The 72,089-nt window shown below is 40.1% G+C and overlaps 1 protein-coding gene across 2 annotated transcripts; it reads right to left on the reverse strand.

The window, feature by feature from the left end:
- Window positions 1-9,849: 9,849 nt before the first annotated feature.
- Window positions 9,850-59,439, reverse strand: VAMP7 (vesicle associated membrane protein 7). 2 transcript variants are annotated; one of them, XM_049872122.1, is made up of 9 exons: window positions 59,301-59,439; window positions 51,390-51,518; window positions 51,050-51,204; window positions 44,387-44,444; window positions 42,193-42,330; window positions 31,737-31,827; window positions 24,838-24,905; window positions 16,003-16,095; window positions 9,850-11,711 (listed from the first exon to the last, which is right to left on the reverse strand). In XM_049872122.1, exons 2-9 carry the CDS (start codon window positions 51,408-51,410, stop codon window positions 11,643-11,645), a joined length of 693 nt encoding a protein of 230 aa, XP_049728079.1. In that variant the 5' UTR covers window positions 51,411-51,518; window positions 59,301-59,439; the 3' UTR covers window positions 9,850-11,642. The 2 variants fall into 2 exon arrangements, with proteins under 2 accessions (XP_049728079.1, XP_049728081.1); XM_049872124.1 differs by lacking the exon at window positions 51,390-51,518.
- Window positions 59,440-72,089: the final 12,650 nt, after the last annotated feature.

The following is a 72,089-nucleotide window of genomic DNA, read 5'->3' on the forward strand; positions in this document are numbered from 1 at the left end:
TTTAGGTGTTAGGGTTTGGTGTTTGGGATTTGGGGTTAGGGGTTACAAGTTAGGGTTGGGGTTGGTTTAGGGTTAGGGTTAGCACTGGGGGTAGTGGTTGTGGTTTGGGTTTGGGGCTAGGGGCAATAAACCCTAGGGATGATAAAGGACACCAGTGAATCCGTCAAACATCTCATAACACGGTGGGCTCTGGAAAGCATTATGCTGAATGAAATTAGTCGCAACGGGACAAATACCATATGAGACCACTATTAAAAGAACTTAAGAAAAGGTTTAAGCACATAAGAAAACATTCTTAGATGGTTAGAGGGTGGGGAGGTAGGGAGGGAGAGGGGTATTCACTAATTAGATAGTAGATAAGAACTCCTTTAGGTGAAGGGAAAGACCACACACAATACAGGGGAAGTCAGCACAGCTGGACTAATCCAAAAGCTAAGAAGTTTCCTGAATACAACCAAACACTTGGAGGGACAGAGTAGCAGGTGTGAGGTGGGGGGAGGGTGTCTGGGGACCATGGTTTCCAGGGATACTTAGGTTAACTGACATAACAAAATGTATTAAGAAAACATTCTGCATCCCATTTTGGTGAGTGGCACCTGGGGTCCTAAAAGCTAGCAAGTGGCCATGTAAGATGCATCAATTGGTTTCAACCCACCTGGAGCAAAGGAAGTCTCTTACTATAATTGTGGAGCTGTCTATCTCACTTTTCAATGCTTAGAGTTTATGTATCTTGCAGCCCTGTCACTGGGTGCATAAATATTTAATATGGTTATATCCTCCTGGTATATTGTCCCTTTAATCATTATATAGTGTCCTTCCTTGTTCTTTGTGGTAGATTTAACTTTAAAGTCTATTTTGTCCAAAATTAATACTGCCATTCCTGTTCTTTTTTGATTGTTGTTTGCTTGATATATTTTTTCCCACCTTTTGAGTTTTAGTTTGTGCCTCTAAGTCTAAGGTGTGTCTCTTGTAGGCAGCATATAGATGGATCATGTTTTTTAATCCATTCTGCCACTCTCTGTCTCTTTATTGGTGCATTCAGTCCATTTACATTCTGCATAATTATGGATAGGTATGAGTTTAGTGTTGTCATTTTGATGTCTTTTTTTGTGTGTTGTTGACAGTGTCTTTTTCCCACTTAATTTTTTTGTGCTGAGTAGTTTATCTTTATATATTGTCTTTTCCTCTTATTCGTTGTTGATTTTGTTTCTGCTGAGTCTCATTTTTTTCTTCTATTTTATTTTGATGAGTAGGATAGTTAGTCTCCTTTGTGGTTACCTTAATATTTACCCCATTTTTCTAAGTTTAAACCTAACTTTTATTTCTTTATATCACCTTTTCTTCCTCTCCATATGAAAGATCTATGACTACATTTCTTAGTCCCTCTTTATTGTTTTAATGTTGTCTTCTTTTACATAATGACATCATTGTTTCCCTGTTGTGTTTTTTCATCTGGATTTATTTTTGTGCTTTCCCTGTCTGGGTTGACATCTGATTGTTCTGTCCAGTATTCTAGTCTTGGGTTGATACCTGATATTGTTGATCTTCTAACCAAAGAACTCCCTTTAGTATTTCTTATAGTTTTGGTTTGGTTTTTACAAATTCCCTAAACTTCTGTTTATCTGGAAATGTCCTAATTTTGCCTTCATATATGAGGCAGTTTTGCTGGATATATGATTCCTGGCTGGCAAGTTTTTTTCCTTCAATGCTTTATATAAGTCATCCCACTGCCTTCTTGCCTGCATGGTTTCTGCTGAGTAGTCCGAGATTATTATTGACTCTCCTTTGTAGATGACTTTTTGTTTATCCCTAGCTGCTCTTATAATTCTCTCCTTATCTTTGGTTTTGGCAAGTTTGATTATAATATGTCTTGGTGACTTTCTTTTAAGATCTACCTTATGTGGAGTTTGATAAGCATCTTGGATAGATATCTTCTCATCTTTCACGATATCAGGGAAGTTTTCTGCCAACAAACCTTCAACAATTGTCTCTGTATTTTCTGTTATCCCTCCCTGTTCTGGTATTCCAAACACTCCTAGGTTATTTCTCTTGATAGAGCCCCGCATGATTCTTAGGGTTTTTTTTTTTTAATTTTTTAATCTGATTTTTCTTCAAATATATTGGTGCCAAGTGCTTTGTCTTCAGTCTCACCAATTCTGCCTTCCACTTGCTCAATTCTGCTCCTCTGACTTTCTATTGAGTTGTCTAATTCCGAAATTTTATTGTTAATCTTCTGAATTTCTGATTGCTGTCTCTCTATGGATTTTTCATTATGTTCTTGAATAACCTTTTTAATTTCTTCAACTGCTTTTTCTGTGTGTTCCTTGGCTTGTTCTGCATGTTGTGTGATCTCCTTCCTGATGTTTTGAAGAGTTCTGTATATTAATCTTTTGTATTCTGCATCCGGTAATTCCAGGAAGGCACCTTCATCCAGAAGATCCGTGGATTCTTTGTTTTGAGAGCTTGTTGAGGCAATCATAGTCTGTTTCTTTGTGACTTGATATTGACTGTTGTCTCTGAGCTATCTATAAATTACCATATTAGTTTATCATTGCTTACTGTGCTGTAGCTTCTTGCTTTGATACGCCCAAATGGGTTGCTTAAGCAAGCTAGCTTAATTATTTTCACCTTTGGAGCTCTGACGTCCTGTCCCCAGATAGCTAGAACTGTTATCAGGTATATCAGTCTAGGAGTCCATTCACTTTTCTTGTATGAATTCAGCTCAAGTGTCCAGGTAGCTGATCATCATGTGTGTGATACAGGCTCTGTCCTACAGTCTTAGAGGGGCAGGGGTGATTGGTATAGGTACTGGTATCTGGTTGCAGCAGGGGGTTGTACTCTGAACAAGGAAGGGGGCTGACAACTATTCCCCAAATGTCTGTGAGGAAAGCGCATCTCTGTTCCCTAGAGCATACAGGTGGGTGGGTTCTGCAGACATACCATGGGCAGCCAATGCTTTTCGATGTACGGACTAAGAGGTACCAGTTATCCTTGGACCCCTGTCGCAGGTGGCTGGGTGACCTGAGTGGAGCCACCAGTCCTTAGGCCCCTGATGTGAGTAGGTGAGGACCCTATTTAATAGGCAAAGTAGTGGCAAATATCAAAGACCCACCTCTTCACTGCACAGCTGAAATGGTTGCAGTCTGCCAACAAGGGCCTATTCTCCTGAAATAGGCCCACACAGGTCCATGTAGGGGGGAAAGGTATTCAAGATCCATGAACCATTTATGCCTGGGGAGTAGCTGCTTCTGTCCTGAGCTCCCCTGGTTAGCGGAGCTGGCAAATTATCTTTTCCCCCAGTTGTGAATTTATTCCTACTCCAAAGCCAGGAAGATGGTTCAGGGCACTCAACATGACCTATCTCAGGCCCAGGGAAGTTAACAGCCACTGAAGCCGACTTCGGGGCTGGGGGCGCGTGATAAAATATACACAAGTACTTAGCTTTTGCGAGAGCTCCGTTCTTTTCTGGTTTTGGAGGTGTAAGTAGGTTGTGAGGCTGTCTGCTTCTCCCTGAGGAAACTGCGGCCAAATGCTACCACCAGCCGGTCACAGCTGCTCCCAGGAATGGTGCCTGAGGTATCCTGGTAATTCCTCTCTGCTTCTGAACTGTCTCTCCCTCCCCCTGCCACTCAGTCCATTTTCTAACTTTGCCTTTGATGTTCAGGGCTCCTAGCTTGTCATAAATATAATCGTTTCACTTGTTTTTTTGGGTCTTTGCTGTAAGCGGGATTGCAGGAAGCATCTGGCTATTGTGCCATCTTGGCCCTGCTTCCCACCTGGAACAAAGGAGAATGAGGAACACCAAAGACACAAGGAAAATAAGACCCCAAGAGAAAGAAAGGGCCATACAAACCAGAGACTCCATCAGCCTGAAAACTAAATGTTATCTGGCTATCACCAATGACTGCCCTGACAGGGACGCAGCAGAGTATCCCTGATGGAGCAGGAGAAAAGTGGGATGCAGACCTCAAATTCTTATAAAAAGACCAGACTTAATGGTCTGACCGAGACTGGAGAGACCCCAGAGGTCATGGCCCCCATCCTCTCTGTTAGCCCAAATCTAAAACCATTGTGGAAGCAACTCCTCAAAGATTAAAAAAAAAAAAAGATTAGACTGGATTATAAGACATAAAATGATACTGGTGAGGAGTGTACTTCTTAGCTCAAGTAGATACATGAGACCATGTGGGCAGCTCCTGTCTGGAGGTGAGATGAGAAGGCAGAGGGGGCCAGGAGGTGGTTGAATGGACAGGGGGAAACACATGGTGGAGAGGAGTGCGCTGTCACATTGTAGGGAGAGCAACTAGGGTCACATAACAATGTGTGTATAAGTTTGAGAAACTGACTTGAATTGTAAACTTTCACTTAAAGCACAATTAAATAATAACCATAAACTCACCCCTCAGCTAATTCTAAATCTAACTGTATCCCAAACCCTATACCTAACTCTAAACTTAACCCTGATCCTAACATAGTTCTAGCCCTAGCCCTAGCCCTAGCCCTAGCCCTAACCCTAACCTTATCTCTTGCCCTAGCTGTAATTATAATCCAAAACCTAATCCTAGACCTAGCCTTAACCCTAACTTTAAACCCTAACCCTATCCCTAATCCCCGACCTGGACCCTGACCCAAAATCCTAACCCCCAACCCTAAACCCTGACCCTAAATTCTAACCTTGAATCTGACCTGAAACCCTGACCCTAAACCTTAACTAGGACAAGACCTAACCCTAAAACAGAACTAGACCTAAAACCTAACATCAAAAACACCTAAAACCTATCCCTTAAGCCTTGACTGTTAACCTTTAATCCTTAATCCTACACCCTAACCCTTAGCTCTTAATACTTAACAAATCTAAACCCTAAACCCAAGCCTGAATACTAATCTCTAAACTCAAACAAGAACTCAAGGGCAAACTCCGAACCTGACAGGATATGAATCTGAATTCTTAAATTCAAAACCAAATTCAAGTCAGCAACCGCAATTACAATCCCAACTTTAATTTACACGTTATCCATCAACCTTAATCCCAAACTAAACCACAACATGGTGCCTGAAGCCCTAAACCCAAACCAGAATTTGTGCTAGATAGACCCTGACTCAAATTTCTAAACCCAGAACCTGAGCTCCTAAACTCTAAACCAAGCTGAGTCAGAGCTCCAGTCCTAGCCTTTTCCTAACCCAAAGCCCGTACTGAACCCCAGTACCAACCCTGACTCCAACACAGTACCACACCCAGCTCCAGGCAGAGCCTGAACCCAGAACCCCACATGAACTGAACACGAACGTGAACCCAACTTCAAAGCCATCTCCAACCCAGAACCAAACCCTGTTTCCAATCACGTGTCCTACATCAACCCAAAACCCTAACTGGACCCAAACCTGAACTCTGAACCCAAAGCATAACTTGATTGTGAATCCGAAACACTAAACCCAAACTCAAATCCAAAGTTGAACTGTGAAGTTGAACCAAAACCCTAACCTGAACCCTTAAACTGTAAGATTAAGCCTGAGTCAGAGACTGAGCCCAGGTGTGAACCCAAACTGTGGTCAAAACCAGAATGGAACTCTGAACCAAAACCTAACTTAATTCCTACCCTAAACCTAACCCTAACCATGGATGCTCTCTCAGTGTAATTAAACACACACACACACACACACACAACCAAACAGGTGCTCTGGAGTAGATTCCAATTCATTTGACCCTATAGGACAGAACTGCCCCATAGGTTTCCAAGGCTATAGTTTTTACGGACACAGGCTGTCACATCTATCTCCTGTGGAGTGAGTCGTGGGTTTGAACTGCTGACTTTTCAGTTACCAGCCAAGTGCTTAAACACTGCGCCACCAGGGCTCCTCCTCAGGGCAATAAGCTGGGCAGTTGCAAAGCTTACCTCTTTTGGGTATTACTGTACTTTGTTGCTTGATATCCAGCGTCTTGAAAACTGTTATTTCATATATTTTGTCTGTTGTTTTTTGCTTGTTTATTTCAGACAGAAGGGCAAATACAGCCTGTTACTTCATCTCAACCAGAAGGGAAAGCCTGTGAGGCGTACTCTTGGATTTAATATTACCTCTCTATGCATGAGACTTTTTAATGTTCTCTTTATGATTTTCTAAACTTAGAAGAACAGCCATATGACCACGGAGGCAGACACAGCTGCAAGGCAAGGAATACCAAGAAATGCTTGGGGCTACCAGAAGCAGACCCCAAATGTCTGCCAGTTTGTCGTACTGTGGTGGCTTGCATGTGCTGTGATGCTGGAAGCTATGCCACTGGTATCTCAAATACCAGCAGGGCCACCCATAGTGGACAGGCTACAGATAAGCTTCCAGACTAAGGCAGACTAGGGGGGAGGACCCGTTGGTCTACTTCTGAAAAGCATCAGCCAGTGAAAACCTTATGAATAGCAGCAGAACATTGTCTGATATAGTGCTGGAAGATGAGACCCCCAGGTTGGAAGGCACTCAAAAGATAACTGGGGAAGAGCTGCCTCCTCAAAGTGGAGTCGACCTTAATGACGTGGATGGAGCAAAGCTTTCGGGACCTTCATTTGCTGATGTGGCATGACTCAAAATGAGAAGAAACAGCTGCAAACATCCATTAATAATCAGAACCTGGAATGTACGAAGTATGAATCTAGGAAAATTGGAAACTGTCAAAAATGAAATGGAACACAAACATCGATATCCTAGGCATTAGTGAGCTGAAATGGACTGGTATTGGCCATTTTGATTCAGACAATCACATGGTCTACTATGCCAGGAATGACAAATTTAAGAGGAATGATGTTGCATTCGCTGTCAAAAATAACATTTCAAGATCTATCCTCAAGTACAATGCCATCAGTGATAGAGTAATATCCATTTGCCTACAAGTAAGAGCTGTTAATAGACTATTATTCAAATTTATGTACCAACCACTAATGCCAAAGATGAAGAAATTGAAGATTTTTTACCAACTGCAGTCTAAAATTGACCGAACATACACTCAGGATGCATTGATAATTACTGGTGATTGGAATGCAAAAGTCGGAAACTAAGAAGAAGGATCAGTAGCTGGAGAGTACGACCATGATGACAGAAACGATGCCGGAGAGCACAAGATAAAATTTTGCAAGACCAGCATCTTATTCATTGCAAATACCTTTTTTCAACAACATAAACAGCTACTATACACACAGACCTCAACGGATAGAATACACAGGAATCAAATCGACCACACCTGTGGAAAGAGATGATGAAAAAGTTCAATATCATCAGTCAGAGCAAGGCCACGGCCTAACTGCTGAACAGACCAGCAATTGCTCACATGCAAGTTCAAGCTGAAATTGAAGAAAATTAGAACAAGTCCATGAAAGCCAAAGTATAACCTTGAGTATACCCCACCTGAATTTAGAGGCCATCTCAAGAACAGATTTGACACGCTGAACGCTAATGACTGAAGACCAGAAGAGTTGTGAAATGACATCAAGGACATCATACATGATGCAAGGTGTCATTAAAAAGACAGGAAAGAAAGCAAAAACCAAAAGGGATGTCAGAAGAGAATCTGAAACTTGCTCTTGAATGCTGAGTAGATAAACTGAATGAAAGAAATGATGAAGTAAAAGAGCTGAATAGAAGATTTCAAAGGGCAGCTCGAGAAGACAAAGTAAACTGTCATAATGAAATGTGCAAAGACCTGGAGTTAGAAAACCAAAAGGGAAGAACACACTCAGCATTTCTGAAGCTGAAAGAACTGAAGAAAAAATTCAAGCCTTGAGTTATAATACTGAAGGATTCTATGGGAAAAATATTAAATGATGCAGGAAGCATCAAAAGAAGATTGAAGGAATACACAGAGTTATTATACCAAAAAGAACTGGTCAACAGTCAACCATATGATCAGGAACCGATGGTACAAAAGGAAGAAGTCCAAGCTGCACTGAAGGTACTGGCGAAAAACAAGGCTCCAGGAATTTATGGAATACCAATTAAGATGTTTCAACAAATGAATGCAGCGCTGGAAGTGCTCACTTGTCCATGCCAAGAAATTTGGAAGACAGCTACCTGGCCAACCAACTAGAAGAGGTCCATATTTGTGCCCATTCCCAAGAAAGGTGATCCAGTAGAATGCAAAAATTATCAAACAGTATCATTAATACCATACACAAGTAAAATTTTGCTGAAGATCATTCCAAAGCAGTTGCAGCAGGACATCGACAGGGAACTTCCAGAAATTCAAGCCGGATTCAGAAGAGGACATGGAATGAGGGATATCATTGTTGATGTCTGATGGATCTTGGCTGGAAGCAGAGAATACCAGAAATAACGTTTACCTGTGTTGTATTGACTATGCAAAGGCATTTGACTGTGTGGATCATAAAAGTTACTGATAACGTTATGAAGAATGGGAACTCCAGAACACTTAATTGTGCTCATGAGGAACCTGTACATAGACCAAGAGATAGTTGTTCAACCAGAACAAGGTGATACTGGGCAGTTTAAAATCAGGAAAGGTGTGAGTCAGGGTTGTATCCTTTTACCATATTTATTCAGTCTGTTTGCTGAGCAAATAATCTGAGAAGCTGGACTATATGAAGAACAGGGCATCAGGACTGGAGGAAGACTCATTAACAACCTGCATTATGCAGATGACACAACCTTGCTTGCTGAAAGTAAAAAGGACTTGAAGCACTTGAAGATCAAAGACTACAGCCTTCAGTATGGATTACACTTCAACATAAAACAAAAATCCTCACAACTGGACCAATAAACAACATCATGATAAAGAGAGAAAGGACTGAAGTTGTCAAGGCTTTCATTTTACTTGGATCCACAATCAATGCCCATGGAAGCAGCAGTTAAGAAATCAAAGGATGTATCGCCTTGGGCAAATCTGCTGCAGAGGAGCTCTTTACAGTGTTAAAAAGCAAAGATGTCACTCTGAGGACTAAGGTGCGCCGGATCCAAGCCATGGGGTTTTCAATCATAAATAAGGAAAATCGAAGAATTGATGACTTTGAATTATGGTGTTGGCAAAGAATACTGAATGTGTCATGGGCTGCGAAAAGAACCAACAGGTCTATCTTGGAAGAAGTACAGTCAGAATGCTCCTTAGAAGTGAGGATGGGGAGACTCGTGTCACATACTTTGGACATGTTATCAGGAGGGACCAGTCCGTGGAGAAGGACATCACACTTGGTAGAGGGTTGGTAAAAAAGTAGAAGACCCTCATTGAGATGGACTGATACAGTGGCTGCAACACTGGGCTCAAACATAGCAAGGATCATGAGGATGATGCAAGACCAGGCATGTTTCATTCTGTTGTACATAGGGTAGCTATGCGTCGGAACTGTCTCGATGGTACCTCCAACAAGTCTTTTGGATACTTGATCTTTGCCACTTTTTTCTGTTTAGGTAAACCTGTTTGCTATAACAAATTGTTCTCTACTACTGCCTCATACCTTCCTTTGAACCATCTCTTTCAGAACCTTAGAAAGATTTTTGTTGACTTAGATGTCAATCCCTGGGGTTCTTTTTCCATTTTATCTAAACCAGTGTTTCACTATGACTGTTGTGGAGGCTGTGTGGCCGTTTCAGTATCTTTCAGTTCACCATGGCCTAAATATATTATTTCATTTTTTCCATGCTCTTTTATGTCTTCCAGTTTTGAAGAAACCATAGCCTGAGACTGTCCTATAGATCTTTACTGAAAGGCTTCAGGTTACACTTCTTAATGTATTTTCAGCATAAGTAAAATACTTTTATTCTGGAAACTATGGCAGAATGTCATCAAAAGAAATTAAGATTCCAGGAAGGACTTCTAAATAAGCAACTCACTGTATTACTCTTAAGTTTTATTAATGTCTTCAGTTTGTGCATTATTTAAAGCAAAACATGTGCTTTCAAGAGCATTTTTATACATAAATAGAACAAGAAACAGTAAAGTAATTGATCCCTAAAACATGCACATCGATTTTATTCAGGTGTGTATAAGAAGGAGAAATAAGCTTTAAGTCTTTTTCTTTGGATTAAAGCCATTTGGAAATTATTACTCAGGAGTGCCAAATGTTTTTGTGAAACAAATTGTTTTCCAATAGGAAATGCAGATTTAACTAAAATGCATTAGTGTTGATAAAGAGGTCTGAAAGAAATCATTGTGCTATGCATGACCAACAGGAAAAGAATTCCAGTGGTCCTAAGATATTTTTCAAATAAATGAATCAGGTAGCATCAATTGAAAAGTTTAGCTGGAGGAATAGGCACAATGAGCCAGATTATGTGATACATCTATATTCAAGGCACATGACCAGGCTAAACAGGCAGCTAGGTTCTATAGACTAATTTGTTCTTTCACTGGGAAAAAGGTCAGATGTAATAGAATTTCCATTTAATGGCACTTACTGATAAATAAATGCAATTAGATCTAGGGCAGCAAATGTTTTCCTTTCAGATACACACCAAAAATACATACTTAGATAACAGAGTAGCCTAAGCAGTATGATTACAGACCAGTTTTCTTACACGGCAGTTAAATGAATGTTAAACTATTTTGTATTGTTCCTATACATCATACTGTCTACTCTCTTTCATGTTTCACAAAAGAATTCTTCAAAACTAGGCAGATTAAAGAATTTATTACACCACAAAGGATGCTCAAACTATTATTCAACAGCAGTCAAACCCAAATACTAGACTTGGTGGTTGACTGTACCCAGTTTGGGGCTTCTCCCAGAATGGAAAATTTTTCCCACGCTACCTCCCTTCATACAAATAAACATGAACACACTGCTGTTCTCTTCCTTTTCTTTGGTAAGCCAGAGCAATTATCTTCCCTACCCCCTCCACTACCCATTCTATGAACAATACAGTTGCCCTAAATATCCACAGAATAAAAAAGAATATTAAAAAACAATCTTCAACAATATTTAAACCATCATCTTCTCATATTAACTGCAATGTGGAAATAGAGGATATAAAACCATTCACTGTATTGTGAATGATCAGTACATTGAACTTTGTTCCTGAAAGTGAATACTAGGAGGATGAGGATAATTGTGTGTGCTTCTAAACGGGCTGGCAAAACATTTCCCATGTGACTGAAATAAATGTTTAATACTTTACCGGTTTGGGCTCCTAGAAACAAGCAGCACCAACAATCTAATTATAATTCCCAAAATAGCAAGTATTCTTCATTTGTATTGTTTTGAAGCACCTAAAACTCTTAAACAACAAAAGACATTATAATGAGATGTCAGCAATACTATCTGTCTCTTGAATACTTCTGTGTGCACATACAAAATTCCTCCTTAACTTTAGCAGACAGCTAATAAGACTGGTGGTTTTCACCTTGTTGATAGCTTTGGGCAATTAAAAACAAAACCATTTCTCTAAGTAGACAATATTAGTTACACAAACCAAAGCCTTTTTAAGGCTACTACTGCAATGACAGTTCAATTTGAAGTGCACTGGGACAAACTGGTTGATGGGACAAAGACAAATCTGGAGGTATAGAATAAGATTAAAAAAATGAAAAAGTGAGAAGAGGGTTGAAGAGACTGACAGATACCACCTGTCAACAGTGAAAGGCTTAGAGTCACATGGATTACTTTTAACTCCTTGTTCTCTACTATCCTTGGTTAATAACTTTTTCTTTCTCATTTCTTTATACAGCTTGGCCATGTAAATCCACCACAGGCAGGAGAGACAATGATATAGATGAACACCTGGAAGGAGGGGGGAGGCAGAATGGAGGCTGTATGAGCAACTCTTACTGATGCATCATTAACAGTCATCAAGATTTACAAATTACTGTAACTCCTTCAAACTATGACTTCATTATTGACTGTTTTCATGAGTAGGAACCTTGTATCTATATCACATGTGAGCAAGAATGTTGCCATGAACCTTTCAGTGGATAATGACACAATAAATACGATTACCAAATCAAAGGAAAACTGATGATGCAAGTAACACTGCAAAAACACTAGTTCTATTATAAATAATGTGGTAGCTTTTTCAATTCTATTATTGTAATTTTAAATTACAATTTTTAAAATAGTATATACTTGCTCACATTATTACATTCCAAAAAGTAGATTCACTTAAACATCAAATTCATTTTACATAGTGAACATTAGGGTCACTGCAATAAGTCATTTTATTTTTGCTTTACACTACAATTTTTGGAGAGTTTTTTAAAGTAACCGATGTCATTGCTCAACACGCTTGGGGAAAATTACAGCTATGAATTCCATGACCCTCCAAAAAAAAAAAGTCAGAGTGTTTTGTATTACTGTTGGGGGTAGGTTATTTACACCAAATTCTGGGTATTAATGTACAGGTTATACTACCCACATCATACCCACTTATACACATGCACACACCGACAAAGACGTTCAACAAATGTAAAGTTTACCAATGTGACAAAAAGTTGACTGTTATAGCTGAAATATAAGAACTTTTCAAGCTAAAGTACAAATCTCTTGGCAAAGGTTGATACTCCATTTAGAGCTGTGTTCTGCATATAAGTAATCCATATATGCTGAATTTAACAAAAATCCAGACCAAAAGACCAAAAGAGAAGGTGCCACCTGAGGATCCTGAGCAAGGGGAACGTTTAAGGCCATAGAAACTATTTCCAATATAAAACCTAAAGTATCTATAGCTGCTCTTCTCTGTCAGAAGTGAAAGACCTGTTCTGAGGGACTCTGAGCAACCAACCAGTGGGGGTTGAGGAGAGGTGGAGCGGAGTTTGAGGTATCTGCTTGGAGATAACTTTCAGTTTCTGTCAATGACGAAGAATGGGGAAGAAAGGCAGCTTTACCCAGCCAGGAGCTACCCCATAGTAAAGCATTTTTCCCCTCTCTTAGATCAGCAGTTTTCAAACTTTTGGTCTCAGGATCTTTTTACACTCTAAAAAAATTACTGAGGACTCCAAAGAACTCCTATTCAGACAGGTTATAATTATCAATATTTACCATCTTGGAAATTAAAATGTAAAGAATATATATTGAATTCATTTAAAAGTAATAATAATAAACCCATTAAATATATAAAAAGAAATAATATTTTATTATAAAAATAACTATTTTTGTGATGGTCAGTTTTATGTGTCAACTTGGCTAGGCTACAGTCTCCAGTTATTCAATCAAACACTAATCTAGGTGTTACTGTGAAGGTATTTTGTAGATGTGATTAAAGCCCACAATCAGTTGACTTTAAGATTACCCTAGAAAATCTGGGTGGTTCAACTGAAAGGCCTTAAGAAAAAAACTGAGGTTTCTCAGAGGAAGAAGTTCCTGCCCTACAGTTCCAGCCTGTCCTTCCTGACCAGCTGCTTTCAATATCTCCTACTGGTTCTATTTCTCTGGTTGAACCCAAACCAATACAATTTTCAAAAAACAAAAAAATTCAGTGAGCAGATTGGCATTGTTCCAAATCTTTTTAATGTCTGGTTTAATAGAAGATAGCTGGATTCTCCTATCTGCTTCTGCATTCAGTCTGTTGTGCTACATTGCTTTGGTTGAAGAAAATCTGGTCTCATGCAGGTATGTATTTAGAAGAGAGTTAAGTACTTTTAATAGCCTTTTCAGATATCATTCCTTGATATTAGACTACAATTCAACAAATGGTAGTTTCTTAAAGGTTAGCTGTAATACCTGAAACCTTATCAATGCAATGAACTTTTTGAACTCAGTTATATTAAAATACACCCTCTGTCTTGCACTTTAAAGGAGCTCTGGTGGTATAATGGTTAAGCACTCAGCTGCTAGCCAAAAGGTTGACACTTCAAAACCATCCAGGGCTCTGTGAGAGAAAGACCTGGCATTCTGCTCCTGTAAAGATTACAGCCTAGAAAACCCTATGGGTTATAGATCTACTCTGTCATAAGTCAAAACTGACCCGATGGCACACAACAACAACATCAACATCTTGCACTTTAAGTGGCTCCTTTCCTGTATTTTGTATCATCGTGGGGTGGTCATCTGGAAAACACTGATTCATTAAAAGTTATGCCAATCTTCCAAATACTGATACATTTCATTACACAATATCAAGAAAACTGCATTCTTTAATATCGCCATCAATCTCATCACAAAATTCTTCAAGATTTTGGAAGTGGTCAAGTTCCCAATATTGAATACTAATTTTCCAAATTTCCACTTTTTGCTTGCAAGCTTGAATTTTATTAGTCGCTACAACCATTGCCAGTTTTTCCTTGAAACGACTTGTTTAATTTGTTTATTTTTGAGAAAATGTCTGCCTGATAACCCAGTCTGAAAAGGCATATTTTGTTATCCTTTCAAGTTACAATGGCGTTCCATGAAAAAAGTGCTCAGAACTCAAACAATTGTACAATTGTTTTTCCTTGAGATTTAATAAAAGACTTTTTACTGCTTCATCAAGGACATTCTTAAGTGAAACTGGCATTTTCTTTTACTGCAAGTGTGTGTGATAAAGAATATAATGACTACTAGTACATTTTGGTGTCACTGTCTGGAAACCCTGCTGGTATAGTGGTTAAAAGCTACAGCTGCTAACCAAAAGGTTGGCAGTTGAATCCACCAGGCATTCCTTGGAAACCCTATGGGACAGCTCTACTGTCTTTTAGGATTGCTAATGAGTCAAAATCGACTCGAGGGTAATGGATTATGGGCCTTGATTCATTCTAAGGTGTCCAAGTTTCACCTACCATTGCCTTTGCACCATCCGTGTAAATGTCAACATGGTGACAAAAGAAAATCACATCTTTGTATTATTAAGAAAAATAGTATTGACTTCATGAATCCTCTGATGGGATCATAGGAACCCCCATAGGTTCCTAAGATCACACTTTGAAAACCACTGCCTTAGACCAACTAGCCTGACCTGTTTCCCATCCAGAAAGCATGAAGGGAAACACTCCAAGTTCCCTACAGAGCCCCACAGTCACGTCCCCCAATTTATATTAATATCAGTAAATCAAATTTGTTATGTATTAAAAGAATACCACGTAATGATCTAATAGGATTTATCCCAGTAATAAAGGATACTTCATCGTAAGTACATTTGTCAATGTACTCTAATACATTAATATTGAAGGTTAATAGTCACAATATCAATTCAATGGATGCAGGAATATCACCTTCTAAAATTCAATACCCATTCCTGATAAAAGCTGTTAGTAATCTAGAAATAAAAGTAAAACTTATTGACTTGACAACACAAATCTAAGAAGAATTCATATTGTAAATATCATTCTTAAAATAAAATATTAGAAGCATTCCCATTAAAGGAAACCCTGGTGGCATAGTGGCTAAGTGTTACGGCTGCTAACCAAAGGGTTGGCAGTTCAAATCCTCCAGGCACTCCTTGGAAACTCTATGGGGCAGTTCTACTCTGTCCTATAGGGTCGCTATGAGTCGGTAACGGACTCAATGGCACTGGGTTTGGTTTTTTGGTTTTTTTCCCATTAAAGTCAAGAACTGGGTAAAAACGCCCACCAACACCACAGTTATTCAACATTGTTAGTAAATGCAATATATATATATATATAAAATTTGGTAAGATACAATTATTAACAGGTGATACAATCTACCTGGAGCAGGGGTCAGTAAACTACAGCCCACGGCCTGAGAGCTAAGAGTAGCTTTTACATTTTTAAAGAAACCATATGTGGCCCAAAGTCTAAAATATTTATTATCTGGCCCTTTATGAACATTTGCTAACCCTGATAAACTATTAGATCTAATCATACAGTTATTCAAGGTCACCAGACAGAAAATATATCAATTAGAAAATAAAAACAAACAAAAAATAGAATCTATTATAAAATGGAAATAAAACATATACTACCAGTTGTGGAGTTTAAATAGAGATAATATTTCATAGTGACTTCAGAGGAAAGCTACTGCCTAGTCATGTGTTTCACCATTAAAAGATATATATAGTTCATTTCATAGCACCAATCAATGAGATCAACAGTTAATCTTTTAGAGATGAAAAAACAAAAACATTAAAAGGCCAAAAACTTACAATTGATACAATGATGATGATAATAGTGAGCTTGAGATTCTTCATACACATGGCTCGGGCAAGGTTTCTGCTGGTGGTTTTGAAGGTGACAGACTAGAAAAAAAGAATGAATTGTTTGATCCCTGGCACTGACTAAATCATTGATGTGCAGTAACACTTTGCCAAAATTCCACTTTCATTAATTCTTTTTTAAGTACCAATGTTCTTTGTCCCTGCCCTCTCTTCACAAGTAGAAACTGGCCATTCATAATCACAAGTTCTCAAAAGCAAGACCTATTCCAATCTGTCGTTAAGTAAAAGTGCTTCCCTCTTTCTTCTCCTCTACTGGTGGTGCAGTGGTTAAAGCACTCAGTTGCTAACCAAAAGGTTGGTGGTTCAAACCCATCAGCCCCTCTGCAGAAGGAAGATGAGGCAGTTTGCTTCCATAAAGATTTACAGTCTTGGAAACTCTATGGGGCAGTTCTACTCTGACCTGTAGGGCTGCTAGGAGTTGGAATTGACAGCAGTGGGTTTGGTTATTTTTGTTTTACTGTGGCAATACACCTGATGCCAAATGCCAGAAGTGGTTCTCCCTGCCAGTGGAGATGCCTTTTCTTCTTTACACTTCCAACACGAAAGGCTATTAAGACTATTCGCTGCAACGTATTTGTAAGATTTTGAACCATAAAAACTTGCTCGATTTCTATAGGAAGAAATACATTTATTTGTGTTAGGGTCAAAAACCATAAAACTTCATTCCTTCAGTTATCCATTTTCTTTTGCATCATAAATTTCTCAATATCTACTGAATCATTCCCACGAGGACACAAACACCTTAAAACAAACAAGAAAACTCCCTTATAGACCAGTAATTCTACTCCTAGATGTATCCAACAGAAATGCCATCACAAATTCACCAAAAGACACATACCAAAATGTTTCTAACAGAACTTTTCATCATACCTCAAAACTAAAAACTACCCAAATATTCATCAACTGTAGAATGTATTCCATTATAGTATTCATATAATGGAATACTATACAGCACTGAGAATTAACACTCTGCCACTACACACAATGCAGATGAATCTCACAAACAAAACTGTGAGCAAATGAGGCTTGATACAAATAGAGCACATCCTATACTTTCAGTAATGTGGTGTGAGAAGTCAGTGCAATGGTTACCCTTATAGGGGAGTAGTGACAAAGAAGGAAGAAGGTAGGTTTCTGGGGTGCTGGTCATCTTCTGGTTTTAATCCGAGTATTGGTTCCACGGACATTGTGATGGTTAATGTTATGTGTCAACTTGGCTAGGCTATGATTCTCTGGTTTGGCAGACATTGGACTGATTGCTCTTCCATGGTATTGAATTTTAGAAGATGATATTCCTGCATCCATTGAATTGATATTGTGACTATTAACCTTTAATATTAATGTATTAGAGTACATTGACAAATGTACTTACGATGAAGTATCCTTTATTACTGGGATAAATCCTAATAGATCATTACCTGGTATTCTTTTAATACATAATAACTTTGATTTACCAATATGAATATAAATTGGGGGATGTGACTGTGGGGCTCCATAGAAGCATATATATAAATATATCAATATATAGAGAGATTTACTTTAAGGAAATGGCTCACACAATTGTGAGGAAATGGCTCATGCAGTTGTGGGGGCTGGCAAGTCCCAAATCTGTGGGTCAGGCGGCAGGCTGAAGACCTCTACTGGCACACATGGTTGCAGGGGTTAGCGAATCCGAAATCTGCAGGTCCGGCAGCAGGCCAGAGGCTTCTACAGGCTTACGTCCCAAGATCCAGAGGTCAGGCAATGAGAAAACTGTAGCACTGAGAGAAGGAGAGAGCTCTGCCAGAACATTCATTTATATACTGGAGACAGGCCACACCCCCAAGGAAACGCTTCTTTCAACTGATTGTATGATCACATCAGATCACACCATGGATAACATTGAGAAGAATGGGAATTCCAGAACACTTAATTGTGCTCATGAGGAATCTGTACATAGATCAAGAGGCAGTTGTTCGCACAGAACAAGGGGATACTGATTGGTTTAAAGTCAGGAAAGGTGTGCATCAGGGTTGTATTCTTCCACCATACCTATTTAATCTGTAAGCTGAGCAAATAATCCAAGAAGCTGGACTACAGGAAGAAGAATGGGGCATCAGGATTGGAGGAAGACTCATTAACAACCTGCGTTATGCAGATGACACAACCTTGCTTGCTGAAAGTGAAGAGGACTTGAAGCACTTACTGATGGAGATCAGAGACCACAGCCTTCAGTATGGATTCCACCTCAACATAAAGAAAACAAAAATCCTCACAACTGGACCAATGAGCAACATCATGATAAACAGAGAAATGACTACTGAAGCTGTCAAGGATTTCACTTTACTTGGATCTACCATCAACACTCATGGAAGCAGCAGTCAGGAAACCAAAGAACAAATCTGCCGCAAAAGACCTCTTTAAAAAGCAAAGATGTCACCCTGAGGACTAAGGTGCACCTGACCCAAGCCATGGTATTTCCAATCGCATCATATGCATGTGAAAGCTGGACAAAGAATAAGGAAGACCAAAGAAGAATTGACGCCTTTGAATTGTGGTGTTGGTGAAGAATATTGAATGTACCACAGACTGCCAAAGGAACAAACAAATCTGTCTTGGAAGAAGTACAGCCAGAATGCTCCTTAGAGGCAAGGATGGAGAGACTGTGTCTTACATACTTTGGACATGTCGTCAGGAGGGATCAGTCCCTGGAGAAGGGCATCATGCTTGGTAAAGTACATGGTCAGTGGAAAAGAGGAAGACCCTCAAAGAGGTGGATTGACACAGTGGCTGCAACAGTGAGCTCAAGCATAACAACGATTGTGAGGATGGCGCAGGATCCGGGCAGTGTTTCATTCTGTTGTGCATAGGGTTGCTATGAGTCGGAACCGACTCGATGGCACCTAACAAAAACAACAACATAAGTTTAGTGCTGTCATTTTGATGTCTTTTTTTGTGTGTTGTTGACAGACTCTTTTTCCCATTTAATTTTCTGTGCTGAGTAGTTTATATGTTGACTTTTCCTCTTATTTGTTGCTGTTGATTTTGTTTCTGCTGAGTCTCTATTTTTTTCTTGTATTTTATTTTGATGAGTAGGATAGTTAGTCTCCTTGTGGTTACCTTATTATTTACCCCCATTTTTCTAAGTTTAAACCAAACTTTTATCTCTTTATATCACCCTGACTTCTTCTCTATATGAAAGATCTATGACTATGTTTATATTGTCATCTTTTATATAATGACACTGCTGTTTCTCTGTTTTCAGCATTTTTTATCTTGATTTATTTTTGTAACTTCCCTATCTGGGTTGACATCTGGCTGCTCTGTCCTGTATTCTAGTTTTGGGTTGTTGTCTGATGTTATTGACTTTCTAACTGGAGGACTCCCTTTAGTATTTCTTCTAATTTTGGTTTAGATTTTGCAAAGTCCCTAAACTTCTGTTGGTCTGGAAATGTCCTAATTTCGCCATCATATTTGAGAGACAGTTTTGCTGGATATGATTCTTGGTTGGCAATTTTTCTTCCTTCAATTTTTTAAATATGTCATCCCATTGCCTTCTTGCCTGCATGGTTTCTGCTGAGTAGTCTGAGCTTCTTCTTATTGGCTCTCCTTTGTAGGTGACTTTTTGTTTATCCCTAGCTGCTCTTATAATTCTCTCTTTATCTTTGGCTTTGGCAAGTTTCATTATAATATGTCTTGGTGACCTTCTTTTAAGATCTACCATATGTAGAGTTTGATGAGCATCTTGGATAGATATCTTCTCATCTTTCACAATATCAGGGAAGTTTTCTGCCAACGAATCTTCAATAATTCTCTCTGTATTTTCTGTTATCCCTCCCTGTTCTGGTACTCCAATATCTCATAGGTTATTCCTCTTGATAGAGTCCCACATGATTCTTAAGAGTTTCTTCATTTTTTTAATTCTTGTATCTGATTTTTCTTCAAATATATTGGTGCCAAGTGCTTTATCTTCAATCTCACCAATTCTGCCCTGACAGGGAACACAACAGAGAATCCCTGATGGAGCAGGAGAACAGTGGGATGCAGACCTCAAATTCTCATAAAAAGACCAGACTTAAAGGTCTGACTGAGACTGGAGGGACCCCAGAGGTCACGGCCCCTGAACCCTCTGTTAGCCCAAGACTGGAACCATTCCCAAAACCAACTCTTCAGACAAGGATTGAACTGAGCTATAAGACAAAATGGTACTGGTTAGGAGTGAGCTTCTTGGCTCAAGTAGACACATTAGATTATGTGGGCAGCTCCTGTCTAGAGGTGAGATGAGAAGGCAGAGGGGGACAGGAGCTGGTTGAATGGACACAGGGAATACAGGGTAGAGAGGAGGAGTATGCTGTCACATTGTAGGGATAGCAACTAGGGTCACATAACAATGTGTGTATAAGTTTTTGTATGAGAAACACTTGAATTGTAAACTTTCACTTAAAGCACGATAAAAAAATTTCCTGTGAGAATGACAAACGCAAGCTGCCCAGCCTGATGGCATCTTCAATCCATGTAGATGGTCTCATCAGCAGATATATAGTATATGTTCCTGTAAGGAGCCATGGGGGACCTGTGAATCCTATACTTCTGTAGTGGACTGAATGGTGGCTCCAAAGATATGTTCACATCCTAATCCCTAGAACCTGTGAATGTGAACTTATATGGAAAAAGGGTCTTTATAGATGTGATTAAAAATCTTGAGATGAGGAGATCATTCTGGATTATCTGGGTGAACCCTAAATGCCGTTACAAGTATCCTTATAAGACAGAGACAAAGGACGATTTGACTACACACAGAAGAGGAGAAGGTAATGTGAAGAGAGAGGCAGAAATAGCAGTGATGTGGCCACAAGCCCAGGAATGCCTGGAGCCACCAGCAACTGGAGAAGCCAAGGAAGATACTCCTCTAGAGCCTCCAGAGACAGCATGGTCATGTAGACACCTTGATTTTAGACTTCTCTAGAACTGCCTGGGCAAGTGTTACAAAGCTCTTTAGCTCCACTGATAAGTCCCCAGAAGCACCCCGTTTTGCCAGTAAGGCTCTGCATGAAGGCGCTCAGCTTTTTTGTTCCATGGGCCAGGAAGCCCACCACACCATCTCCTGCCAGTCTCCTGGTTCTGCTGCCTCTGCTACTGCCGTTTTCCTGCCACTGCGTCTCATTGTCTCTGGGGTTACAGCTCTGTCTCCTGGGTCTAGAAGGTTTTCTCAGCACAGGGGTCCTTGGTCCAAAGGACATGCTCTACTCCCGGCTCTTCTTTCTTGGTGGTAGTGAGGTCCTCCCCGCAACCGCCTCTGAGATGGCTCATTTTAAGCCTAGTGGGTTGGCAAAACTGACCAACCCCTTCGTAAGGATTCCATAAACTTTATTTGCATAGTCCCACTCCCACAAGAGTGGCATGCACCTTATTTGCATTATTAGCAAGCTGTCCAATCTGCGTGGTGGGCCACATTTACATAGTCTCACCTAATCATTTGGTGGGATTTACAAGACCATGGCTAGAAAGGCCATATAAAACCGATCCATCCCACTGCACATTGTTTCATTGTTTGGGACGTAGCAAAGTATTATTTTAAGACAGGCCATAATAAACTAGGAATGTATATTGCCATCTCTAACCACAAAAAATTACAAAAGGCTATAACTAAAAAACCAATAGAGGCAACAAAATGAAGTAATTTTTTAAATACTTGAATACTCAAAGAAAAGAAAGGAAAAGAGGAACAAAAAGGATGAGGCAAATAAAAAGCAAAGCACAAGATGGCATATTTAAATCCAACTCTATCAGCATTTACATGGTATGTAAATGGAACAAATACTTCAATTATAAATACACTGCATATGTTCAAAAAGGTAGAGGAAGGAAGCACATGTTAAGGAGACACATTGGAAAATATAAAAAAAAGATCCCAATCAAACTTGCAGAGATGAAAAACAACAATCTTATTCTAAAACATGAATGGGAACACAAAAGACCTAAAATAGTGAAGATAATCTTGGAGAAAAACATAGTTGGAAGGCTTACACCACCTAATTTCAAGAATTACTATAAAGCTACAGTAACCAAGACTGTATTGTACTGACATGAGGATAGACAAACAGATCAATGGAACAAAATAGAGAATTCAGAAATAAAGCCACAGAGAATGGATAAACATGTTTGGTAGGTATATTCATACAATGGAATGGCACAAATCAATAAAAAAGAAAAAAAAACTATTACAACATGCAACTACATGGATGAATCTCACCAGGAGAATGGTGAGAGAAAGAAGCCAGACACAAAGGAGTACATACAATTCCATTTCTATAAATCTCAAGAATAGCAAAAACATATTTATGGTGATATAACTCAGGAAAATGGTTACCTCTGTTGAGGATTATTAAATAGAAGGGGACTGGAATTTTTATATCTTGATCTAGGTGGTGGTTACACAGTGTATACATAAGTAAAAATGAATTGAGTTGTATACTTGAAGGCAATATACTTTATATTTTTTACTGTATATATGTTATTATTGAAAAAAAGAGAAGAATCTGTTAATTCATCAGTACCTTTTGCTATTCTGGATTATGTAGTCAACAAAATAAGACAACCTTCATTTGGAAACAAAACCCTGGTGGCATAGTGGTTAAGAGCTAAGGCTGCTAACCAAAAAGGTCGGCAGTTTGAACCCACCAGGCACTCCTTGGAAACCCTATGGGGCAGTTCTACTCTGTCCTGTAGGGTCACTATGAGTCAGAATCGACTCTATGGCAGTGGGTTTCATGTGGAAAATACCAAGTATACCAGTACTGGTCAGACGTAGACCATTCCAGCTAAATAGGGTAATCTTCAGGGATTAAGAATAGCTAAGAGATGGGCTAGAAGTACCAAATGAATTGTCTGCAGATCTGGGATCAGATACTTCTTTGCCTCCGCTGGCAACAGGTTATTAAGTGAGCTCTAGAACCTCTGTACAGGGCAACACTTATGCCAATTACCACATGCTTTGATGAAAAAACTATTTGCTAAACTGCTATAACACCCAGAATTTTGTTCATTCTCCTAAAACCTGTTGTTACAATGGCATTCGACTGTGCGGATCATAACAAATTATGGATAACACTGCGAGTGGGAATTCCAGAACACTTAATTGTGCTCGTGAGGAACCTGTACACAGATCAATAGGCAGTTGTTTGAACAGAACAAGGGGATACTGTGTGGTTTAAAGTCAGGAAAGATGTGCATCATGGCTGTATCCTTTCACTATACCTATTCAATCCGTATGCTGAGCAAATAATCCCAGAAGCTGGACTATATGAAGAACAGGGCATCAGGATTGGAGGAAGACTCATTAACAACCTGCGTTATGCAGATGACACAACCTTGCTTGCTGAAAGTGAAGAAGAACCACTTACTGATGAAGATCAAAGACCACAGAGCCTTCAGTATGGATTACACCTCAACATAAAGAAAACAAAAAATCCTCACAACTGGACCAATACGTAATATCATGATAAACGGAGAAAGTATTAAAGTCGTCAAGGATTTCATTTTACTTGGATCCACAATCAATGCCCATGGAAGCAGCAGTCAGGAAATCAAAGGATGCATTGCATTGGGCAAATCTGCTGCAAAAGACCTAAAATGTTAAAAAGCAAAGATTCACCTTGAAGAGCAAGGTGTGCCTGACCCAAGCCATAGTGTTTTCAATTGCCTCATATGCATGCGAAAGCTGGATAATGAATAGGGAAGACAGAAGAATTGATGCCTTTGAATTGTGATGTTGGCAAAGAATACTGAATATACCATGGACTGCTAAATAAACGAACAAATCTGTCTTGGAAAAAGTAAAACCAGAATGCTCCTTAGAAGCAAGGATGCTAAGACTTTGCTTCACATACTTTGGACAAGTTATCAGGAGGGATGAGTACCTGGAAAAGGACATCATGCTCGGTTAAGTAGAGGGTGAGCAAAAAAGAGGAAGACCCTCAACGAGATGGACTGACAAAGTGGCTGCTAAAAAGAACGTAGGCATGGCAACGATTGTGAGGATGGCGCAGGACCGGGCAGTGTTTCATTTTATTGTATGTCAGGTCGCTATGAGTCAAAACTGACTGGAAGGCATCTAAAAACAACAACAACTATGTACTAGGCTTTGTGTTAAGTAATCTAATTTAATCCTCGCAGTGCTGTGAGGTAGGTGCATCTCGTATCTATCATCTTTCCTCAGAACCTTCATCTAGTAACCAGATGGAAAATGAAAAGACACATGTAACTGTAACATAAGTTGGTAACAGAGACACACTGCCTGCTTGAAGGCTCACTGGCCCTTCCCATACCATGCCACTTGCTCGATACACAGAAAACTCAAGCTATCACAGTAAGCAAGAAAGTGACAGAACTGTCCATTTTTCAAAATTCATAGTTGATTGCAACTGGCCTGCATATTTATTTGTTTCAGAAATGTTTTACACACTCGCACAGGGAACAGACTGATACGTGCAACTGAGGTGCTCAATGCAGGTATCAATTCAAAGCTTTGAAAAGTGTTTCTGTACAGCAAATAAATTTTCCAAACCAAAGTGACCTTAATGGCTGTTAATGATCACGGCTTTTTCTATGCCTTATCATTATCCTCTCTATCACAATTTAATCACCTATAGAGATGAAAAAAATAGAGATGAGAAAGGGAAAAATACCCCAAAGTATTGAATTCAAGGCACTTCTTTATTATGTTAGCCATCAACTGCAGTTTCTCTACTTTAAATCTTGAAAAATATCATACTCCCTACTTACTGAATCCACGAGGTTTTCTGTTTTGTCTATCAATAATTCCAATCTTTCTCCACGCTGAGCTACAAGATCTGAAAAATAATAGAAAAACAGAAAAGATCATGCTTTATATTACAGATCTAGCATTTGTTTTTGTCTGTTTTAAGCCAAATCTGATATTAACTTATACTTGATATTCTTGACAACTCACGTTTATTACAGAAGCACTCGCACTTTTCAGCCATCAAAGACTTTAGTTAATCATAACGAATCATGGATAACATTGCAAAGAATGGAAATTCCAGAACCCTTAATTGTGCTCAGGAGCCCTGGTGGCACAGTGGTTAAGAGCTATGGCTACTAACCAAAAAGGTCAGCAGTTTGAATCCACCAGCTGCTCCTTGGAAACCCAATACGGCAGTTCTACTCTGTCCTATAGGGTCACTATGAGTCGAAATCCACTCAATGGCAATGAGTTAATTGTGTTCATGAGAAACCTGTACACAGACCAAGAGGTAGTCATTCAAACAGAACGTGGGGATATGGCAGGGTTTAAAGTCAGGAAAGGTATGTGTCAGGGTTGTATCCTTTCACCTTACTTATTCAATCTGTATGCTGAGCAAATAATTCGAGAAGCTGGGCTATACGACGAACAGGGTTTCAGGATTAGAAGAAGACTCATCAACAACCAGCGTTATGGAGAAGACACAACTTCGTTTGCTGAAAGTGAAGAAGACTTGAAGCACTTACTGATGAAGATCAAAGACGCATTCCTTCGTCTATACACAAACAACTCAAAATGGATCATAGGCCTAAATGTTAGAGCTAAAATTATAAATCTTAGAAGAAAACATAGCAGTAAATCTTCGTAACCTCGGGCTATGCAATGGTTTCTTAGATATGACATCAAAAGCGCAAGCAACAAAAGAAAAAAAAAATCAATGAATTAGACTCTATCAAAATGAAAAACTTCTGTGCTTCAAGAACATTATCTAGAAAGTAAAAAGGAAAAAACAAAAAGTGCCCGTGGGTGGTACAAACGGTTTGTGCTTGGCTACTAACCAATAAGTTGGCAGTCTGAACCCACCAAGTGGCACCACAAAGAAAAGGTCTGGCAATCTACTTCCGTAACATGACAGCCATTGAAAAATCTTATGGAATGTACTTCTACTCTGAAACACATGGGGTCGCCATAAGTTAGAATCAACTTAACAGCAATGAGTTTGGTTTTGGTTTTGATTTACCATGTGAGCCAGCAATTCCACTCCTAGGTATAGACCCAAGAGAACTGAAAACATATACTCACACAAAAACTTGTACAGGAAGTCCCCAGGTACGAATGAGATCTATTCCTAACTGTGCCTTTAAGTCAATTTGTAAGTTGGTAATAGGTGCAGATGGCTCTTATTTAGCCTTACTTTAGTGCAAGAGAAACCCTGGTGGAGTAGTGGTTAAGTGCTACGGCTGCTAACCAAAGGGTCGGCAGTTCGAATCCACCAGGCACTCCTTGGACACTCTATGGGGCAGTTCTGCTCTGTCCTTTAGGGTCGCTATGAGTCGGAATCGACTCAATGGCAGAGGGTTCGGGGGTTTTTTTTTTTTTTTTGGAATTTCCATTCTTTGCAATGTTATCCATGATTTGTTACGATTAACATGGTTAAATGCCTTTGCATAGTCAATAAAACAGAGACAAACATCTTTCTGGTATTCTCTGCTTTCACAAGGATCCATCTGACATTAGCAGTGATATCCGTGGTTCCAGGTCCTCTTCTGAAACTAGCCTGAATTTCTGGCAGTTCCATATCAATGTACCACTACAACCGCTTTTGAATGATCTTCAGCAAAATTTTACTTGTGTGTGATATTAATGCTATCGTTCGCTAATTTCCAAATTCTGTTGGTTCACCTTTCTTTGGCATAGGCAGAAATAAAATGCATGTTGTTAATGTAAAAATATGGTACTTTATGATCCTACTTAATAAGAAATAAGCAAATGTATAGAAACCAAAGCCTATTTAGTGGTTTAGTGGTGGGAGGGGAGAGGGAAAGGGGCATGTGGTGCGATTAATTACTTTTGTGTATGGCTTTTCTAGGCATGGTCTTGTGACTTCCACCCAGGTGACTGGGTGGGGTACTGGGTTTGGTTTTTGGGTTAGTGCAAGAAATGGAAACCCTGGTAGCATACTGGTTAAGAGCTATGACTGCTAACCAAAAGGTCGGCAGTTTGAATCCACCAGGTGATACTTGGAAATCCTATGGGGCAGTTCTGCCCTGTCCTATAGTGCTGCTATGAGTTGGAATTGACTTGACGAGCAATGGGTTTTAGTGCAAAAAAAGGCTCAATGATTTAAAAGCTGCACTGCAAGAAGTGAATTTTTTGTAAGTAAGGGTTGGTTCAATAGTTTCAAAGTGAAGGCAAATTTACATAACATTAAAGGGCAAGTATGAGTTGTCCTTAAGTTGGACATTCATAACCCAAGGACTGCCTATACATAAATGTTCACAGGAGTATTATTCATAATAGCCAAAAAGTAGAAAACCACCCAAACATCCATCAACTGATGAATGCATAAATGAAATATATCAATACAATGGAATATTATTCAGTTATAAAAAGGGATGAAGTATTAATACATGCTACAACATGAATGAACCTTGAAAAGACTATGCTTAGCGAAAAATTCAGTCACAAAAGACCACATATTACATGATTCCATTTACATGAACTGTCCAGATTAGGCAAATCTAGAGGCAGAAAGGAGATGAATTATTCCCTAGGGCTAGAGGTTTGAGGGGAAATAGAGAAATATGGAAGACAGCTACCCGGCCAACTGACTGGAAGAGATCCATATTTATGCCTATTCCCAAGAAAGGTGATCCCACTAAATGTGGAAATTATCGAACAATATCATTAACATCACATGCAAGCAAAATTTTGCTGAAGATCATTCAAAAGCGGCTGCAGCAGTGTATCAACAGGGAACTGCCAGAAATTCAGGCTGGTTTCAGAAGAGGACGTGGAACCAGGGATGTCATTGCTGATGTCAGATGGATCCTGGCTGAAAGCAGAGAATACCAGAAGGATGTTTACCTGTGTTAAGCTGACTATGCAAAGGCATTCGACTGTGTGAATCATAATAAACTATGGATAACACTGAGAATAATGGGAATTCCAGAACACTTAATTGTGCTCATGAGGGACCTTTACATAGATCAAGAGGCAGTTGTTAGGACAGAACAAGGGGATACTGATTGGTTTAAAGTCAGGAAAGGCATGCGTCAGGGTTGTATCCTTTCACCATACCTATTCAATCCATTTGCCGAGCAAATACTCTGAGAAGCTGGACTATATGAAGAAGAACAGGACATTAGGATTGGAGGAAGGCTCATTAATACCTGCGTTATGCAGTTGACCCAAACTTGCTTTCTGAAAGTGAAAAGGACTTGAAGCACTTCCTGATGAAGATCAAAGACCACAGCCTTCAGTATGGATTACACCTCAACGTAAAGAAAACAAAAATCCTCACAACTGCACCAATGAGCAACATCATGATAAACGGAGGAAAGATTGAAGTTGTCAAGGATTTCATTTTCCTTGGATCCACAATCAACAGCCATGGAAGCAGCAGTCAAGAAATCAAAAGACGCATTTCATTGGGTAAATCTGCTGCAAAGGACCTCTTCAAAGTGTTGAAGAGCAAAGATGTCACCCTGAAGACTAAGGTGCGCCTGACCCAAGCCATGGTATTTTCAATCTCATCATATGCATGTGAAAGCTGGACAATGAATAAGGAAGACCAAAGAAGAATTGACGCCTTTGAATTGTGGTGTTGGTAAAGAACATTGAATATACCATGGACTGCCAAAAGAACCAACAAATCTCTCCTGGAAGAAGTGTGGCCAGAATGCTCCTTAGAACTGAAGATGGTGAGACTATGTTATCAGGAGGGATCAGTCCCTGCAGAAGAACATCATGCGAAAAAGAGGAAGATCCTTAACAAGATGGACTGACATAGTGGCTTCAACAATGGGCTCAAACATGGCAACAATTATGAAGATGGCGCAGGACCAGACAGTGTTTCGTTCTGTCGTGCCTAGGGTCGTAATGAGTTGGAGCCGACTCGACAGCACCTAACAACAACAGAGAATGATAGTTAATATGTGCAGGGTTTCTTTTTGCAGTGATGAACATATCCTAAAATTGATTGCGGCGATGGATGCACAATTCCATGAATGTACTTAAAACCACTGAATTCTACACTTTAAATGGGTGAATGACATGGTGTGAATTATATCACAATAAAGCTGCTAAAAAACAAAAAGAGTATGACCGGAAATATTTTTGCTACATTTTTCATTAGCTGTTCTTGGAATTCTAAAAATAAGTCATTTAAAAGTAGTTCATTAAAAAGGTTCATTTTCTGGGAACTTCATGTATCTGCAGTAAACAATATTGTAGTTGGCTGCCTCTATTTTCATGCAAAATAAAATAATTTGGTGACAAAAAAAGAGTGAAAGGAAATATTAATAGCTTTCTCAACAGATTCTCTAGTCTCCCTCTAGACACATAATTGAAGTCAATAAAAGGAAATCATTTTAAATTGCCAAAAGTTCACAAAAATGTTTCTGCCTTTTAATTTCTTTTTTTTTAATTTTATTGTTTTTGTTGTTGAGAGTATACAAAGCAGAACATAAACCAGTTTAATTCTACACATACAGTTCAGTGACACTGATTATATTCTTCAAGTCGTACAATCACTCTCACCCTCCTTTTTTGAATTGTTCCTCCCCCATTAACATAAACTCACTGTCCCCTAGGTTTCCTATCTAGTCTTTTGAGTTGCTGTTGTCAATTCAATCCCATACAGATAGTTCTTAAAAGAATAAAATGCTCAAGGCAGATATTCTTTACTAATTAAACTAAACTATTGTTTGGTATAAAGAAAACTTCAGGGGATTTTTTTTTTTTTTGTTTAAAGTTAAAGATTATCTCAGGGCAGTAATTTTTGGGGTTCAACCAAATTCTGTGGCTCCAGAAAGCCTTGATTCCATGAGAATATGAAATTCTGTTCTACATTTTCCCCCTTTTGATCAGGATTCTTCTATAGAATCTGTGATAGAAATGTTCAGTAATGGTAGTTGGGCACCATCCAGTTCTTCTGGTCTCATGGCAAAGGAGGTGATTGTTCATAGAGGCAATTAACCATAACATTCCATTTCCTCCTCCTATTTCTGACTCTCCTTACTCTGTTTCTGCCTTTTGATTTCTTAATCACATTCCTGGGAATTAATCTCAAAAAAAATAAGAAAACACAATAGGCAGAAAACATTTTTAACAGTACTGTTGCTGTAACACAAACTTCTAAATTGGCGCTACTTAAACTATTTGTTACTAGTACATCTAAATGTCTAAGCACACTTTTAGTCCAATTGACATCACTTTCTTAGCAAGATGTTCTCAATGAAGGAAGCAGAGCATTGATGTCCACTCTGGAGCAAGTCCCTTACCTGGTCACTGAGTAAAACATCTCTCTGAGTAACGCTGCTCTAAAGAACTTAAATGTCCAACAACAAGGACATGGTTAGGTAACCTATGCTATAACTCAACAAAATAAAATGGTAAATATAGCAGCAGGTAGATACATGGACTAATAACAGCTAACAATTTTTAAACTCTTACTATGTGCCAGGCACTGAACAAAGTGCTTTGTGTACATTATCTCTTTCACCCTGGTAACCTTAGGTTCTATCATCATTTCTTTTTTGCAGATTAGGAAATAAAGCTCACAGAGGTGAAAGCCTTGCTCAAGGACTAAAAGCTGGTTGTAATTATGTTCAGGACTCATGTCTCAGGCATATATGACTTCAAATCTTGATCACTATATTATACCTCCACAAGCGTTCACAAACAGTATTAAGTAAAAAGACATAAAACTAAATAAAAACTATGAATATAACTATGAATATATACATGCTGATAAAAATTTAAAGAAAATGGAAATGATTCTGTTAGGGCGGTGAGACTAAGAGAAAATTTTATAAATGTCTTTTTGTGATTTGTAACTGTTCTAATAATAAATGTATGGTTAATTCAAGATTGTAAATAAATTGACATTTATGAGATTTAACAATACTTCAATTAAATATTCTACAAAGCAATTATGTAACTATTTTCATTCAATTTTTTTAGAAGTTGTCTATGAGATGCTTCCCTTAGAAGATATATTTAAAAGTGTGGTTCACAGACTCCTAGGCCCCACCCCCAGAGTTTCTGATTCAGTAGGTCTGGGGTGGGGACTGAGAATTTGCATTTATAACAGGTTCCCAGGTATGATGCTGATGAAGCTGGTCGGGGTCTCGGCTCTGAGAATCAGTGCTTTAAAGAATCAGCATCATCCTAAATTTAAACACTGCTGCATAAATCAATTAAAAATTAAACTTGATACATTTTTACAGATTATTTTAATGTGCTAAAAACAGGTTTTTGACAAAATGAAAACAGGTCATTAGATGGAAATCACAAAATACTTCATGTGGTTCAATTCTTTCTCTCTTAATCAAGAGCTACAAACTTTCTAAGGTCATATAATTATACTTTATGCATCTACTGATAATACCAGCTATCTAGGTACTCCAGCCAAAACTGACTAAATGTTTCTAAATTGCTGAATGGTTGTTTTAAGTTAGACCTGCTAAGCAAACTAATGAATTTAGAATGAAGAACAGTCATAAGGTACTATAAAGAAACCATTCACACAAGTAGCCAGTATCATAGGTAAGTAACCTCCCTAACCACAGCTGACAGCTTGTAATAATAAAAGTAAAGAAGTGGTGTATCAGCCTTTCTGTAATAATTGGACCCCAATCAAGTTATCTATTGTGAATTTTGCCCACAGGCATGTGGACTATGCCATAAAACATACCTATGTTTCTGACCATGATTCCTTTCAGTTCATCCACTTGGGCTTGAGTCTCCACCACTTTGTCTAGGCCCTTATTCTCGGAGTGATGCTTCTATAAGAAAATAAGGTTTAACTTAAGGTACTCAGACATTATTTACAGTCGGAAAACAAAAACAAGAGGAATGACAATTTACACTGAGGAATGCTATAAAGTTACGTGTCTATTGACACAAAAGACAGATGTTACTTCATTAGAAAAATGTTACCAGAACTAGGAAAAAAAAAAGGTAGCATAAAAGAATGCTTCTACACAAAATAAAAGTATCATGGTATAAAAATATCACCTTATTTTAAATAAAATAGAGCAAAATGTAATCTATCAAATAACACACGGAAGGCTCTTAGGGCAGAAGTAGAAAGGTATGCCAGTGGGGATCTACAACCTATGCTCAGGGGAAAGATGACAGGGAAAGGGTACTCCAAATTGTTCCCAACTTCTCTGGATATGATGAAGTAAGGCTGGCTCACTACTGAGCACCTGTTCTTGTATCTGTTGGATTGGAGCACACACCCTATTTTCATTGGCTTCGCATAGGATCTAGAATCTAAGACTCTAATGACAAGACATATTTTGAAGTTATTATCCATAGCTAATTATGGCATGCATAATATACACTTTAGAAATATATGGTGTTTAATATAAGTGCTACAAATAGAGGATATTATTTAATCTGCCAAACAACTTTATGATGAAGATATTCTTACGTTTACAGATGAAAAAAACTCTGGCGTAGATTTGTTCAGGGGGTCACACAGTACTGGAGCTTATGACAACCTGGCTAGGTTGAAAGTTTTGCTGACAGCTGACCCTATTTACTTTTGACTGTGCCTTGGTATATTTTTTGGTTGGTGGTTTTTTGTACAGTTTCACATATATGCATATTTCCTAGTGGGGAGTATGAAATAAGCCAGCTGCTTGAATAAAAAAGGTTTATAAGTAACTATTTAAAGGAACTTCATTCCCAGAAGAATGTATATTTAGAAGTATAAATATTAAAAAGAACACGGGGGGGGAACACAGGAGAAGTGAAAATTCCATTACAATAACTTTTTTAAATGATTCATAACAAAATCATAGCTATAGCTTATGCCTTTGCACTCAAGCAGTTTCACCGATAAAAGTTAAGCATTTTAAAAGGTGTTCAGCATCATTAGTCATCAAGGAAATCCACAATGAGATGCCACTACGCACCCACAGAATGGCTAAAATTAAAATGACTGACCATACCAAGTGTGGCAAGGATGTGGAGAAATTGGAATTGCTGGTGGAAATATAAAATGATACAACCACTCTGGAAAACAGTTTAGTGATTATAAAATTAAACATCACTTACCATATGCTCCAACAATTCTACTCCTAGGTATTTACATAAGAAAAATAAAAACATATGTCCACACAAAGACTTGTATGTGGATGTTCAAAGCAGCTTTATTCATGATAGCTGAAAACTGGGACAACCAAAATATCCAGCAAAATGTAAATGGATAAATACATTGTGCTCTATGCACACATTACTACCAAGCAAAAAAAGGGAACAAGCTATGGATTCACGCTACAACATGGATGAATATCAAAAGCCTTACACTCCCAGTCCTCTGTATATGCCCAAAAGAATCGAAAGCAGAAATGCAAAAACAGAAACGTGTACACCAATGTTCAAAAAAAAGCCTTACTCTGAGCAAAAAAAGTACAACACAGAGTACATACTGTATGACTCCATTCATATGAAACTCTAGAAAAGACAAGGCTAATTTATAGGGACAGTGAACAGATAAATGATTGCCTAGGGGCAGAGCACAGGGGAAAAGGACTGACTGCAAAGGGACACGAGGGTACTTTTAGGGCAATGGAAATGTTCTCTATCTTAACTAGAGAGGTAATTTCACAGGTGTACACATATGTAAAACTTCACTGAGCAGACACTTAAGAGATTCTTACAGATGAACAGAGTTTCAAAGGATTAATTCAAGCTATTCAAACATTAGTCTCATGAGAGGGTAGAAGGTTAATGTGTAGGTTAAAAGGCCATTTGGCATGTTGACTGGATTTAAACATTATATGGGTAATTGAACTAGATGATCTTTAATGTTCTTCCCATCCTAAAATGCCCTTTACATTTTTTTATCAGGGAAGATTTCAGTATGTTGGCTTACAGTAACTGTGATGGTTAATGTTATGTCAACTTGGCTAGAGCATGATTCTCAGTATTGTGTAATCCTATATTTTGTGATCTTTGAATCCTGCATCTAACTGACCTCTCGTTCTTGGGACATAAACCAGAAGCCTGCTGTCTGACCTGCCAATTTTGGGTTCGGCAGCCCCTGCAATGACATGAGTCAAGAAAAGCCTCCAGCGTGGTGCCTGACCCATAGATTTGGGACTTGCCTGCTTCCATAACTGCATGAGTCATTTCCTTGAAATAAATCTCTCTCTCTCTCTATATATATACCTATATATGTATATATAGATTAAAAAATATGTATATATATAAACCCTGGTGGCGTAGGGTTGCCATGAGTCGGAATCGACTTGACGGCACTGGGTTTGGTTTTTTGGGTTTATATATATATATTTACATGGAGCCCTGCTAGCACAGTGGTTAAGAGCTTGGCTGCTAACAAAAAGGTTGGCAGCTCAAATCCACCAGCTGCTCCTTGGAACCCTATGGGGCAGTTCTATTCTGTCCTATAGGGTCACTATGAGTTGGAATGGAATGGACTCAATGGCAGCAGGTTTGGTTTTGGTATATATATTTATATGTATGTCCTTCGCTGGTTTTGCTCCTCTAGAGAACCCAGCCTAAGACGTTTGGTACCAAGAGTGGTTCTACAGGAACAAAATCATAACCATAGGTTTTCCAAATTGGTTCTCAAGTTTGGCTAGTCTTAAAGGTGCTGATGACTCCGGCTCCAGTAGCAGAGAGGACACTGCTAATCCACGGTGTGAGGTGGCCAACAAAAATACACAAAATTATCACCACCACTGGATCAAATGTTTGTGAGAGACAAGACTCTCGGTGATTACATATGTGATACTTTTCACCAATTTTGTCAGAATAAGAAGTAGAAGAAATCTCATTTGTTGGTCCCACTTTCACTAGACAAAGTGGTGAAAGAAAAGGATGAGCTCAACGCTTTAGAGTCACAGCTCAAGTGCTGCATACAAGACCTGAAAATAGCCATTTGCGTCCTGAAAATCTTATTTCTTCTGGTAACAGAGCTTTATTGCCAAAAACCACACCCAGAGTCTTATCATTAATAGTGGCTGAATTACAATGCCAATTGAATTGCCGACTTCCAATGGTGTCTAAAGTTAAAGTGAAGGCATTGACTGGGGAGAAATGGGAGCCTGAAATTTGGGATGGGGATAGATGAGCACACATAATCAGGAAGCTGGGGACACTGAGCCCCTAAATTCCATTGAATCACTCCTGCCAACAGAACCAGCATTCTTTCTCCCATTTGAAGAGATTACTTCATTTTTGCCTATTAAGCCACCCCCGCCCATTAAAATCATTATTCCTTCCACCCCCAGCTGATGAGATTAACCCAGCTGTGCCTGAAAAGCTTTTGTCTGAAATATCACCTAAGGCGGCACCTGGGGCTTTGCTTGGGGCACCACCTGAGGCACATGCCTCACAAGACATTGGTGAATGTTCCTAGGACCCACCCCCACCACTCATTTTTGCATTTAGACCTATAACTAGACTAAGTCCCAGTGAGCTCTAAGAGGTGAAGTACAAAGTGTGACTCAGGAGGAGGTATGCTACATTCCAAAAGAACTGCTTGATTTTTCTAACATACACAAACAGAAATCTGGGGAATATGTATGTTGTTGTTGTTGTTGTTAGGTGCCATCGAGTTGGTTCTGACTCATTGCGACCCTATGCACAACACAACGAAAACACTACCTGGTCCTGAACCATCCTTACAATCGTTGTTATGCTTGAGCTCACTGTTGCAGCCACTGTGTCAATCCACCTCGTTGAGGGTCTTCCTCTTTTCCGCTGACCCTGTACTCGGCCAAGCGTGATGTCCTTCTCCAGGGACTGATCCCTCCTGACAACATGTCCAAAGTACATAAGACGCAGTCTCACCATCCTTGCCTCCAAGGAGCATTCTGGTTGTACTTCTTCTAAGACAGATTTGTTCATTCTTTTGGCAGTCCATGGTATATTCAATATTCTTCGCCAACACCACAATTCAAAGGCGTCAATTCTTCTTCAATCTTCCTTAGTCATTGTCCAGCTTTCACATGCATATGATTGAAAATACCATGGCTTGAGTCAGGCGCACCTTAGTCTTCAGGGTGACATCTTTGCTCTTCAACACTTTGAAGAGGTCCTTTGCAGCAGATTTGCCCAATGCAATATGTCTTTTGATTTCTTGACTGCTGCTTCCATGGCTGTTGATTGTGGATCCAAGTAAAATGAAATCCTCGACAACTTCAATCTTTTCTCTGTTTATCATGATGTTGCTCACTGGTCCAGTTGTGAGGATTTTTGTTTTCTTTATGTTGAGGTGCAATTCATTAGTAAGTACTTCAAGTACTGTTCACTTTTGGCAAGCAAGGTTGTGTCGTCTGCATAACACAGGTTGTTAATGAGTCCTCCTCCAATCCTGATGCCCCATTCTTCTTCATATACTTCAGCTTCTCATATTATTTGCTCAGCATACAGACTGAATAGGTATGGCGAAAGAATACAACCCTGACGTACATGTTTTCTGACTTTAAACCAATCAGTATCCCTTTGTTCTGTCTGAACTGCCTCTTGATCTATGTAAAGGTTCCTCATGAGCACAATTAAGTGTTCTGGAATTCCCATTCTTCACAATGTTATCCATAGTTTGTTATGATCCACACAGTCGAATGCCTTTGCATAGTCAATAAAACACATGGTAAACATCCTCCTGGTATTCTCTGCTTTCAGCCAGGATCCATCTGACATCAGCAATGATATCCCAGGTTCCACGTCCTCTTCTGAAACCGGCCTGAATTTCTGGCAGTTCCCTGTTGATACACTGCTGCAGCCGTTTTTGAATGATCTTCAGCAAAATTTTGCTTGCATGTGATATTAATGGTATTGTTCTATAATTTCCACATTCGGTTGGATCACCTTTCTTGGGAATAGGCATAAATATGGATCTCTTCAAGTCAGTTGGCCAGGAAGCTGTCTTTCATATTTCTTGGCAGAGATGAGTGAGCACCTCCAGCGCTGCATGTGTTTGTTGAAACATCTCAATTGATATTCCATCAATTCCTGAAGCCTTGTTTTTCACCAATGCCTTCAGAGCAGCTTGGATTTCTTCCTTCAGTACCATCAGTTCCTGATCATATGCCACCTCTTGAAACGGCTGAACGTCGACTGATTCTTTTTGGTATAATGATTCTGTGTATTCCTTCCATCTTCTTTTGATGCTTCCTGAGTCATCTCATATTTTCCCCATAGAATCCTTCACTATTGCAACTCGAGGCTTGGATTTTTTCTGCAGTTCTTTCAGCTTGAGAAATGCCAAGTGTGTTCTTCCCTTTTGGTTTTCCCTCTCCAGCTCTTTGCACATGTCATAATAATACTTCTCTGTGTATTCTCATGATGGCCCTTGAAATCTTCTGTTCAGTTCTTTTACTTCATCAATTCTTCCTTTTGCTTTAGCATCATCAGTCAGAACAAGGCCAGGGGCCAACTGTGGAGCAGATCATCTATTGCTCATATGCAAGTTCAAGCTGAAACTGAAGAAAATCAGAGCAAGTCCACGAGAGCCAAAATATGACCTTGAGTACATCCCACCTGAATTTAGAGACCATCTGAAGAATAGATTTGATGCCATGAACACTAGTGACCAAAGACCAGATGAGTTGTGGAATGACATCAAGGACACCACACATGAAGAAAGCAAGAGGTCATTGAAAAGACAGGAAAGGGAATATGTATAGGAATGGTGATTAAGAGTATGGGATCATGGTACAAGGAACATAAAGTTGGATCACTCAGCGTTTATTGATATGGGCCCATTAAGCACAGATTCTTCAACTTTTCAGCTCAAAAGGTTAGAAAAGGAGCTAACAGTTTATATGGTTCGTTCACTGAAGCATGGATTAAGTGGTGGCCTACACTAAATCAATTTGAAGTACCAGACCTGCCTTGGTGTACTGTAGAAGAAAGTATCCAAAGGCTTAGGGAAATTGGCATGTTTGACTGGATGTATCAGGTTAGACTCATAGACCCACACATGGAGTGCTCAGAGGATACATCTTTTACCACAGTGGTGAGAAACAAATTTGTAAAGGGAGCCCCAGCATCCCTGAAGACTGCTATGATTGCTACTTCATGTAAGTCAGGTTTGACACTTTGAGCAGCCCTGAATGAATTAAGACACCTAACTACAATGGGGCTGATTGGACCCCAGAGTGGTAGGGTCCATGTGGTGGCACTTAATGTACAAAGAGAAGCTGGGTGTGGTTACGGTAACGGACAGCAGAGTCAAAGCAATAATCAGAATGGTCTGACTGTATGGACTTATGGCACTGGTTACTTAGTTATGATGTCCCTAAGAGTGAAATAGATGGGAAATCTACTAAATATTTCCTTGATCCGTACAAGTGGAAGAATTCTAGGTCAAGTGAACAGTAGTCTAACTTGAATTGCTAGAATAAAGAGTCACAGCCCCTCAGTCAATTCCCAGACTTAGGCGAGTTTACAGACCCACAACCCCTTGAATGAAGGGGAGGCTGGATCAACTTGAGGAAGGACCCCACTACACTGCTAAAAATTTATACTGTTAATCTTTCTCCCAGTCTTCCCCAAAGGGATCTGTGGCCTTTTATGACCGTGACTGTTCATTGGGGAAAATGAAATAATCAGAGTTTTCGAGAATTACCAGACACTGGCTCCGAACTGACACTAAATCCAGGAGACCCAAAATGTCACTATGGCCCACAAGTGAGAGAAGGGACATATGGAGGTAGGGTTATTAATAGAGTCTTGGCTCAGGTCCATCTCACAGTGGGTCCAGTGGTTCCCCAAACTCATCTTGTATTGTTTTCCCCAGTTCCAGGATGCATAATTGGAAGACGTACTCAACAACTGGCAGAAGCCCCACATTGGATCCCTGACATGTAGAGTAAGGGCTATTATGGTAGGAAAAGCCAAGTGGAAGCCATTAGAGCTGCCATTACCTGGGAAATAATAAACCAAAAGCAATACCGCATTCTTGGAGGGACTGCAGAGATTACCGCCATCATCAAGGACTTGAAGGATGCAGGGGTGGTGATTCCCATCAAGTCCCCATTCGACTTGGCTATTTGGCCTATGTAAACAACAGATGGATCTTGGAGAATGACAACGGATTATCAAAAACTTAATCAGGTGATGATTCCAATTGCAGCTGCTGTTCCAAATGTGGTTTCATTGCTTGAGCAAGTTAATACATCTCGTGGCACCTGGTATGCAGCTACTGATCTGGCTAATGCTTTTTTCTCCATACCTATTTTGCAGGACCATCAGAAGCAGTTTGCCTTCAGCTGGCAAGGCCAGCAATATACCTTCACTGTCCTACCTCAGGGGTATATCAACTCTTCAGCCATATGTCGTAATTTAGTCCACAGGGACCTTAATCACCTTTCCCGTCCACAAGACATCACACTAGTCCATTATACTGATGACATTATGCTGATTAGACCTAGTAAGGAAGATGTATCAATGACTCTAGACTTATCGGTAAGACATTTGCATGCTACAGGGTAGGAAATTAACCAGTCAAAAATTCAGGCACTTTCTACCGCAGTGAAATTTCTAGGGGTCCAGTGGTGTGGGACATGTTGAGATATTCTTTCTAAAGTGAAAGGTAAGTTGTTGCATCTGGCTCCTCCTACAACTAAAAAGGAGGCACGATCCCTCATTTGGGTGTGATACTCTGGCCTATTTATCAAGTGACCTGAAAAGCTGCTAGTTTTGAGTGGGGCCCAGAACAAGAGAAGGCTCTGTAACAAGTTCGGGCTGCTGTGCAAACCACTCTCCCACTTGGGCCATATGATCCGGCTAATCCAGTGGTGCCTGAAGTGTCAGTGGCAGCTGGAGATTCTGTTTGGAATCTTTGGCAGGCCCCTATTGGTGAATTACAGTGCAGACCCTTAGGATTTGGAAGCAAAGCCCTGCTATCCTCTGTAAATAACTACTCTTCTTTTGAGACATAGCTTTTGGCTTGTTACTGGGCCTTAGTGGAGACTGAAAGCTTAACCATGGGACACGAAGTCACTATGTGGCCTGAGCAGCCCATCATGAACTTGGTGTTGTCTGACCCACAGAGTCATAAAGTCAGACATGCACAGCAGCAGTCCATCATTAAATGGAAGTGGTATATACGAGATGGGGCCCAAGCAGGACCTGAAGGCACAAGTAAGTTACATGAGGAAGTGGCCCAAATGCCCATGGTCTCCACTCCTGTCACATTATCTTCCCTCTCCCAATCTGCACCTATGGCCTCATGGGGAGCTCCTCATGATAACCTCACTAAGGAAGGGAAAACCTGTGTCCAGTTTACAGATAGTTCTGCACAATATGCAGGTATCACTCGAAAGTAGACAGTGGCAGCACTGCAGCCCCATTCTGGGACCTCCCCTGAAGGACAGTGGTGAAGGAAAGTCCTCCCAATGGACAGAACTTCTAGCAGGGCACCTGGCTGTTCACTTTGCTTGGAAGGAGAAATGGCCAGATGTGTAACTGTATACTGATTCATGGGCTGTGGGCAATGGTTTGGCTGGATGGTCAGGGACCTGGAAGGAACATGATTGGAAAATTGGTGACAAGGAGGTATGGGAAAGAGGTATGCGGACAGACCTCTCTGAATGGGGCAAAGAAGTGAAGCTATTTGTGTCTCATGTGAATGCTCAACAAAGGGTGACCTCAGCAGAGGATGATTTTAACAATCAAGTGAATAGGATCATCCATTCTGTGGAAACCAGTCATCTTCTTTCCCTAGCCACTCCTGTCATTGTCCAATGGGCTCATGAACAAAGTGGCCATGGTGCCAGGAATGGAGGTTATGCATGGACTCAGCAACATGGACTTCCATTCATCAAGGCCAACCTGGGCACAGCGACTGCTCAGTGCCCAATCCGCCAGCAGAAGAGACCCACACTGAGTTCCCGATATGGCACCATTCCTCGGGACAATCAGCCAACGACCTGGTGGCAGGTTGATTACATTGGACCACTTCCATCATGGACAAGGTAGTGTTTTGTTCTTACAAGGATATACGCTTACTCTAGATATAGATATGCCTTCCTTACATGCAATGTTTCTGCCAAAACTACCATCCGTGGACTTGCAGAATGCCTTATCCACCATCATGGTATCCCACACAGCATTGCCTCGGATCAAGGCATTCACTTCACAACAAATGAAGTGCAGCAACAAGCCCACGCTCATGGAATTCACTGGTCTTACCATACTCCCCATCATCCTGAAGGAGCTGGCTTGATAGGTAGATGGAACTGCCTTCTAAAGACACAATTACAGCACCGGTTAGCTTGCAATACTCTGCAGGGTTGGGGCAATGTTCTCCAGGAGGCTGTATATTCTATTAACCAGTGTCCAATATATGATTCTGTTTCTTCCATATCTAGAATTCCTGATGCCAGGAATCAAGGGGTGAAAATGGGAGAGGCACCACTCACTATTACCCCTAGTGACCCACTCGTAAAATTTTTGCTTCCTGTCCCCCGACCCTATGCTCTGTGTGTCTAGATGCTTAGTTCCAAAGGAAGGAATGCTCTCAGCTGCAGATACATCACTGATTCCATTGAACTGTAAGTTAAGAATGCCATCTGGCCACTTTGGGCTCCTCATGCCTCTGGATCAACAGGCAAAGAGAGGAGTTATTATATTAGCTGGTGTGATTGATCCTGATTACTGAGAAGAAATCAGATTGATATTACATAATAGAAGTAAAAAAGAGTCTGTCTGTAATACAGGAGATTGCTTAGGGTGTCTCTTAGTACTACCATGTCCTGTGATTAAAGTCAATGGAAAACTACAGCAACCCAATTCTGACATGACTTCTAACGGGCCAAACCCTTCAGGAATGAAGTTTTGGACCACCCCACCATGCAAAGAACCATGAGCAGCTGAGGTGGTCGCTGAGGGCAAAGGGAATACGGAATGGGTGGTGGAAGAAGGTAGTTCTAAATACCAGTTACGACCACATGACAAGTTGCAGAAACAAGGTCCACAATTGTTATGAGAATATATATACATATACACGCTTCACTGGTTTTGCTTCTCTAGAGAACTCAGCCTAAGTTAGTAACACAATTTGAAAAGTTTATTGCAGGTCATGGTCCTCTATATTTATGGTGCTTTAAGGCAATAAAGAAGAAGATATGAATCAAAATATCTTATCCTGAGAAATATCTTACCAGCTGCGCAGCCAAAACACTTGAGAACTCACTGTTCATGGCATATGGAAGTGCTGTCTGTGCTCTTGAACCATATGTAGTTTGGAACCTCTTCTTCACCTCATTCAGAAAAGTAAATGCTCGAGAACGTTCAAAATCCTGAAGAGAGACCAACACAGAGTTCACATTTTGAAAGTAAATAAAAGATGATGTTAATGATTAGCAACAATAAAAACAGCTACCATTTATTGAATAATGACTCTATGAAGCAGTAACCAGCACTGGCTCCATTTTACAGATAAGGAAACTAAGGCTCTGAAGAGGCAAGTAATTTGCCCAAGGTCAAACAACTAGTGAATGGAAGAGGTAAGATTCAAATTCAAATATGGCTGATCATTGCCAACTGAATATAAGCATGCCTAGATTACTGGCTTCTTGAGGGCAGAAATTGGGGTTTCTGCTTCCTCCATATGTCCCATAGGATCTATTAGACGGTCCAGCACAAGAAGATGCTCCACACATCCAGAATAGTACAGTCTTTCACACACAGATAATGCTACTGACATGAACACTATTTTTTCGATAATGGCAGTACATTTAAAAAGATCAAGTGATATATCCTCGTCTAATCCTAGCCAGTCAAAAATTTGATAACACACACACTCACACACAACAGCAGCAGCAGCAAATTAGAGATCAAGAAATATAAGGTTCAAATCTGATCATCCCAGATTTAGTGATAATTCTCATCTACGCCAAGCCTTTTCACATCCAAGTCGTTTTAGATATAGCTGGGTTTTTTTCTAATTCTAGAAATGGTGTGAAGCCAGGGATGTCATTGTAATAACTTTGGTTGACTCATTAATCTCCATTTCACCTAATATGATTAGTCTAAGCCAAGGGTTCTTAAACTGGGGTCAATAGCTAAATTCAGGAGGCCCATGTACTTGGAAAAAAAATCCACATTATTTTCACCAATCTTAACTTACATTTCAATTGTGAATGTAGATTACAAACTAAAGTAGTATTAAACAGTACCCATGACTTGTACAATGGAGAGAAATCTTTTTTCACACACGATCACAGTTATAATACCTCAAAATATCATTTACATTCATCCTTACTTCAAAATTACTGTAGTTATTAGACCTATGACTAGATCTTGTTTTTTTAATTATTTATAATCAAATATACTATATTTTTAAATATCTAGAATACTATATTTCAATATAATTGTTTTCATTTATAATCATGTGTGTTTTATTTTATACAGTTCAATATATTCTAAGAGGGAATCACAGTGTCAAAGGGGTCAGTGACACAATAAAGGTTAAGAACCCTTATCTATGGGAATCATGCTAATTCCATTCTTCTTGTCACTGATCAGTCTAGAAATCAACATGTGACCTAGTCCTAGACAATTAGAAATAAAAGAAAGTCCACTTTGGAAACAGGGGGTGAGGGGGAGTATGTGCTTCTGGGAAATTTCCTCATTCCTGTGATAAGAGACTCAAGAAGACATGGTTGTTCTTCTCTAGAGCCTACAAGTACTCAAAAACAATCTTGTCAATAAACTTCAGGTTTCCATAGCTGATTGTAATGCACTGTGATTTTGTTTTCCAAAGTCCGTATACATTAAAGTCTTCGTTAAGTACCAACTGGAGGAATGAAATGATGCATTTAATATTCCAGTTAAACAAATTTTTGAGAACATTCGATACCAAAGGATCAGAATTATGAACAACAATTCTCATTACATAATAAGACACATACAGAAGTTGCAAGAGGTTAAGCTAAAATTCTACCAAAACCAGTGTGGTTTGCATATACTCAGGTATCAACTTTTCTTGTCATTTGCAGCTCTATATAATAAATGCAAAGTACAGAAAAAAATTCCAGCTATGGAAAGTTCTATCCACTTTGCATTTACCCTCCATATCAAAACCAAACCAAATCTGTTGCTGTCGGGTCAATTCTGACTCATAGCGACGCTGCAGGATAGAGAACTGCCCCATAGGGTTTCCAAGGCTGTAGATCTTTACAGAAGCAGACTGCCACATCTTTCCCCTGTGGGTGGCTGGTTGTGTTCAAATCGCCGACCTTTTAATTAGCTGTTGAGCGTTTAACAGCTGCACCACCAGGGTACAGATAATTAAGAACTGACTGTATTAACAGTACACACAGTTAAATAGCAGTATGTATTCAAGTTACTTACATCATCAGTGATACAAAGATACACAATCCTGTCTTGGCAGATGTAATGAAACAAATAACTGCAGAATAAAAGATATAAAACTTACTGTGGTTTTAAGTAACATTTCTCTCACTTTTATCTGTATAAGCAAGTTCAATACTTCCAAGATCAGCATATTATTTACAGATATAGTTTATTTTCCCTTTCCCCCTCCCCCATACACTATTTCTCTCAAGTCAGACTAATAGGAAGTAAATAAGAAATCAAAAGAAGGCCTTTACTCTAGCTACATAGCACAACTGCATATATATTATCCATTAAAATGATAGTTGTAAAAGTATAATTGGACTCTTAAGGCCTGAACAAGAGACGGCACCTAAGGAGAGACATGTAATTAAGATTAACCCCCAATGGGCCATATAGTCCTTTTTATTTTTCTTAAGATCTTAAAGCAAATACCTTTCCTACTGGATACCCAACAATAACATTTATTTGAATACCTACTTTGAGTCAGTCACTGTGCTAAGTGCTGAAGATACAAATAAAACCCTCAGCCCCTGCCTTTACAGAGATCACAGTGCAGAGAATTACGGTACAGCATGATAACTACAGTTACAGGGGAGATGAAGGCAGTACATGCTGCTATGGGGACACAGCAGAGGGACCTGACTGAGATTTGGGTAAGGGTAACAGGAAAGACTTCCTGGAGCAATAGATGTCAGAGCTGAGAACTGAAGAATAAGTAAGAGATGACCAGGTGAAGACTGAGTTAAATGTGTTCCAGAGGGAGGGACCAGTAAACACAAGGATCTGGAGATAAAAGAGAACATACGAGTTTAGGAAACTAAAAATTAGTTCTTATGTCTAGAGTATACAACGTAAGGAACAAATAAATTTCCTAGATCTAAGAGGCTGGAGAAGTAAGCAAATACCAGGTTATAAAGCCATTATAAATCACATTGTACATTATCCTAAGAACAATGAAGAAGCACTGAAGGGTTTTAGCCTGAGGAGAATATAAGATTGGCACTTTAAAAAGGATGCTTTGGCTACAGTGTTGAGAACTGATTGAAAGGAGGACCAGACAGGAGACTACTACAGTAAAACAGGTAAGGAACAATGAGGGAAATAATCTAAGGGTAGCATGGGCAATGAAGAAGGGACAGAGAAGAGAAATAGGAGGTAACATAGAACTTGGAGATTGGCATTGGGGGTGAGGCAGAGAGATAACTTAATTTTGCCTCCCAAGTTTCTAGCTTGGGCAACTGGGTAGATAGGGGTGCTTGCTGAATTATATTCATAACGTTCACATAAAGATATGAGAACCTAGGCAAAATGTCTTCCTCTGCTATTCTGAAACTGTATCTACCAATGATTTCCACACTATTATATCCTATGGCTTTTTCTGAAATATTTGATAGTGTTGAACACTTCCTCCTTCTGATGGTTTCTAATGATTCCTTGACACCACGCTTGCCTGTTTTATGTCATAGTCTCTTTCCCTCTATGTTGATGCTTTCCAGTATCCTCAGCCCCTTGCTTTTCTCACACACACTACTTGGAGGGTAGCATCCATGCTCATGCCTTGCTGTTGATGTCTTTTTTTCCCATCTATCTATCACAATTATGCCAATTATTCCCAAATCTAGATCTGACCTATTTCCTGAGTTCCATGCCTGCATACACTACTGTCTACTAGACATACTCGAACATAGTATGTCCAAAATGAAGGTCATCATTATTCCCACAAACTTTTTTCTCCTAAGCCAGACTTGGAGAGTACAGTTACAGACAGATACAAACAATAGAGACTGCAATTATAACGTGTGACGAGTACTAAAATTTGGATGAACAAAGGATGCTATGAAGACACAAAAAAGGGGAGCATGTGACCTAGTCTTGGAGTTCAGGGGACGTTTCTAAAAGAGGAAATATCTAAACTCAGGAAGACAAAGTCAGGTTAAAAAATAAGTATGATAAATATATTCCAGTAAAAGGTAATAGATGATACAAAGGCCAGGAGGAGAGAAAGAACCTAGCATTGAACTGAAAATAGCTAAGTATGGCTGGAGAACAAAACTGAGAGCTAGCGTAGTGAGAGATGAGGCCAGAGAAGGGAGCAAGGGCAGATCTTGAAGAACCTTCCAAGTCATGTTAAGGAACTCAGTCCTGAGGGCAGGGAGACCTGCTGGAAGAGACACAATAGAAACCTCACTTTTAAAAGCATGAAAGTAATAATTAAGAAAGTATTTCATTTGCGACCTGAAAAATGAGCAAAAGTTTACCAGGGGGCCTAGGAGGAAAGAACATTCCAAGAAGATGCAAAATCATTAAAAAAAAAAATGTACCGAAGCTTGAAATGACACAGCTAGTTCAGGGAATGGAAAGCAGGTCTATGGAGATAAGGTTCGAAAGGCAGAGAATGGACTAAATTGTGAAGAGCAAGTTTGGGCATTATTCTAAAAGCAATGAGTTTTAAGGAAGAAAGTAGTATTACAGGCATGCGTCGCTTAATGTCCACAATTAGTCCTGTGAGATAGGATGTTATGTGATTTGGATGTTGTGTGAACACTGGGTCTGTGAGGCTCCCAGGCACATGGGCCCAGGGACTGCTGTGCAGCTCCTGGCCCTGAAAAGCTCCTACTGCAGACACCTCAGGTGAGTTGCTCAGCCAGGTCCTATGGCACATGGCCCTGCAACCCCGTGAGGTTCGGGGCATAGGCCTGGGCAGGAGGACAGTGGTTCAGCAACCCGGCATCCTTACCCTGGCTGGGCCCCGCAATGCCTGCCAACCTTGAGTGATTGGGAGCAAGATAGGGCGTCCACTCCTCTCATGGGTGGGGGGCGATGGGGCTGTGGAAAGATATTAAAAAGTAGTATGCTTAAACTATCAGGGAACCAAAGTGTCACATTAAAGCAAAAACAAAGCCGGGGGAAAAGGGAGAAATCAAAAAGGACCCCGGGCCTAGGTGGCCTCGTGCATACCAATGGTTTTTGTCATTTACGGCCGGGCAAAATTTATGACTTGGTGCCTCGAAGCTGTAAACAGCAAACACTTGCTCCTTACGGCAAACTGCAGGAGCCAATATGAAAGGGGGAGCCAGGCCACGTAGGAGGCAAGAGCTGGTCACAAAAATCTGCTCACCAGAATTCTCTCTTCGAACCCCCCGGTCAGATGTGGCATTTGAAGAAAAAAAGTGTGGATTAATAATCAACGTGCACTTTCTCCTCCAAACTGTTCACATGACTGTTGCTGCCTTCTCTGCTAAGCCAGCTGCAGGGAAGGCCAGCTTGCCCATGAGAACCTGCCCAGGGAGGGGACAGTGTGGGCCCAGGGGGCTGAGAGCACCCAAGCCAGGGCTGGGGCGCCCAGGGCAGATGGATACCTTTCCATCAGCGCCTTATGGGGCCGCACTGGGCAAAACACAGGGACTAGACCCACAGAGTAGCAGGAGCTGAGGGGAACTGGGGTTGGGAGTTTGGGTCTGGGCCTCCATTGCTGCAGACCAGGTGGGTTCTGGGCCACACACAGCAGCCAGACAGAAGTGGGGCTCCAAATTCAAGATGAGGGTCTGGCATCCTGGCACTCAGACACCTGAGTTCCCCAGTCCATGGACATATATGCAGTGGGATGCTGCCCAAAAGGACATTAAACAATGCCCACCTGTATAAGAAACGGAAATACAGATTAAAGGGGGGAGCAACCAGAAGCAGGAAAGCCAGTTAGGAGGCTATTAGAGATGAGAAACAATGAAGGCCTGAGCTAACACAGCAGAGAAAAAAAGGAACGGAATGAAATAAATACCTCTTGAAGGAGAATGACTAGGATTTGATGAAGTCAATATGATTCTGAAGTTTCAGGCCTAGCCAACTGAGTAGCTGATGAGCCTGTTAAAGAAGAAGGGAATGGCAAGAGGAAAACCAGATTTCAGGGGGAAGATGATATGTTTAATCTTGCATGCACCAAGTCTGAAGTATCCATAAGGCATCCCAGTGGACATGTTTACATAGTAGCTGTTTAGTAACATGGATATGTCACACATTAGCGAAGTCAGGATTAAAAATATAGATTTGGAAGTTAACATTCAGTGGAACAGTTTTATTACAATGGCGGGATGGAAATCGGGATGTTGAGGCAAGAAGTATTAACTCCTCTTTTAAGAAATCTGGAGGTGAAGAATGGGAGTAAGACAGGGAAAAAACTTGAAGAGACAACTGAGTCAATAAAAATATAATTTTTAATTTTATTTTTTAAATTAGCATACAGTAAAATGGATTTTTTTCTTTTGGTATACAGCAATAAAAGATTTTTTGATTGGGACGATGGAACATAATTATAGGAGAGAAACCAAAGCAGAAGGCTAAAAAGGAAAAAATTTCAGTGATGAATTATCACCCCAGAGGACACACGAGAGGACTGGATCAGGACATATCCTTTTTCTGCTTATAGCTGCTTTCCCCAGTCATTTGTATGGGCTGAATTGTGTACCCTCAAAAGAAATGTGGAAGTCTTGGAGATAGGGTTTTTCTTGTTATGTTAATGAGGTCATACCAGAGTAGAGTGGGTCCTAAACATAATCACTTCTGAGTTATAAAAAGAGCAGAATAGACTTGACATACATGGAAGGGGTAGACAGATGTCACATGAGGACCCATCTACAATCAAAGGAATGCCAAGGATCACCAGCAGATACCAGAAACTAGGAGAGAGGCCCACGGATGGAAATGGTACAGCCAAGACCATGATCTCAATTTTTAGCCTCCAGAACTACAAGACAATACACTTCTGTTGTTCAAAGCCATCCACTTGCAGTATTTCTGTTATTCTAACACTAGGTAACTAAGGTAGCATCTTCCTGGGAACTGACTAGATACACACTAGACCATAAACATAGTAAGTTTTGGAAGAAATTACAAAGCCATACCCACAAGAGTCTGTGACTGTTTGATTCCCAAAGCAGCCTCTAGTCTCCCAAACCTACACCAGCAGGAAGTAGGCTATAAAACCTGTACAGTTCCCCAAGATGATGTACTCTCCAGTACTCATTTCAGATGTAGCCAGAGAGGGTAATGGACCAGAAAGAACCATCACGAGAGCAAAGTCAAGAGTCAGGGAGAAAGTCAATGAGCTCTTCCAAGGAAGCAGAGCCAATAACTTCACAGTCAAAACAGTGACTCTTTGAAACTGTTGCAAAGCACTCATTTGATCATTGCTAGGAATCAGTGACTTCTAAGTGTTTGCCGTTCTTCCCTTCTCCAAATGAGAGTCTGTAACTCCCACTGTGGTGATCCTGTTCTTCTTCCACCATTGTCTATTGCGTTGGGCTGGGGGAACTGATGGAGAGCACTGTGCATCACCCAGAGACTCGGGAATTAGAGCTAGATGCAGCAACCAAATGAGACTTTGGAGAGAACATGTTCTCTATGATGGGGAAGAAGAGTACACCCAGATATTTGGGTAGCCAGAGGAGCAAACTGGAAGATGGCAAGCTGTCCCCTGATATCCTGTAACTTCTTCCAGAGTAACAGAGTTTTAGCTGAGCACATGGCTGCACAGCCAAAGACCACATTTCCTGGCTTCGTGTACAGCTAGGTTAGCTGCATGACTGTGTTCTGAATAAAATGCAAGCAGAAACAAGGTGTGCTACCTCTGGGCAAGCACTGGTAGGTAACAAGAACTGAAGCAGCTGCCTTGGCCAGACTTAGGAGCCAATAACTGAGAATGGCAGAGCAACCCCACTAGCACCAAACCACTCATCTTTGGACTATCTCTTTGGGGACTCTTTCTTACAGTAGTTCAGAGTGTACTCTAACATATATCAGGCCTAGAAAGTAGTAAGGACCTTCTTCTGATACACGAAGTAAGGAAATAAGGATGGGTTAAGCAACAAATTTTTAAGAAAGGATGAGGAAAGTTGAGGCACTTTTTTATCTGATTACTAAGATTTATCACCTATGCCATCTCCAATCCATTCTCCAACCAGCCACCAGAGTGAGCTTTCTAAAGCAAAACCCAACCTCGTCACACTCTGGCTGAAAACTTTCAGTGCCTTCCCACTGCCTTCAGGATAAAGGGCAACCTCTTGTGACTTCTCTCTACCCATCTCTGTAGCTTTCTCTCTCACCAACCTCGGCACCAGCCACAAAGAACAAGTGCATTTCCCTAAATTGGTCCTAAAATCTCATGCCTCCATACTTCTTTAACTGCTGTTCTTTCTACCTGGAATTCTATCCCTCTAACCACTTTTTTTTTTTAACCACTACTTCCCCCCTCCACTATAATTATCTGTGGATTTGAATGTCTCACTCACTGAACCATAACCTCTATGAGGGCAATACTGTTTCTTGTATCCCCATAACCAAGCAAGGCACCTAGCAATACTAAGTGCTCAGTAAATATTTACTGAAGGAATGAACAAAGGAATATTATTTACCTTATCTGTATCAAAATTCATATAGCCAAGAGCACTTTAGCAAAATCATTTTTACAAGTAACATTCCCATATCTTCCTTTAAAATAAATTACTAATATTATTTCAATGATAGAATTTAAGAATTACAAAATAAATTTATACTTAATAAAAACACATTTTCTAAGCTGGTAAAGGTTATTGTTCTGTGAGCTTATTCAAATTATCTACCAAGTTTTCTTTTACCCTCTCCCACATGCAGAGCAGAACTCACTTGCCATGTGAGTATGTTAGTTTGTTGTTTTCAGAAGGTATCTTAGCCAGAATCTGCTCTGTCACCTCCAGGAAGTTTCCTCCACACCAAGCATGTTTGGCAAGGATAGTGGTTCCCCTGGCAACAACAGCAAATAGAATGGCCATGGCTTCAATCTATCAAAAGTAAAAAAGACACACAAGATTTAGAGTATTTCTTTGACATAATCTTTCAAAAGTAACTTGCTATAATTTATTAATATTATCTGGAGATAGCACTGAACAAGGTGCTATAATAACATTAAACTTAATAGGCTTAAAAAGAAGTTTAAAAATAAGAGCACAGTCTTTAACAAGCTTACCAACTTAAGCCAGATATGCATGCATATTTATGTTGTTACTTCCGAGGTGCCTCTGGGTGGGTTTGAACCGCCAACCTTTCAGTTAATAGTCCAGCCCAGCGCCTAACCATTTGCACCACCCAGGGACTCCTGCGTATGTATAGAGACATACAAAATATGATATTACACACACACACATTATACTAGTAGATTACATTTACAAATTATACAGCAAAGGGACACAAAGACGTCTTCATCTTTTAACCCAGTAATACCATCCTGAAAATTTATCCTAGGAAAATAATTCAACAGAAATTACAATTGAGAGTCACAAAGATGCCTAGTAACAATAATAATAGCCCACTTTTATTAAGTGCTTACTAAGTGCCAAGCACTGTTTTAAGCACTTCACAATTAGTAGCTCATTTTATCCTCACAACAACTCAATCATACACTATTATGATGCTCATATTATAGATGAGGGTGCTAAAGCACATATGGCTTTAATAATTTGCCCAAAATTATACAGCCAGTAAGTGATCCAGGCAGCATGGTTCTAGAACCCATGCTCTTACCCCTATACTTATATTGCCACTAGCAAGAAGGCATTACTCATAGTGGAAACAAAGTAAAAATAACCCAAATCTTCTATGAGAGGAATGGTTTTATAAAATTATATTAAGATTCTTTATTAAAAAGTTACTAAAATAATACAGCATGAGTTTAATATTATTTTTCTCATGTTTGGTTATGAATATATACCATTTATTTCCATACAACACCCCAGTTTCTCTTACCTAATGGCAACAGCTTGTCAAAAGTCATAAACACCTTACTATTCTTCAACTTAATGTTATTTGTTAACATGTTTAGTTTCACCCCACAGGCTAGCAGTTCTCAAACTTTAGTATGAATATGAGTCTCCTTGAGTGGCAGAATGATAGTGGCTTGTTAAAAAGTCAAATTCTTGGCATTATATATGTATTATATATACTGCTTGAGGCCAGGAACATGCTGATTCCTTCTTGGAATCCCAGGACCAAAGGACCACAAGGACAGCACAGAGAGCAGAAAAGGTACTCATCGATTTCTTGAGCTGAACTCTTCTTAGTGTCCCTTTTTCATTCCACTGTCTAAATGAGGGTCTTCACTAGGGTTTTGTCCCCAGCTATCTTCTTTCTGGGTTCCTCCTTACACACATGTAGCCACCTATACTTTCCTAATCACCTTCTCATACATTATCTCCCTTGATCCTAAAAGCCTCCTTTGACCCTATGTCACATTTCAGGTACTGTTCCATTTCTTTTTTTTTTTCCTTTGTTGCCAACCCCACAACATGTCAACACTCTCCCCTTCTCGACCTTGGGTTCCCCATTACCAGCGTTCCCACCCCCTCCTGCCTTCTCGCCCCTGTCCCTGGGCTGGTGTGCCCCTTCACTCTCATTTTGTTTTATGGGCCTGTCTGATCTTTGGCTGAAGGATGAACCTCAGGAGTGACTTCATTACTGAGCTATAAAGGTGTCTGGGGAGCTCCCCTCCCCGGGTTTCTCCAGTATCTGTCAGACCAGTAAGTCTGGTCTCGTGTGTGTGTGGTGTGTGTGTGTGTGTGTGAGAGAGAGAGAAAGAGAGAGAGTTAGAATTTTGTTCTATATTTTTCTCTAGCTCTGTCCAGGACCCCCTATTGTGATCCCTGTCAGAGCAGTCGGTGCTGGTGGGTACTGTTCTATTTCTTAAAATCATTCAATGCACACACTGTCTGTTGCTCTACCCTCTTTTAACTCTTCAACTTGCTAGAATATGGTTTTTGCCCTTAACTCTCCACAGAACCATGGTTGCTAAGATCACCAACCACCTCTACGTTGCAAAATACTGTGGTCACTTCTCAGTCTCACCTTACTTGACCTCTCAGGAACATTCAGCACTGCCGACTAACCCTCATTGAAACACTCTCCTATGTCTCTGGCTGCTCCTCTGTCTTCTTGATGACTCTCCCTCCTCTAATTGACCTTTAATTTAAATGCTGACTTTCCTCAGGGATTAGTTCTGTACCCTATCATCCCTATATGAGTTCATCTAGACTTACCATTTTAAAAAATCATTTATTTGTTGAAGATACCATACATAAAACAGTAAAGAGAAAGGCAGATGAATAAGGGCCCACAAAGAAGATTGAGGGGGACAAACTCGAAATGTGACAGGAAAACGAGAAAAGTGTGGTGGCCTAGAAGCCAAAGGGAAAATTTTTCAAGAAGGAATGAGTGTCAGCCATGTTCAGTGATACAGAGACCATAAAGAAAAATAGAAGCTGTAAAACCGTCATTGAAATTTTATAATAAAGAAGGAGGTCGCTGGTTAGGATCAACTAGACACACAGAGACAAATACAAAAAAAGAGACAGGAAATCATATATGTAGTCTCTGAGACAGAGGAATGAGGGAAAAAAAATAGCTACCTTCTTAGTCCCTGAATACCTTCAAGAAGAAAACTGAGTTTGGCAACAATACAAAAAAGATCTGGTGTTTTGGTGAATCCTAAGTTCATTATTGGAGCCCTGGTGGGACAGTGAATGTGGTTAAGAGCTTGGCTGCTAGCCAAAAGGTTGGCAGTTCAAATCCACCAGCCACTCCTTGGAAACCCTAAGGGGCAGTTCTGCTCTGTCCTATAGGGTTGGTAAGAGTCAGAATCAACTCGACAGCACACAACAACAAAGTTCATTATGAACCAATGACATGAAGTAATTGCTATCATAAATTACATTAAGAAATAGGGTGTCTTGATCTCTTTAAGTAATTGCCGTTACACTCTGTGGTGGTTAAAACACGTGGAACACTGAATTCAAGTCTGGGTATAATATTTCAAGATTAGACAGAAGGGCAACAGTATGGGTGAGAGATCTGGAGATCCTATCACCTAAAGAATGGCTTGGAGGAACTTGAAATATTTAACAAGTGAACACTTGGTGGCCTATGATGGTAGTCCTCAAACTTTTATAAAGTACAATAGCCTGGAACAGGAAGCACACAATTCAGAATATAAATAGGGGTAATGGATATAAGTTACAAGGAAACAGAGTTTTTTTTCAATAAAAGCATTCCCCAATTAAAACATACCTGACTGTTAAACATCAGCTACACAGAAACAAGCTTTTCTTTCTTCCCAGATGTCACTAAGAGGAACTCCCTTCTCTTTATCTCTCTTGCAACAGAATTTGTAACATTATGATGAGTACTGCCTAACAGAAACAACTGTGGCAGAGGGTTCACTGCATTTGAAGTCAGAAAATCTGGCTCTGCTAATTACTAGGAGTATATGAATGCTTACTAAACCATAAACTAACATATATGCGTAAGATAACATTCAGGAAGAAAAAGAATGAAAAGATAAACCAGAGAGGGAAGAGAAGAAAAACAAGATAAGGAAGCATAAAGGAAAGCCCTGTCTTAACATTGTTCCTCCCTGTTCTCTTATTCACTCTTTGCTTGGTTCCAGAATCATCAACCCAATTCTACTTCATTTCTGCTAAGAATCCCCCATCTTAGAAACTCACCATTCCCCCCCCATCAATCCTACTCGTCCTTCTCCACATATTCACATCACCCGATTTGCCTCCCTCCCCTCTTCCAAGCCTCTACCCCTTCTCTTTCCTCACTAATATTGGAGGCCTGTCCATAAAGCCGTAGGTCAGAAGGGCAATCACCAGAGCCTGGAGTTTGAAAAGTCTGTTTCTACTACCTAAAGGTTCCATAAGGAGCCCTGGTAGTGCAATGGTTAAGAGCTAGGCTGCTAACCAAAAGGTCGGCAGTTCAAACCCACTAGCGGCTCTGCAGGACGAAAGACCTGGGGATCTGCTCCTGTAAAGTTTTCAGCCTAAGAAACCCTATGTGGCAGTTCCACTCTGTCACATGGGGTCACTATGACTTGGAATCAACTTGATGTCACACAACAACAACAACAAGGTTCCATGGAAGGGATATTTGTGTTACAGGTGCTGGGATTCCAAAACAAGATATGCTGTAGGAGAATTCAAGTTAGAATTCCAGATGCAGTTTTTCTTTAAATACAGAAATTATTATAAATTGTGCTGAAGGTCTGAAGTCCAGTAAATTAAGGTTAAGTAAGATGCTACTGGCTGGTATAAGAACCGAATTGTTACGCATAGCATTATTTATAAGGGAAAATGAATTTAGAGTTTCAAACAATAACCTCACCAAGGAACTTTGGAATATCTCCATTTGCAAGGGATTGCCTGTATTAAAAAAATCTGCAAACAAAACAGCACAACATCAATCTAAATGCTCTTTCTCAGTGGAGGTATTCAAGAGAAGTTAAAGACAGTGTCAGGGAGCAGAGCAGGGGAAAAGACCAAGTCAGTGTTTCTCACACTGGAATCCATGTATTCTGGGAAATTTTTCAATTCTATATTTTTATTTTGATAACATTAAAAATATATAAGTATATTCTGGATCATGTACATAATAAGTACTTTACAAATGAGCAATGGCAATTTCAGTGCTGCCTTTCCATTGGTGTTTATAAGGCACAGGTGCCAAGAAATCCCCTAAAGTGACAGTGCTTAATTTTTAATGTCTTGGTAAGCACATCTGGTTCTAAGGTTGGCACATCTTAAAATCATAATGACAATCCTGACTTAAACACTCTTGTACTCCTGATACGTGTTTTAAATCAGTTATAATGGCAACATTTATCTTTTGCAGTCATGACTTACAATTGAAAGATATCTGCATGGAATAAGTCTTTAGTTTCATTTTAAGAATTGAGACTTTTATCTCACATTCTGAAAATGACAGTGTGGCAGAATAACTAGCACTTGAATTACCTCAGGCTAAGGAGAATACTCAAAGCTATGTTTGTACCAAGTGAAAACCAAATGATACCATAACATGCTGTGCAAAGGCTGTGCCACTGTTCAGAGAAAAGAAGTGTAAGAATCAACTGATCGCACAGCACATGGTAATACAGTCAATGAAAAATCAAGAGAAAGTATTCTCTATCATTATATCATTGCAAGGGGATGTGAATTCTTGCAACAGTTCATTAACAGAATGTTTAATAGTAAAGAAACAATGGAAATTAAATTTTCCACTTCTGTATCATGGGGTACACTATTAAATTAATTGGCCCATCAAAGTAATGGGGGTGGTACACAAGGTGCTCAGGAAAGAGAAGGGAATTCATTTTAGGAGCGAGCTATGGAATACAGCACAGGTGAGAACAAGCTAGGAAAGGTAAAGGTGAGATGGAATGGCCCACATTTGGTGAGTGAGAAAGTTGAGGGATAAGGCTGATAAAAGGATTTGTAGAAATTTGGGTTTGATCAAAGAGTCTATTTCAGTTCAACATGTACTGAGGGTTTACTATATGGCAGCCAGTGTGATAGACTCTGGAGGTATGAAGATGAGTAAGGAAGGTTCCCTATACTCAAGGGATCCATAGTACAATGGGGAAGGCAGACATAAACAAATAACTGCAGAAAGTATAGGTAAATAACCTAAGAATATATACGATCACTGAGGAAATTTCCTAAAGTTTGGCTAGTCAATTTGGATGAAGAAAAAAGAATGCACGTGTCAGTTTATGTGTTACAGGAATTCCCTCAGTATAATGTTATGATCATTTCCCCTTGGAGAAGAGGTCAAAGTCTATTTCACCCTCACTATATTCCCAGTACAAGGAGCCCTGCAAGCTCCTTGTTAAGTGCTTGGCTCCTAACCAAAAGTTCTGCACTTCGAACTCACCAGCCGCTCCGTGGGAGAAAGACATGGCAGTCAGCTTCCATAAAGATGTCAGCCTTGGAAACCCTACGGGGCAGTTCTACTCTGTCCTATAGGGCCGCTATGAGTCGGCAAGGGGTCTGGGTTTTTTGGTTTACGTTTCCAGCACCCAGCACAGTGCCTATCATATGACGTTCCCTCAAATATTTGTTGAACAAATAAGTGAGTCAATACCAAGCATGTTTTGATTTTAACTATACTATAAATGATAGGGAAGCCCTGGTGACACAGTGTTTAAGTGCTACGGCTGCTAACCAAGAGGTTGGCAGTTTGAATCCGCCAGGCGCTCCTTGGAAACTCTATGGGGCAGTTCTACTCTGTCCTATAGGGTCACTATGAGTCCGAATCGACTTGATGGCACTGGGTTTTTTTTGTTTTGGGTTTATAAATGATAGATAACTTTATAGACAATAGGACCTGGCTACAAGAATATTTTCATTACCAAAGTATCTCCTCAAGTAAGATAAAGCAGTTGAGCTGATAGTAATCCAACCCAGACTCTTCTGTCTGGGTCTTAAGAGGAAATAAACCAATGAGAGCTAAACCACCAACTCTGATGTAATAATCTTAGAGTAGACAGAAGAAGAAAGAACAACCGTTGCTATGACAGACCAGGAGTTTAGGGGAAGGTGATATATGTATTAAAAAAAAAACCCTAAGCCTAGTCAGAAGAAGCCCTGGTGGCACAGAAAGGTTGGTGGTTTGAACCCACTCTGACTCCACCAGAGAAAGACCTAGCACTCTGCTCCCATAAAGATTAAGAAAAAAAAAAAACCCAAACCGTTTGTTGTGGAGGCGATGCCGACTCATAGTAACCCTATACAGGATGGGGTAGAAGTGCCCCATAGGGTTTCCAAGGAGCACCTGGTGGGTGCGAACTGCCAACCTTTTGGTTAGCAGCCATAGCTCTTAACCACTGTGCCATCTAGAAAACCCTATGGAGCAGTTCTACTCTGTCACATTGGGTTGCTATGAGTCAGAGTAGACTCAATGGCATACAACAAGAAGCCTGGTGAGAGATCAAGACTATTGTTATTATTACAGATGTTCTTTTTGGGTGATGCTCTGAGACACAATCCAATCCCTCTGTCTTTCTCAGGATAGGATTCTACCCTGTCAAGTCAACCATGTGTTTTATTTTGCATTAACCACCATATAAAATCATCTTATTTATTCCTGTTTGAACCCACCTGCCACCCCCCACAAACATGTAAGCTTCTGAGAGTAGTGACCTCCATGTCTTGTTTACTGCTGTATCTCTAACATGTAGAAGACTAAGTGTATATTAGCTGTTCAAGAAATATTTGTTAAACTAATGAATGAATCTGTTCTCAGCCACCGCTATTCAAAGAGAAACCCCCCCCCAAAAAAAACCATTGCGTGGAGTTGATTCCGACTTATAGCCACCCTATAAAAAGAGTCTCTCAAATGTGACAGTATCCTCTGGGATCAAGAGTGGGAGAATGCAGGTACAGGTAGTTGACAGCAATTAATAAAACAGAAAGAAAAGGACTTGATAACCAATTGTTTGTGGAGGTTATGGGTGAGGGAGATGTAAAGCATTTCCTAAGGAGTCTCATACATAGTCTGAGTTTGACAAATATTGGCCACTAATAACAATGGTGATGACAGATACAGGGCTGATGCTCAGGAAACAGGTCTGGGCCCGAATTTAGGAGGAAGAGGAACGCCAACATCAGGCGGTGGAGAGGGGGCGCGCAGGGGCCCAGGTGTGTACAAAGAATACCTCAAAGCCAGAAGTCGAAGGTGAACCAGATGAGTGACGCCATCGAAACAAGGATGTGGAGAGGAATTTTAAGAAGACTCAGTGATCGAGAGATTCAAATGCTACACACAGATCCGACAGAATGAGAACCGACATAAAGTTAGCATTTTTCCCTCCTGTAACAGCTGAAGCAACACATTCCGAATCTCTTTAACTCGAGGCCTTATCAGCGCCATAAAACGGACTTCGCCCAAACTCGACTTGCCCGACAAATCGAACTGTTGACACCAGAGAAGACCGAGTCACCTTTGCACTGCCTCCTCGCTCCACCCCCAGCACCTTCCCGTCAACACCGTCACCCTCCCTCTGCTGAATTCTCCCTCTCTCCTGTCGAGCGCGCCCCGCTCCATTTACCTGTCCTGGCACCCTCGGAGGACGCGCGCGGGCTCGACACAGAAAAGCGGGAGTTAGCGAGACACCGCCTACAGCGCGCTCCCACAGGAGGCTGGGACTGGAGCGCCTCCGACTTCCGCGTAAAGCACCCGGCTCGCGCGCGGCCTCTTGGGAATGTGAGCACTCCTCCAATGGGAGTGGGTGGAGGGGCGAGGCCAGTTGCTTTCCCAGCCCTGCACTTCCCAGAGGCCGCACTGCATTCTGGGGATGGTAGTTCAGACCGTCATATCGTCAAGTTTGTCACATGTTTCCTCAACGCTCTTCCTTGTTGTAAACTATGTGCCAAGCGCTATACCAACACTGGGCAAATTAGAAGTTCCAGGACCACAAGGGGCCCCAGTGGCGCAGTGGTTAAACATTCGGCTACTAACCGGAAGGTTGGCGGTTAGAACCTACCACCTGCTTCCAGGGAGAAAGATGTGGCAGTAGGCTGCCATAAAGATTAAAACCCATTGCTGTCGACCCGACCCATAGCGACCCTATAGAACAGAGTAGAACTGCCTCCCATAGGGTTTCCAAGGAGCAGCTGGTGGATTTGAACTGCTGACCTTTTGGTTAGCAGTTTAATGCTTAACCACTGTACCATCAGGGCTTCTTGGAAACCCAATGGGGGCAGTTCTACTCTGTTCTATAGGGTCGCCGCAACGGGTTTGATTTGATTTTTCGTTTGAAGGACCACAGAAAGAGTCTACCACCATGGAGTCAGTGTGATAAATGAAGAGCCAGGCTTGCCCTGCCACCTCCTGGCTTAGTCCCAGCAAATGACTTCGCCTGTTACTTCACTGACAAAATAGAATTCATCCAACAGCAACTCCCTCTACTTTCGCCAGGAAGTTTTCTAAACTCCTTCTACCACTCACCTACCCTCTCTCCTATTCTTTTGCAATTCTTTTGCAATAACAATAACAACAACAATAAACTACTCTCCTTTGATCTAAGCGCCCCCTCCCACCCCTTATATCCCCGTTCGCTCCTGCCTAGCTCAGAGTCTAGCTCCATCGAAGAACCCTTCTGCCTCAACCTCAATCCCCTGTCCACACTCAGACTTAAGGTAGCGGTCTTTCCCCCACCTTATCCTCCCAGTTACAATTCTCAACAGTGTTGCTAAAACCAAAGGCACTTTTCAGTAATTATCTTACTTCAACTCTGAAATATTTTAAAAGAAATATTTTATATGGTTGATTATTCCCTCCTTCTTAAAGCCCTCTATTCTCTTACCTTCCAAGACGCTGCACCCTCCCGGTTCCCCTCCCACCTCTGTGGAAGCTTTTCATTTTCCTTTGAAATGTTCCTGTTCCATAGGGCTATGCCCTACACTCTCTTCTTAGTCTTCACACTCTTCCTGGATGACCTTAACTATTCTTATTGCTTTGATTATCATCTATATACTGGTGATATCCACATATAGGAAGTGGAGCCCTGGTGGCAGAGTGGTTAAGAGCTCGATTGCTAACCGGAAGGTGGGCTGTTCTAATCCATCTTGAATCCACCAGCTGCTCCTTGGAAACTCTATGTGGCAATTCTACTCTGTCCTATAGGGTCACTATGAGTCAGAATCCACTCCTGACTGTGGCAATGGAATTTGTTTGTTTGTTTGTTTAGACAAGACTCCTGTAATTCAGACCCAAATATCTAATGACAGCTAGACATCTCTTCTTTTTGTTGTTGTTGTTATGTGCTGTGGAGTTGGTTCCGACTCATGGCAATCCAATGTACAACAGAAGTAAACACTGTCCGGTCCTGAGCCATTATCACAATCGTTATGCTTGAGCTCATTGTTGCAGTCACTGTGTCAATCCATCTCATTGAGGGTCTTCTTCTTTTTCACTGACCCTCTACTTCATGTCCTTGTCCAGGGACTACTCCCTCCTGATAACATGTCCAAAGTACGTACAACGAAGTATGGCCATCCTCACTTCCAAGGAGCATTCTGGTTGTACTTCTTCCGAGACAAATTTGTCCGTTCTTCTGGCAGTCCAGTGTATATTCAATATTCTTCACCAACACTGTAATTCAAAGTCTTCAATTCTTCTTCAGGCTTCCTTATTTATTATCCAGCTTTCACATGCGTATGAGATGACTGAAAATACCATGGCCTTGGTCAAGCTCACCTTAGCCCTTAAAGTAACGTCTTTGCTTTTTGACACTTTAAAGAGGTCTTTTGCAGCCCAATGTAATGCGTCTTTTGATTTCTTGACTGCTGCTTCCATGGGTGTTGATTGTGGATCCAAGTAACATGAAATCCTTGACAACTTCAATCTTTTCTCCGTTTATCATGATGTTGCTCATTGGTCCAGTTGTGAGGATTTTTGTTTTCTTTATGTTGAGGTGTAATCCATACTGAAGGCTGTGGTCTTTGTTCTTCATCAATAAGTGCTTCAAGACCTCTTCACTTTCAGCAAGCAAGGTTGTATCATCTGCTTGTCACAGGTTGCTAATGAGTCTTCCTCCAATCCTCACGCCCCATTCTACTTCATATAGTCCAGCTTCTCGGATTATTTGCTTAGCATACAGATTGAATAAATATGGTGAAAGGATCAACCCCAACGCCCACCTTTCCTGACTTTAAACCACACAGTACCCACTTATTCTATTTGAATGACTGCCTCTTGGTCCGTGTACAGGTTCTGCATGAGCACAATTAAGTGTTCTGGAATTCTCATTCTTCGCAATGTTATCCGTAATCTGTTATGACTCACACAGTCGAATGTCTTTTCATAGTCAATAAAACACAGGCAAGCATTTTTCTGGTATTCTCTGCTTTCAGCCAGGATCCATCTGATGTCAGCAATGATATCCCTGGTTCCACATCCTCTTCTGAATCTGGTGAATTTCTGGCAGTTCCCTGTCGATGCACTGCTGCAACAGCCTTTAAGTGATTTTGAGCATTATTTTAATTGTGTGTGATATTGAAGCTATTGTTTGATAATTTCCAAATTTTGTTAGATCATATTTCTTTGGAATGGGCACAAATATGGATCTCTTCCAGTCAGTTGGCCAGGCAGCTGTCCCCAAATTTCTTGGCATAGACAAGTGAGCACCTCCAGTGCTGCATCTGTTTGTTGAAACATCTCAGTTGGTATTCTATCAATTCCTAGGGCCTTGTTTTTTGCCAATGTCTTCAGTGCAGCTTGGATTTCTTCCTTAAGTACCTTTGGTTCTTGATCATATGCTACCTCCTGAAATGGTTGAACATTTACCAATTCTTTTTTTGTATAGTGACTCTGTATATTCCTTCCATCTTCTTTTGATGTCTCCTGTGTCGTTCAATATTTTCCCTGTGGAATCCTTCAATATTGCAACTCGAGGCTTGGATTTTTTCTTCAGTTCTTTCAGTTTGAGAAATGCTGAGCCTGTTCTACTCTTTTGGTTTTCTAACTCCACGTCGTTGCACATGTCGTTAGAATACTTTGTATTCTCGAGCTGCCCCTTGAAATCTTCTGTCTAGCGCTTTTACTTCATCATTTCTTCCTTTCGCTTTAGCTACTTGACATTCAAGAGCAAGTTTCAAAGTCTCTTCTGACATCCATTTTGGTCTTTTCTTTCTTTCCTGTCTTTTTAATGACCTCTTGCTTTCCTCATATATGATGTCCTTGATGTCATTCCACAACTCTTCTGGTCTGCAGTCATTAGTGTTCAATGTGTCAAATCTATTCCCGAGGTGGTCTCTAAATTCAGGTGGGATACACTCAAGGTCACATTGTGGCTCTCATGGACTTGCTCTAATTTTCTTCAGCTTCAAGTTGAATTTGCATATGAGCAATTGGTGGTCTGTTCCACACCTCCTTGCCTTGTTCTGACTGATGATGTTGAGCTTCTCCATTGTTGGTTCTTTCCACAAATGGAGTCAATTTGATTCTTGTGCATCTATTCTGGCTTGGTCCACATGTATAGTCACTGTTTATGTTGTTGAAAAAAGGTATTTGCAATGAAGAAGTCATTGGTCTTGCAAAATTCTGTCACATGAACTCCAGCATCATTTCTATCACCAAGGCTGTATTTTCCAACCACTGATCCTTTTTTGTTTCCAACTTTCCCGTTCCAAGCACGAGTAATTATCAATGCATCTTGATTGCATGTTTGATCAATTTCAGAGTGCAGATATTGGTAAAAATCTTCAATTTCTTCATCTTTGTCCTTAGTGATTGGTGCATAAATTTGAATAGTAGTTGTATTAACTGGTCTTTTTGTCCTCGCTGCTGTCGAGTTGATTCTGACTCATAGCAACCCTAGAGAACAGAGTAGAACTGCCCCATAGGGTTTCCAAGGAGCATCTGGTGGATTCGAACTGCCAACCTTTTGGTTAGCAACTGTAGCTGTTAACCACTACACCACCAGGATTTCCAGTCTTCTTTGTTGGCATATGGATATTATCCTATTACTGACAGCGTTGCACTTCATGATAGATCTTGAAACGTTCTTTTTGACAATGAATGTGACGCCATTCCTCTTCGATTTGTCATTCCCGAAGTAGTAAACAATATGATTATCTAATTCAAAATGGCCAATACCAGTCCATTTCAGCTCACTAATGCCTAGGATATTGATATTTATGCATCCTATTTCATTTTTGACAACTTAGAATTTTCCTAGATTCATTATTCATACATCCCATGTTGTGTTTATTAATGGATGTTTGCAGCTGTTTCTGAGACCTGTCCACTAAGGGTGACCCTGTTGGTATTTGAAATACTGGTGGCAAAGCTTCCAGTATCACAGCAACATGCAAGCCACCACAGTAGGACAAACTGACAGTCGAGTGGTGGGGGCATCTCTTTTAGGTACCTAAAACTTAGCATAGTCCCAAATTGACCTAATACATTTTTGCCCTCCTCTCTCCCACAACCTGCTCCTCCTCCTTTAGTCTAATCCCATCTCGGTGAACAGGGCAACCATCCAATCAGTTGCCCATGCCAGAAAGCTGGGTATCATTTGGAATGTTTTCACTTCCTCCAAGTTCATATCCAGCAAGTCATATTAATTCTATCTCTTAAATACCTCACCTCACTTGTCAAGATTCAGTTTTATTATCTTTAAAATGAGAATAATAATACTACCTATCTTCAAGGTTTGTTGCAATGATTAACGAGCAATAGTGCCAGGCAGAGAGTAAGCATTCAAGGACAATAAGTATGTATTGTGCAAACATTGTGTGTATCATTAGTTCTTCCTCATTAGGCCTTACATAATGATAACTAGCATTTGCTCTCATTTACTTTATATTTTGACAGAAGGAAAAGGAAAAACAAGAAATGGTGAGATTTTATGCAAGTTATCCCCACTCCATCCCTCAGTATTTTCCCAAGCATATCGAAAATATAGTACTGGTCACAAGACACTATACACATAGTTCTATTCTAATATGTGCAGGGTATATCATTTTTTTTTTTATATCATACTTTAATTCTTGTGCTTGGCTCTGGGTGGACTGTAGAACTATATTCAGGGAATAGTGACTAAAATGATGTGAGGCACTAGGAATCAGTAGTAATGTCTCTGTACCTATAGTGTCTCCTTCACCGTCCTCCCCAACTTTTTATCATCTGAGATTGCTCTAATGAAAACAAAATTTGTTTCCTTCAATATCCTACTTAAAACCTTCATGAGCTCCCCCATTTTATAGAGGCTAAAATCTTAGGTCTTAACAAGAAATGCAAAGCCTCTCTCTACCTCTCCAACTTCATATTCTCCTTCTACTTCCAACATACCCATGTGTTCAAGCCTGCTCCTTTATGGTGACATTCGTTGATTGATCGATCGATCTATTCATCCATCCTTCCACTCACCACAGTCAATTTTAGAATATTTTTGTCACCTCATGCAATCTGTAAGATCTGAAAACTAATATTCCTAGTCTCTTTATTTTTATTTTTGTGTCTTTACTTTTAAATACTCTGTAGCTGCAATTTTGATTTCATATTTAGCCCAGGATTTATTTTCAGGGTGTTTTAAAAAATGTCCAAGCGATTGGGGATTTTACACAAGCATTTATTAATCTTCAGTATTTATAGCACTAGGACATCACTCGTATGTCAGGTTTTCAAACTGTGGTGCCTTGTGTGCTGCTGTGATGCTGGAAGCTATGCCCCTGGTATTTCAAATATAGTAGTCTCAACTTATCTGCACTGGATATGTTCCAAGACCCCCAGGGGATGCCTGAAACTTCAGATAGTACCAAACCCTGTATATCCTATCCTTTTTCCTATACAAACATACATATGATAAAGTTTAATTCATAAATTAGGCACAGTAAGAGATTAACAACAATAACTAACAATAAAATAGAAGCACTTTAAGGCTTCTCTTTGGCATATCCGAATTGCCAGCATCACTTCCTTGCACTTTAAGGGTTACTTGAACACAAGCACTGAGGATCTCGGTTGACCCTGGTAACTGAAACCACAGAAAACAAAACCAGGGATAAGGCGGAACAGAGAAAAGATTGAAGTTGTCAAGGATTTCATTTTACTTGGATCCACAATCAACACCCATGGAAGCAGCAGTCAAGAAATCAAAAGACGCATTACCTCGGGCAAATCTGCTGCAAAGGACCTCTTTAAAGTGATGAAAAGCAAAGATGTCACATTGAAGACTAAGGTGCACCTGACCCAAGCCATGGTATTTTCAAGCGCATTATATGCATGTGAAAGCTGTACAGTGCATAAAGAAGACCAGAGAAGAATTGACACCTCTGAATTGTGGTGTTGGTAAGGAATATTGAATATACCATGGACTGCTGAAAGAACAAACAAATCTGTCTTGAAAGAAGTACAACCAGAATGCTCCTTAGAAGCAAGGATGGTGAAACTGAGTCTTACATACTTTGGACACGTTGTCAGGAGGGATCAGTCCCTGGAGAAGGACATCATGCTTGGTAAAGTAGAGAGTCAGTGGAAAACAGGAAGACCTTCTATGAGATGGATTGACACAGCAGCTGCAACGATGGACTCAAGCATGACAATGACTGTGAGCATGCCACAGGACCAGGCAGTGTTTCGTTCTGTGCTACATAGGGCTTCTATGAGTTGGAACTGACTTGATGGCACCTAACAACAACAACAACGACACTGTACCAGCAGGATCACCCGTGGTGGACAGTTTTCAGCTGAGCTTCCAGACTAAGACAGACTAGGAAGAAGGACTTGATGATCTACTTCTAAATAAATTGGCCAGTGAAAACTTTACAAATAGCAGCAGAACATTGTCTGATTTAGTGCCAGAAAATGAGCCCCTCAGGTTGGAAGGCATTTAAAATAAGACTGGGGAAGAGCTGCCTACTCAAAATAGAATCGGCCTTAGTGATATGGATGGTGTCAAGCTTTCGGGACCTTCATTTGCTGATGTGCCACCACTCAAAATGAAAAGAAATACCTGCAAGCATCCACTAATAATCACAAAGTGGAATGTACGAATTATGAATCTAGGAAAATTATAAGTTGTCAAAAATGAAATGGAATGCATAAAGGTTGATATCCTAGGCTTTAGTGTGCTGAAATGGACTGGCACTGGCCATTTTGAATCAGACAATCATATTGTTTACTACATTGGCCACGACAAATTGAAGAGGAATGGCATCACATTCACTGTTAAGTGCATTTCAAGATCTATCCTGAAGTGGAACGGCGTCAGTAGTAGGATAACATCCATATGCCTACAAGGGAGACCAGTTAATATGACTATTATTCAAATTTACACACCAACCACTAATGCCCAATATGAAGAAACTGAAGATTTTTACTAACATCTGCACTCTAAAATTGATCAAACATGCAATCAAGATACATTGGTAATTACTGGAGATTGGAATGGTAAGTTGGAAACAAAGAACAAGGAGCAGTTGGAGATTGCATGGTAGAATTTTGCAAGACAAACGACCTATTCATTGCAAATATCTTTTTTCAACAACATAAATTGTGACTATACATGTGGACCTCATTGGATAGAATACACAGGAATCAAATCAATTATATTTGTGGAAAGAAACGATGGAGAAACTCAATATCATCAGTCAGAACAAGGCAAGGGGCCAACCGCAGAACAGACCATCAATTGCTCATATGCAAGTTTAAGTCAAAGAAAATTAAAACAAGTCCAAGAGAGCCAAAGTATGACCTTTAGTACATTTCACCTGAATTTAGAGACCATCTCAAGAATAGATTTGAACACTAATAACGGAAAATCAGATGAGTTGTGGAATGACATCAAGGACATCAGACATGAAGAAAGCAAAAAATCATTAAAAAGACAGGAAAGTAAGAAAAGACCAAAATGGAAATCAAAAGAGACTCTGAAAATTGCTCTTGAACATCGAGCAGCTAAAGCAAAAGGAAGAAATGATGAAGTAAAAGAGCTGAACAGAAGATTTCAAAGGGTAGCTTGAGAAGACAAAGTATTATAATGACCTGGAGTTAGAAAACAAAAAGGGAAGAACACACTCACCATTTCTCAAGTTGAAAGAATTGAAGAAAAAATCCAAGCCTTGAGTCGCAATATCAAAGGATTCTACGGGAAAAATATTGAATGATACAGGAAACATCAAAAGAAGATGGAAGGAATACACAGTAACTGTACTAGAAAGAATTGGTGGACCTTCAACCATTTCAGGAGGTAGCATATGATCAAGAACCAATGGTACTTAAGGAAGAAGTCCAAGCTGCACTGAAGACATTGGCGAGAAACAAGTTTCCAGGAACTGATGGAATTCCAGTTGAGATGTTTCGACAAATGGATGCAAAGCTGGAAAGGCTCACTTGTCTATGTCAAGAAATTTGGAGGACAGGTACCTGGCCAACCTACTGGAAGAAATCCATATTTGTGCCCATTCCAAAGAAAGGTGATCCAATAGAATGTGAAAATTATAGAACAGTAAATATCATTAATATCACTCAGAAGTGAAATTTTCCTGGAGGTAATTCAAAAACAGTTGCAGCAGTACAGGGGACTGCCAGAAATTGAAGCTAGATTCTAAAAAGGACATAGAACAAGGGATATTATTGCTAATATAAAATGGATATTGGATGAAAACAGAGAACACTGGAAAAATACTTAACTGTGTTTTATTGACTATATAAAGACATTTGACTATCTGAATCACAACAAATTATGGATAACATTGCAAAGAATGGGAATTCCAGAACACTTAATTGTGTTCATGAAGAATCTGTACATAGACCAAGAGGTAGTCATTCAAACAGAAGGAGAAGACACTGCGTGGTTTAAAATCAGGAAAGTTGTGCATCAGAGTTGCATCCTTTCACCATACTTATTCAATTTGTATGCTGAGCAAATAATCTAAGAAACTGGACTATATGAAGAAGAAAGCAGCGTCAGGACTGGAGGAAGACTTGTTAACAACCTGTGTTATGCAGATGACACAACCTTACTTGCTGAAAGTGAAGAGGACTTGAAGCACTTACTGATGAAGATCAAAGACTACAGCCTTCAGTGTGGATTACACTTGAACATAAAGAAAACAAAAATCCTCACAACTGGACCAATAAGCAACATCATGACAAATGGAGAAAACATTGAAGTTGTCAAGGATTTCATTTTACTTGGATCCACAATCAACACCCATGGAAGTAGTAGTCAAGAAATCTGTCACCTTATTGCATTGGGCAAATGTGTTGCAGAAGACCTCTTTAAAGTGTTAAAGAGCAAAGATACCACTTTGAACACTAAGGTGCGCCTGATCCAAGCCATGGTATTTTCAATCACCTCACATGCATGTGAAAGCTGGGCAATGAATAAGGAAGACCAAAGAAGAATTGATGCCTTTGAATTATGGTGTTGGCGAAGAATATCGAATATACCATAGACTGCCAGAAGAACAAACAAGCCTGTCTTGGAAGAAGTGCAGCCAGAATGCGCCTTAGAAGGGACGATGGCAAGACTTCGTCTTAGGTACTTTGGACATGTTATCAGGAGGAACCAGTCCCTGGAGAAGGAATCATGCCTGGTTAAGTAGAAAAGGCAGAACGCCCTCGACAAGATGGATTGACACAGTGACTACAGCAATGGGCTCAAACATAGCAATGATTGTGAGAATGGTGCAGGACTGGGCAGTGTTTCATTCAGCTGTACATAGGGCCACTACGAGTCTGAACTGACTCAATGGTATCTAACAATGACAACAACATAGCAGAATGATTAGTACTTTTGCTTATATGATCTCTATTTTGAGACTTCATTGAGATTTCATTTGTGATGTTGTACATGATCAATTTTCTATAGTACCAAAAAAGAGTTTTTTTTCTAGGATGTATATGAATATTTAAGGAACCCTGGTGGCTCAGTGGTTAAATACTCAGCTGCTAACCAAAAGATTGGTGATTTGTATCCACCAGCTGGTCTTCAGGAGAAAGATGTGGCAGTCTGCTTCTGTAAAGAGTTACAGCCTTAGAATCCTCATGGGGCAATTCTACTCTGTCCCATGGCGTCACTATGAATCAGAATGAAGTTGACAGCAATGGGTTTAGATGAAAATTTCAACAGCATTTATTAATTTCAGCTTCTTTTTATTTTTATCTACGTCATCTGTCAGAAACTGTCAGTAAAATGTACGGAAAACGTTGACATAAGCAAAAATGATGACTGGGCAAAATGTCCTTTTAATGGAATGCTGGGCAATGAAATTCCAGATGATCAGATTCTACAGAGATGTGCATCTCTGATTGTCTTTGACAGGGCTGTTTTATAACTCTAGGAGTTACAGAAAACTGATAATAGTTTAAAATATTTTTGTCCATAGAAACACAAATGGGCATTGTCCAATAGAGACAATTTATTTCTGCAGTATTGTTGTTGCTGTTGTTAGGTGCCGTTGAGTCAGAGTGAAGCACTGCCTGGTCCTGTGCCGTCCTCACAATTGTTGCAACGCTTCAGCCTATTGTTGCAGCCACTGTGTCAATCCATCTCCTGGAGGGTCTTCCTCTTTTTCGCTGACCCTCTATCTTACCAAGCATGATATCCTTCTCCAGAGACTGGTCCCTCCTGATCACATGTCCAAAGTACACGAGAGATGAAGTCTTGTAATCCTTGCTTCTAATGAACATTCTGGCTGTACTTCTTCTGAGACAGATTTGTTCGTTCTCCTGGTAGTCCATGATATATTCGATATTTTTCACCAATACCATAATTCGAAGGTATCAATTCTTCTTCAGTCTTCCTTATTCATTGTCCAGCTTTCACATGCATATGAGATGATTCAAAACACCATGACTTAAGTCAGGTGCATCTTAGTCCTTAAAGTGACATGTCTGCTTTTTAACACTTTAAAGAGGTCCCTTGCAGCAGATTTACCCAATGCAATGCATCTCTTGATTTCTTGACTGCTGCTTCCATGTGTGTTGATTGTGGATCTAGGAGAAATGAAATCCTTAACAACTACAATATTTTCTCCGTTTCTCATGATGCTGTTTATTGGTCCAGTTGTGAGGATTTTTGTTTCCTTTGTGTTGAGGTGCAATCCATACTGAAGGCTGTAGTCTTTGATCTTCATTAGTAAGTGCTTCAAGTCCTCTTCACTTTCAGCAAGCAAGATTGTGTCATCTGCATAATGCAGGTTGTTAATGAGTTTTCCTCCAATCCTGATGCCCTGTTGTTCTTCATATAGTCCAGCTTCTCAAATTATTTGCTCAGTGTACAGATGGAATAGGTATGGTGAAAGGATGCAGCCCTGACGCACACCTTTCCTGACTTTAAACCAATCAGTATCCCCTTGTTCTGTTTGAATGACTGCCTCTTGATCTATGTACGAGTTCCTCATGAGCACAATTAAGTGTTCTGGAATTCCCATTCTTTGCAATGTCATTCACAATTTGTCACAATCCACACAGTTGAATGCCTTTTTATAGCCAATGAAACACAGGTAAACATGTTTCTGGTATTCTCTGCTTTCAGCCATGATCCATCTGACGTCAGCAAAGATGGTCCTTGTTTCGTGTCCTCTTCTGAATCTGGCTTGATTTTCTGACATTTATATAGTTCTGTACTATAGAAAACATGATTTCGAACATTACATATTATTGCCCTATAGAGTGTTAGCCAGTTTTCCATCTATTAAAAAATTCATTTCAGCATTCTGGATTGCCTACATATATGTTTGTTCTTCAGATTTCCTTTGAAACCAATTTTAATATCTTACTGGTTCCTCAGTAATAAATGAGCTAAATAAAATCTTTGACATATGTTAATTTCATATTTTTATGAAATTCATAAATTGTAGAAGGACAAGATTGGAGGCAGAATTAGGAAAATATTTTAATAGTTTGTGCAAGAGACGATGGTCCTGGTCTAGACACAAACAGAACACTAATTTACTGATCCAAGATCTATATTGAAGGCAGAATTAGAGCTCGAGCCTCAACATTTAAACCCTAAAACTAAGCTTAAGTCAGAGCCCAAACCTGAACCCGAAACTCAATTCATACCTAGATCTGAACGCTGTTCCTAACCGCAACCACAACCCTAATGCCACCACAACCATAACCTAAACCCCAGGCCCAGCCTTAGCCCCAGCTCTAGTTGAAGCCTAGGCTGAGCACCAGGCTCCAGAACCAGTGGAAATCAAGCCCTACACTGAGCACGAGTCTGAGCCCAAGCCCAAGTACAAGTCCAAAACCAAACCCTGACCCAAATCACACACTGACACTAACTCCAAGTCAGAACGAAACTATATCACCAACTCTGACCTAACCAAAACCCCAAACCCAAAATCTGAACCTGAGCTAGACCACAACTTGAACTTTA

This window comes from Elephas maximus, chromosome X (genome assembly GCF_024166365.1).
Source record: "Elephas maximus indicus isolate mEleMax1 chromosome X, mEleMax1 primary haplotype, whole genome shotgun sequence".
NCBI classification, from domain to species: Eukaryota; Metazoa; Chordata; class Mammalia; order Proboscidea; family Elephantidae; genus Elephas; species Elephas maximus.

What these genes read in the sequence shown, in the direction of transcription:
- VAMP7 (XM_049872122.1), bottom strand. Translation starts at nt 51,410, where the DNA reads ATGCATATCTGGCTTAAGTTG. An exon ending in CTAACATACTCACATGGCAA is followed by an intron (nt 44,445 to 51,049) that starts GTGAGTTCTGCT and finishes TTTATTCTGCAG; the next exon opens with TTATTTGTTTCATTACATCT. An exon ending in AATCATGGTCAGAAACATAG is followed by an intron (nt 24,906 to 31,736) that starts GTATGTTTTATG and finishes ATTATTTTTCAG; the next exon opens with ATCTTGTAGCTCAGCGTGGA.